The 60,948-nt window shown below is 38.8% G+C and overlaps 2 protein-coding genes and 1 pseudogene across 2 annotated transcripts; all 3 read left to right on the top strand.

Moving 5' to 3' along the window:
* LOC102172330 lies at positions 6,474–7,393 on the top strand (annotated as a pseudogene).
* LOC102183765 (olfactory receptor 8S1-like) lies at positions 24,952–27,966 on the top strand. The gene is made up of 2 exons (XM_005680022.2): positions 24,952–25,022; positions 27,309–27,966. Exons 1-2 carry the CDS (start codon positions 24,952–24,954, stop codon positions 27,964–27,966), a joined length of 729 nt encoding a protein of 242 aa, XP_005680079.2.
* LOC102172036 (olfactory receptor 8S1-like) lies at positions 44,249–45,187 on the top strand. The gene has a single exon (XM_005680126.2). The coding sequence runs from the start codon at positions 44,249–44,251 to the stop codon at positions 45,185–45,187; it is 939 nt and encodes a 312-aa protein (XP_005680183.2).

The following is a 60,948-nucleotide window of genomic DNA, read 5'->3' as shown; positions in this document are numbered from 1 at the left end:
GTAGCAAATGATGCTTTAAATCCTCTTACTTGGTGACTAGTTATCATTTATCTCAAGAACTAGTATGTAACGAATCATATCTGCTTAGCTATATAAATAAATGAGACTTTCTGTATGATCTCCTAGCAGATTTTCGTTGATGCACGTTACAATCTGGATTGGTAATTATTCATCAATAAAAGTATTTTCTTTCTTTTCTACCTTTGTGGAGAAGTTTTCTGGACTGGGAGATTTTGTTTTAAATTACATTTCTCCAATGCAGGCAAATGAGTTGCCACAGGAAATGGTCAATTGACCAACACGTAAATGTGCTTGAGTACTAGAAATAGTCTTGCCTGAATTACTGTACAAAATAACAGTATTTTATAAGAGCCTCAGCAGAAGGTCACATAGGAACATTAGGTGTTCATGACTATTTCTTATCTTGCAGTTCACAAAAGCACAATGAAAGTCAATATTTTATCAGAACTTTGAGGATACACACTCAGGTAAAGCAGATCACTACCTCAAGCATAACATGCAAAGGAGAGTGTTTCTTTATCTTTTTTTGAAAATAATCCTCACATCCAAAATCATTTTCTCTATAGTCCACATTCCTCTAGGACATCAAATCTGTATTCAGTAAAATCTGTGTATGTGTGTATACAGAATATATATTTTAATGAGCTCTAAATCTGTTTTCAATGTTATAACTGTTCAAAATAATAACTGTGCCAAATAATACATTTTTATGAAAATTATATTTGTTTTAAAGTTTAGCCTTTTAAAAGAATTTTGTCTAGTATACTGTAAGACAGTATTTATAATATGTTGATTTTATATTTTAATTTTTGTATTTTGAAAGACAAATGTATTTATAAGTAGGTGAGAATGTAGCAGTTAAAACAAGGGGATTGTGTTGTGACTACATTCTTTATTGTCTCTGTCTCTTTTGAATTCTGGTCTTTAGAATTGCTGAAGATTAAAAGAAGAAAGATTACTAAATAATTCCCCAAATACTATATGAATCCATGCATTCTGAAGTCAATTAGTATATTTACACTTACTAGGAGAAAAACTACCTTTTTTCTCTACCCTTTTAAGTTCATTACTAGGACTGCTGTAACAAGAGGCAGATTAACAAGAGACAAGCATACAGATTTATTTAATTTTTACGTGACATGGGAGCCTCATAAGGAAATGAAGACATGAAGAAACAGGTAAACCTAAGTGATTTTTTCAGCTATTTTAAAATATAATTGACATATGACACTGTGCAGATTTAAAGTGTAAAATGTATTGATTTTATACACATATATTGTTCTATGATTACTGCCATAGTGTTAGCTAACACCTCCAGTAATGGGGAGATTTGATTAAGGGTACAAACCTGACCGTATATATGGAAAGACTGAAAAGTCATGGAAAGATATCATAGGACAAAGGTGAGCTAAGTGTAGTAAACTGAAGTGGAAGAATGTGATTAGTAAGGCCAGTTCATTCAGGTTCCTCTGTCTCTTCATCTTTGGAGATAAGGATGACCCGTTCCTCCAGGTTGGGTAGGGCACCTCTCATATGAGGGCTTTATGATCTGCTTCAGAGAAAATCAGAAAGTCTCTCCTGCACAAGCCATTTCTCAAATTCTTTTAGCATGAATATTTAATATGGCAGGTGCTATATTTTGGGACAGAGTTCTCATCCTAGGCAGTAACTTCAACACAGAAGCTCCAAAACACCATACTTAATAGAATCACCTGAGGCCCTTACAAATTTCAACTTGTCTAGTTAATGAGTTTCAAACTGGGCAGGCTATGACTTCAGGGAATAACAGGCATTAGCCTAAGTTCTATACCTGAAACTAAGTCAATTATATTTTTTAAAAAAATAAAAGATATTGGTTCCTCCATCTGGGATTCCAGGCTTAGCCAGCCAACTACTGATTGCCTAATCTGTATGTACCCTTCTGAAGGATTATATGTACCCCTCTGAAGGATTATATGTGAGTCACTCATATCACAAATTCTCGTATGATTGCATTTAGACTCAGAGAGGAAACTAAATAAAGAGAAGTCTAAATGGTTGAACCTGAGTCCCCTGGAGAGGCACTCTTTACACATCTTCTGTTGAGGACTGATAGTCTTCTCATGTAATTTGTAGCAGAGAAAGCCAGGACAAATTCAGAGCTCAGAGGATACATGTCCTGAAGCCTCTGCCTTTAAGAAGATACTCTGGGGTACCAGTTTTCTGCTCTCAGTATGATTTCTAACCAGAAAGAAAAAAGGATGTCTTGCTTTTTCTATAAGTAGGCTACAGAAATACTGATTCCCATAGGCATAGAGACCATCACAGTGCAGATGAGAGCCCACCATGAAAAGACCAGAACGACAGGAAATCTGAGTCTAAAGAGCCCGGAACTTGGTAATGTCCGCTACGGTTGCTCTCAAGTTTTTCTTCTCTCTTTCCTAGTCCCTGTCTTCCCCTCAGCTAATCCACCCTTCTCTTCCTGTCTTCTCACCAAATTTCTATCTGCTGGAGATTGAGCTCCCTGACCTAGGACCACATTTTCCATACACTGAGGCCTTTGTGCTTGGTTACTCTGAGCAGACACTTGGGAAGAATCTCTAACCTCAGTTAGTTATGCTGACTTTGGGATCAGGCACATCTTACATCTTGGGTTCAAGCTCCACACTGGCCTGGGCTCCAGCAGTGCAATGAAACCTGGGACCAGCAGGTGGAAGTGTAATGGGCAAGGTCGATGGGGAAAGTATACCCACCCAGAGTAGATAGCTGATGGTCGAGAGTACACCAGAGCAGATCAGGGTACACCAAAGAACATACTAAACAGCAGATAATGATAACTCATATGAAACCCTCCTCTTCTAGGATGTCACACCACACATACTACAAAAAGTTCAGTTTGTTCCTATTAATAATTCCCTTTGACCCCAACAAATACTGATGATGTGAAGCACACAGATAGAGAGAGGTAGAAGTCTAAACAGGTTTGAGGAAAATATCTGAATTCAAAAAGTTCCAAGTTTCCTCCAACTTTCACCATTCCCCTGTCCAGGTGCCTGTCTAGACACCAGTGGTCTTTCTGCCACTTTTTACTGAGTATTCAATTCCTACTCCACCCCATCTGCATTTGGTCATGAAGAATACTCCCACATTCAGTGAACAGAGGAAATACTGAGCCTCTCTCCATATCATTTTCAATATTCGATCAACCCCAGTATTTATGCAATTAACCAACATTTAAAAAACTTAAATACATGTAAGGGCAACAAGACTTAAGGTACCCCATGTTATATGTTACAGACCTCTTTCTCCAAGGAATGACCTAGACACTTATTTCCTTACAAAGAATATGACAAAGCTGGACACATGTCAGGTTCCTGAGCCCAAACTGCAACTCTATGTCTTACATCTCTATGACCTTAAGAACGTTTTGTAAGTTTTCTGTGTCTCATCCATAAAAAGGTCTGTGTCAGGACTGTTTCATAAACAAATAGAATCAACATCACCCAGCCAGCCTCCTGCCCTACTGCTGCACCACATAGGCCCACCTTCCAAGACCAAAGTTTTTCAGATCTGGACCCTCAGAAAACAATTCCCTGATATCTTCTGCAGAATCTGGCAGAAGATAGAGTTAGAAACACAAATGAACACTGTGGTCAGGTATACTTTAAAAAGTCAGTCTAGAATGATACAAGCAATTATCCACTTAATTCATCCAGAAAATTCCAAACACTTGGAGACATTTTCAAATTCTAGAAGATAATGATAGAAATTATTGTCATTTGTTGTGATTGTTATTTTGCTAGTGAAGACAGTAGAGGAAGTACTCACTTTGACAGGATTTAAATTCACAGATGAGAGAGACTCCTTAAAATAGATTTTTTTCAGCAAGTTGCTCTCATTGTTCACTGACTCAGTTAATTTAGGTCATTCTGAACTGCAAATTCAGCTACTGGACAGACATATACAATCTGGATCTAAGTTCTGCTATGACTCATAGTCATAAGGATTTAAGAAAGAATGAATAAATAAACTGAATAAATTAATGTTCAGAAAAAAATGAATGACCAAGTGAATGTTATAGGGCTTTAACAGCCTTTCCAGTATGGTCTGAAATGGGCCGGTAGGCATCGGATATGTTAAGTACACTACTGGTTACACAAAACTGAGACAAGCTGTACACACACATGCAAACATGTACATACACATAAACCATTCTTGGCTTCCCACTTTGTTGTCTTCTTAGTGCTGAATCCTTATCAAGCTTATGATTCTGCACTCTTTTCCCAAAGAAATTAGCTAAACAGTCTATCCAATTCACTTCATTTTTTATTCAACATATTTGCTATGGAAGACCAACCATACGTGCTTTTCACTGGACCAAGAGTTATGGCATGGAGATACAAAGTAATATAAGCATAACACTCTCTTCAAGGAACTGTAGTATTATTGTTTGGGAAGGAAAAAGAAAAGAAGGAAATGTGCCATATACATTCTAACAATTAAGTGCCAAAATAAGACAGTGATTCAGCAAAGGCATAAAATAAAGGGAGTTGCTTATGGGGGGTGAGCTAATGAATTAGCACAGAGTGGAAGCATATCTGTTGAGGTCCTCCCAGAACAGATACTTTGGTAGTAGTAGTATTACATGAGAGTAGGGGAGAGGAGCCTGTGAAAGACAAAGAGGAAGAAAATAGAATTGGGCTGGAAAAAGCCTTCAGACCAGATATGACACTGCTAACAGGAAAGAGGGAAGGAAAGCAGAATCATCTAAGGAGAGTTTCAGACAAGTACAGACCTGACAAGGATTATCCAACCCTTGGATGGATTGGGAGCTCTGGGGCAATGACTGACCCTCAGACAAGGCAAAAATGGTCAAAATGTGGTATCTAAGGTATGCTCGGTCGTTGACTGCCTGGGAGGTTTGGCCTCCGCTAAAGCTGCAGTTGTTTTCAAAGCATCAACTGGATGCTGTCAGCAAGCTCATCATTTTCAGCTGAATGCTGAGTTCTTTCTCCCAACTGGAGCACTTCAATGGCCACCTCATGAGGAGAATCAGCATATTTAAGAAAAACATAAGAAAATGGAAGGCAGAAGTGCCAGATGAGAACAATAATGAAGACATAGGTTAAATCCTGGTGTAGTCACTTATTCACTCTGGTAAAGATAAGATATTCACATACTTCTCATTCTACATTAGAAAAATTAGGTTATAATAATCTACCCAGCATGTTTTATGTAAATGAGAAAATGACAATTTGAATTGAAATACAACACAAAACCTTTTGTTATATTCAAGTATACAACATAATGATTTGATACTTGTCTATATTGCAAAATGATCACCAAATGAAAGTCAAGCCTTAAGTGAAAGTTGCTGCATGGTAGAAAGACCTGATGTCTCCAGACATAGGGAACAGACTGCGGACACAGTGGGGGAAGAGAGGGTAGGACAAATTGAGGGAGTAGCATTAACACATATACACAACCATGTATAAAACAGACAGCTAGTGGGAAGCTGCTGTATAACACAGGGAGCTCAGCTCAGGGTTCTGTGACGATGGGGTGGAAGAGGGAGGCTCGAGAGGGAGGGGAAATATATAGTTATGACTGTTCTGCAATGTTGTACAGCAGAAAACAACACAATACTGTAAAACAATTATCCTCTAATTAAAAATTTTAAAATATAAATGTGAAGAATAAAAGAAATATGGATTTTCTATCCCATAAATTAGCAAATAAAAATAGATAAATCATGACCATACAAAAAAAAAAAGACCCAGTGTCTTGAGGTTTTATAGAATTGAGGTATACAGATTGGGGACTTGGATGAGTTATGTAATTTATGATAGTCAAATTTCTAATTCACAGAAGGTACTCAGCAATATCCTCCTTATCCTTTCTTCACATACCCACAATTCAGATATACACACACACACTCACATACATGCACACAGAGTCACACTCTGTCATCTTTTAATATTGTCCCAGAGAGTCAAATTGACAATAGGTGTTAATGCATAGTGTCAATAATAAAAAGCTAAAGAAAGATAAAATGATATTATTCGGAAGTTATGGATTCTAAAAGGGTTTTGGAGTGGAAGACTGGAAAACAGGAGAGAAGGCAAAGGCTGAAACAGCTTCCCAGCAACTCTGCCATGATTTACAAAACATGCACAGAGTACTGCTGATAAAGCATTGCCAGCTGAAGGATACAGAACAAATTCAGAGTCTGCACAAATTAGCAAATTTCTTCAGTGTCTTTAAAACAGAATGTCACCTATGGAAAAATAATTGTTTGAAACAGAACACTAGAAGGGGAAGCAAACATTATAGACATTTGATAAGGACATACGTGAAATCTAAATAATCAGGTGTAAGTACATAAAAGTGGATCCCTTTCTCCATAGTTGGGTGTAGTAAAGAGAAGTTTCAGGTACATTGCTATATTTTTTTCTAGGAAAAACTCTTTCTAAATGGCCTTGAGGAACCACAGCAGCATCACTGAGTTCATCCGCCTTGGGCTGTCTGCTGATCCCAAAGTCCAGGTACTGCTCTTGGTGCTTTTCATGGGGATTTACCTCCTAACCATGATGGGGAACCTGATTCTGCTGCTGGTGATCAGAGCTGATTCCAATCTCCATACACCTATGTACTTCTTTCTGCATCACCTCTCTTTCCTGGATCTTTGCTTCTCTTCAGTCACAGTTCCCAAGCTCCTGGAGAACCTCCTGTCTAAAAAGAAAACTATTTCAAAGAAGGGCTGCCTGACTCAAGCCTTCTTTGTGTTTGACATTGGAGGGACAGAAATCTTCTTGCTCTCAGTGATGGCCTATGATCGCTATGCTGCCATCTGCTACCCTCTGCTCTACAGTCAGGTGATGAGCAGCCAGCTCTTTGAGAGGCTGGTGTGGGCTTCATGGGGCCTGGGTTTTCTGGATGCGGTTTTCAACATCCCCCTGGCTATGAACTTGAACTTCTATGAGAACCCCACTGTACCTGTGAACTGCCTTCTCTCTTCCCTTTGTCCTGCTCTGATATTTCCACCAATGTCACTGTCCTGACAGGCTCCACACTGCTACCTGGCCTTGGTACCTTCTTCCTGATCTTCTTCTCCTACACACGCATTGTCTCCACCATCCTGAGCATCAGCTCCACCACAGGCAGGAGCAAAGCCTTCTCCACCTGCTCCTCCCACCTCACTGCAGTGAGCTTCTTCTATGTCTCAGCTTTTCTCCATTATCTCATGCCAACCTCAGGGTCACCTCTGGAGCTAATCTTCTCCGTACAGTATGGTATAGTTACTCCGCTAGCGAATCCCCTCATCTATAGCCTCAAAAACAAAGAAGCAAAGACAGCTCTGAGAAGAACACTGGGGAAATGTTTGCAATGGTAGAGGTAGCAAGCTGTAGGAGAAGAGAAATCAGGGTCATTTGTAGAGATGTGGATGGACCTAGAGACTGTCATACAGAGTGAAATAAGTTAAAAAGAGAAAAACAAATACCAAACTACTGTTGTTCAGTCACCCAGTCGTGTCCAACTCTTTGTGACCCCATGGACTGTAGTACACCAGGCCTCCCTGTCCTTCACCATCTCCTGGAGTTTGCCCAAGTTCATGTTCATTGCATCAATGATGCTGTCCAGCCATCTGATCCTCTGACACCTGCTTCTCCTTCTGCCCTCAGTCTTTCCCAGCATCAGGGACTTTTCCAATGAGTTCTCTAGTCACACCAGATAACCAAAATACTGGAGCTTCAGCTTCAGCATCAGTCCTTCCAGTGAATATTCAGGGTTGATTTCCCTTAAGATTGACTGATTTGATATCCTTGCTGTCCAACAGACTTTCAGGAGTCTTCTCCAGCACCAGAGTTTGAAGGCATCAATTCTTTGGGGTTCTGCCTTCTTTACCGTCCAGTCTCACAACCATATGGGACCACTGCAAAGACTGCAGCTTTGACAATATGGACCTTATTGGCAGAGTAATGCCTCTGCTTTTCAGCACATTGTCTAGGTTTGTCATCACTTTTCTGTCAAGAAGCACTCACCTTCTGATTTCATGGCTGGAGTCATGGATGGAGTTGTCACCATCCACAGTGATTTTGGAACCCAAGAGGAGGAAATCTGTCACAACTTCCACCTCTTCCCCTTCCATTTGCCATGCAGCAATGATCTCGCGTTTTTTAATACTTAGTCTTAAGCCAGCTCTTTTTACTCTCCTCTTCCACAATATCATATATTAATGAATATTTGTGGAATTGAGACACAGACGTAGAGCACAAACAAATGCATACCAAGGGGGAAACTGGGGGTTGTGATGCATTGGGAGATTGGGATTGACACATATACACTATTGATCAGTTCAGTTCAGCCACTCAGTCATGTCTGACTCTTTCCAACCCCATGGACTGCAGCATGACAGGCCTCCCAGTCCATCAACTCAAACTCATGTCCATTGAATTGGTGATGCCATCCAACCATCTCATCCTCTATCATCCTCTTCTCCTCCTGCCCTCAATCTTTACCAGCATCAGGGTCTTTTCAAATTAGTCATTTCTTCACATCAGGTGGCCAAAGTATTGGAGTTTCAGCTTCAGCATCAGTCCTTCCAATGAATATTCAGGACTGATTTCCTTTAGGATGGACTGGTTGGATCTCCTTGCAATCCAAGGGACTCTAAAGAGTCTTCTCCAACACCACAGTTCAAAAGCATCAGTTCTTTGGCCCTCAGCTTTCTTTATAGTCCAACTCTCACATCCATACATGACTACTAGAAAAACCATAGCCTTGACTAGACAGACCTTTGTTGGCAAAGTAATGTCTCTGCTTTTTAATATGCTATCTATATTAATCATAGCTTTTCTTCCAAGGAGTAAGTGTCTTTTAATTTCATGGCTGCAGTTACCATCTGCAGTGATTTTGAAGCCCCAAAATATAAAGTCTGTCACTGTTTCCACTGTTTCCCCATCTATTTCCCATGAAGTGATGGAACCAGATGCGATGATCTTAGCTTTCTGAATGTTGAGCTTTAAGCCAGACTTTTCACTCTCCTTTTTCACTTTCATCAAAAGGCTCTTTAGTTCTTCTTCACTTTCTGCCATAAGAGTGGTATCATCTGCATATCTGAGGTTATTGATATTTCTCCCGGCAATCTTGATTCCAGCTTGTGCTTCATCCAGCCCACGTTTTCTCCTGATGTACTCTGCATATAAGTTAAACAAGCAGGGTGACAATCTACAGCCTTGATGTACTCCTTTCCCTATTTGGAACCAGTCTGTCGTTCCATGTCCAATTCTAACTGTTGCTTCCTGACCTGCATACAGATTTCTCAGGAGGCAAGTCAGATGGTCTGGTATTCCCATCTCTTTCAGAATTTTCCACAGTTTGTTATGATACACACAGTCAAAGGCTTTGGCATGGTCAATAAAGCAGATGTTTTTCTGGAACTCTCTTGATTTTTCAATGATCCAACTCTGTGTCGTCAATTTGATCTCAGGTTCCTCTGCCTTTTCTAAATCCAGCTTGAACATCTGGAGGTTCACAGTTCACATACTGTTGAAGCCTGACTTGGAGAATTTTGAGCATTATTTTACTAGTGTGTGAGATGAGTGCAATTGTGTGGTAGTTTGAGCATTCTTTGGCATTGCCTTTCTTTGAGACTGGAATGAAAACTGACATTTTCCAGTCCTGTGGCCACTGCTGAGTTTTCCAGATTTGCTGACATATTGAGTGCAGCACTTTCACAGCATCATCTTTTAGAATCTGAAATAGCTCAACTGGAATTCCATCACCTCCACTAATTTGGTTCATAGTGATGCTTCCTAAGGCACACTTGACTTCACATTCCAGGATGTCTGGTTCTAGGTGAGTGATCACACCATCGTGATTATCTGGGTTGTGAAGATCTTTTTTGTATAGTTCTTCTGTGTATTCTTTTTTTTTTTTTAATTTTAAAATCTTTAATTCTTACATGCATTCCCAAACATGAACCCCCCTCCTACCTCCCTCCCCACAACATCTCTCTGGTGTATTCTTGCCACCTCTTCTTAATATCTTCTGTTTCTGTTAAGTCCATACCATTTCTGTCCTTTATTGAGCCCATCTTTGCATGAAATGTTCGCTTAGTATCTCTAATTATCTTGAAGAGATCTCTAGTCTTTCCCGTTCTATTGTTTGCATCTATTTCTTTGCATTGATCACTGAGAAAGTCTTTCTTATCTCTCCTCACTATTCTTCAGAACTCTGCATTCAAACAGGTATATCTTTCCTTTTCTCCTTTTCTCTTCTCTTCACAGCTATTTGTAAGGCCTCCTCAGACAATCATTTTGCCTTTTTGCACTTGTTTTTTGAGGGATGGTCTTGATCCCTGGCTCCCATACAATGTCACGAACCTGCTGTGTATAAAATAGGTAATGAGAACACACTGTATAGCACAGGAAACTACTCAATGCTCTATGATGACCTAAAGGGAAGGAAATCCAAAAAAGGAAGGATATATGTATATGTATATGTATATATATGTATATGTATACGTATAGCTGACTCACTTTGGAATACAGTAGAAACTAACACAACATTGTAAAGCAACTGTACTTCAATAAAGCAATTTTTAAGTAAAAAATAAGAAATAAATAAAAAATTTTAATGGTAGATGATAGATTAAGAAAGAACTATAGGCTTCAGGATATCTGGTGAGTTAACACTAAAAGCTTCCTAGCGGTCCTGTTTTAGATGCTGAAAGATGCCACAGAAAAGCATAAGAAAAACGCATGAAGATACTTTGAGGGTGGGGTCAGGATGGGAGAAGACAGTTCAGATTCAATCCTGCTCAAAGGCATATCAATGAAATATAGTTATCTTGGCCAAAAGTTGTACTTAATCATAATTTATTTCTCTATTGTTTCATTGGTACTGAGTAAAGTTGTATGTGTACTGAATTATTTTTTGGAATTAAATAAATAGAAAGGCAATGAAAAACATAATATTTCACCAAAAGTGTTGAATTTCAGGGAAAGAAAACTTATCAACTTAGGGCTTATGGAGGGGTTGGAGCTTTGAATGGGAAGCCTTGCAGATAAAAATAAGTGCTATGTTCTGCCCAGAGTGACTATCAACTGAGTGACTTGGGTGATGCCAAGAACACTGCTTTTCTATTACATGAGAGTTGGAATTTGAGGGGGAATGTGGCTCATTTTTTTGTTGACTATATAGAGCTTCTCCATCTTTTGCTGCAGAGAATATAATCAATCTGATTTTGGTGTTGACAATCTGGTGATGTCCATGTGCAGAGTCTTCTCTTGTGTTGTTGGAAGAGGGTGTTTGCTATGACCAGTGCATTTTCTTGGCAAAACAGTCTTTGCCCTGCTTCATTCAGCATTCCAAGGCCAAATTTGCCTGTTACTCCAGGTGTTTCTTGACTTCCTACTTTTGCATTCCAGTCCCCTATAATGAAAAGGACATCTTTTTTGGGTGTTACTTCTAAAAGGTCTTGTAGGTCTTCATAGAACCATTCAACTTCAGCTTCTTCAGCATTACTGGTTGGGGCATAGACTTGGATTACTGTGATATTGAATGGTTTGCCTTGGAAATGAACAGAGATCATTCTGTCATTTTTGAGATTGCATCCAAGTACTGCATTTCAGACTCTTTTGCTGACCATGATGGCTACTCCATTTCTTCTGAGGGATTCCTGCCCACAGTAGTAGATACAATGGTCATCTGAGTTAAATTCACCCATTCCAGTCCATTTTAGTTCGCTGATTCCTAGAATGTCGACGTTCATTCTTGCCATCTCCTGTTTGACCACTTCCAATTTGCCTTGATTCATGGACCTGACATTCCAGGTTCCTATGCAATATTGCTCTTTACAGCATCGGACCTTGCTTCTATTGCCAGTCACATCCACAGCTGGGTATTGTTTTTGCTTTGGCTCCATCCCTTCATTCTTTCTGGAGTTATTTCTCCGCTGACCTCCAGTAGCATATTGGGCACCTACTGACCTGGAGAGTTCCTCTTTCAGTATCCTATCATTTTGCCTTTTCATACTGTTCATGGGGTTGTCAAGGCAAAAATACTGAAGTGGTTTGCCATTCCCTTCTCCAGTGGACCACATTCTGTCAGAACTCTCCACCATGACCCACCCATCTTGGGTTGCCCTGCGGGCATGGCTTAGTTTCACTGAGTTAGACAAGGCTATGGTCCTAGTGTGATTAGATTGACTAGTTTTCTGTGAGTATGATTTCAGTGTGTCTGCCCTCTGATGCCCTCTTGCAACACCTACCATCTTACTTGGGTTTCTCTTATCTTGGGTGTGGGGTATCTCTTCACGGCTGCTCCAGCAAAGCACAGCCACTGCTCCTTACTTGGATAAGGGGTATCTCCTCCTGCCACCCTTCCGTCTAGTCAAGGCTATGGTTTTTCCAGTAGTCATATATGGATGTGATAGTTGGACTGTGAAGAAGGCTGAGCGCCGAAGAATTGATGCGTTTGAACTGTGGTGTTGGAGAAGACTCTTGAGAGTCCCTTGGACTGCAAGGAGATCCAACCAGTCCATTCTGAAGGAGATCAACCCTGGGATTTCTTTGGAAGGAGTGATGCTAAAGCTGAAACTCCAGTAATTTGGCCAGCTTATGTGAAGAGTTGACTCTATGGAAAAGACTTTGATGCTGGGAGGGATTGGGAGCAGGAGAAGAAGGGGACGACCGAGGATGAGATGGCTGGATGGCATCACTGACTCAATGGACACGAATCTGAGTGAACTCCAGGAGTTGGTGATGGACAGGGAGGCCTGGCGTGCTGCGATTCATGGTGTGGCAAAGAGTCGGACACGACTGAGTGACTGAACTGAGCTTAACTGTGGCTCATTTACGGTAACACAAGAAAATTTAGCCTCTCCAACATCTCGCCTTCTTTAAAGTACTGGTTTTCTCTAGTTTGTCTACTTGGAGAATGTAAGGGGTTTTAGTCTTCCTTCTCATTATTTTAGCAAGAATTTATGAAATATAAAATATGTGTTATATGACACAGCAACTTTGTATTTCCTGAGCATTTTTACACGCTACTCATGATTTTACTCAAAATACATTGCATTTTAAAGTCATGATTACTTGCAATCATCCAATGCTATTTTCTGTATAGGAATAATGAGAATTATTATAGTCATGGATATGGTTAATAGATTAAAACACTTTAAAGTTCCATTTAACTTTTTTTTTTTAGCTTTATTTATTTTTTTTTAAATTTTTTTTATTTATTTATTTATTTTTAATTTTAAATCTTAAATTCTTACATGCGTTCCAACATGAACCCCCTCCCCCTCCCCACACATCTCTCTGGTCATCCCATGCACCTCCCAAGCAGCTGCTCCATTTAACTTTATTTTTCCACAAGTGAAACATGTATACTGAATCATGTACTAAGTAACAACACATCTGTTATTTCTAATTTTTTGAAGTTATAATAAGAAAGCATCACAGTCATCCAAGTCTATGCCCCAGCCAGTAATGCTGAAGAAGCTGAAGTTTAATGGTTCTGCGAAGACTTACAAGACCTTTCAGAACTAACCAAAAAAAAAAAAAAAAAAAAGATGTCCTTTACATCATAGGGGATTGGGATGCAAAAACAGGAATTCAAGAGATACCTGAGTAATAGGCAAGTCTGGCTTTAGAGTACAAAATGCAGCAGAGCAAAAGCTAAGAGAGTTTTATGAAGAGAACACACTGGTCATAGCAAACACCCTATTCCAACAACACAAGAGACAGCTCTACATATGGACATCACCAGATGGTTAACACTGAAATTAACTGATTATATTCTTTTCAGCCAAAGATGGAGAAGTTCTATTCAGTGAGAAAAAACAACACCAGGAGCTGACTATGGCTCAGATCATGAACGCCTTATTGCAAAATTCAGGCTTAAACTGAAGAAAGTAGGGAAAACCACTAGGCTATTCAGGTATGATCTAAATCAAAGCCCTTATGATTATACAGCAGAGGTGACAAAAAGATTCAAGGGATTAGATCTGGTAAACAGACAGCCTGAAGAACCATAGACAGAGGTTTGTAACACTGTACAGGAGGCAGTGACCAATATCATCCCAAAGAAAAAGAAATGCAAAAAGGCAAAATGAGGAGGCCTTACAATAGTCAAGAAAAGGACAGAAGTGAAAGGCAAATGAGAAAGGGAAAGATATACCCATTTGAATGCAGAGTTCCAAAGAATAGCAAGGAGAGATAAGAAAGCCTTCTTACACAAGCAATGCAAAGACATAGAGGAAAACAACAGAATGGTAGAATGGGAAAAACTAGATTTCTTCAAGAAAATTAGAGATACCAAGGGAACACTTCATGCAAGGAAGGGCACAATAAAAGACAGAAATAGCAAGGACCTAACAGAAGCAGAAGAGATTAAGAAGAGGTGGCAAGAATACACAAAAGAACTATACAAAAAGGTCTTAATGACAGGGATAAGTATGATGGTGAGGTCACTCACTTAGAGCCAGACATGCTGGAGTGTGAAGTTAAGTGGGCCTTAGGAAGCATTACTACAAACAAAGCTAGTAAAGGTGATGGAATTCTAGCCGAGCTATTTCAAATCCTAAATGATGATCCTGTGAAACTGCTATACTCAATATGCCAGTAAATTTAGAAAACTCAGCAGCGGCCACAGGACTGGAAAAGGTTAATTTTCATTCCAATCCCAAAGAAGGGCAATGCCAAAGAATGTTCAAACTACCACACAGTTGAGCTCATTTCGCATTCTACCAAGATAATACTCAAAATCCTTCAAGCTAGGCTTCAACAGTACATGAACCAAGCAAACTGAGAACTTCCAGATGTACAAGCTGGATTTAGAAAAGACAGAGGAACCAGAGATCAGTTTTCCAACGTCCATCAGATCATAGAAAAAGCAAGAGAATTCCAGAGAAACATCTACTTCTTCTTCACTGACTACGCCAAAGCCTTTGACTATGTGGATCAAACAAATTGTGGAAAATTCTTCAAAAGATTGGAATACCAAACCACCTGACCTGCCTCCTGAGAGACAGAAATCTCCTGCCTCCAGAAATCTGTATGCAGGTTAGAGAGCAACAGTTATAACTAGACATGGAACAATGAACTGGTTCTGAATTGGAAAAGGAGTATACCAATGTTGTATATTGTCACCCTGCTTATTTAATTTATATGCAGAGTACATGATGTGACATGCCAGGCTGGATGAAGCACAAAGTGGAATCAAGATTGCTGAGAGAAATATCAATAACCTCAGATATGCAGATGACACCACCCTTATGGCAGAAAGTAAAGAAGAACTAAAGAGCCTCTTGATGAAGGTGAAAGAGGACAGTGAACAAAAATGGCTTAAAACTCAACATTCAAAAAAATATTTCATGGCATCTGGTCCCATCACTTCATGGCAAACAGATGGGGAAGCAATGGAATCAGTTAAAGACATTATTTTCTTGGGCTCCAGAATCACTGTGGATGGTGACTGCAGCCATGATATTAAAAGACACTTGCTCTTTGGGAGAAAAGCTATGATAAACCTAGACAGTACTTTGCCAACAAAGTTCTGTATAGTCAAGCTATGGTTTTTCCAGTAGTCATGTATGGATGTGAGAGCTGGACCATAAAGAAGATTGAGCATTGAAAAATTGATGTCTTTGAACTGTGGTGTTGGAGAAGGTTCTTGAGAGTCCTTTGGACTACAAGGAGATCAAATGAGTCAATCCTAAAGGAAATCAACCCTGAATACTCATTGGAAGGACTGATGCTGAAGCTGAAGCTTCAATACTTTGGCCACCTGATGGGAAGAGCCAACTCATTGGAAAAGACCCTGATGCTGGGAAAGATTGAAGGCATGAGAAGAGATGAGGACAACAGTAGACAAGATGGTTGGATGGCATCACCAACTCAATGGACATGGGTTTGAGCAAACTCCAGGAGATGGTGAAGGACGGGGAAACCTGGCATGCTGCTGTTCATGGGGTTGCAAAGAGTCGGACATGACTGAGTGACTGAACCACAGCAACTCTTTCTCCAAATGTATGTGTGAGCTGAGATCTCACTATTTTAAGAGACCTAATATGACCCAGAGACATCCCCTCTATCACCCCTTTAAGACACATTTCCTCCAGTATTAGAGACCAAAAAAAAAAAAACAGGGCGGGGGAAAGCAGTGACTTTTATAATTAGCCCTGTTGTTATTTTCTCATTGTTGATCATCACTCGTTTACTCATTGGCAATGAGCAACCCAAACCCAGACACTGACCTTAGGGTAGCAGTCATACAAGCATTGACTCTAGAGGAGGCATGTGGGAATTCTTCAGAAGATCTTGCTGATTCTTCTCACTGCACAGTTCCCTGACCTAGGAGGCTTGACTCACGTTCACACTCTTATATCCCACCTCTTCCCCAAACCCAGCAGCACTCTCTCTGCTCTAGTTGCAGAGAAACCTAACAACCTCCTTGCATGTGACAAATGGGTGCTAAGTCACTTGAATCGTGTCTAACTCTTTGCAACTCTATGGACTGTGTAGCCTGCCAGCTACAGGGATTCTCTAGCAAGAACACTGGAGTGGGTTGCCATTTTCTTTTCTTTTTTTATTTTTTTAAGTAGTAGATTTAACTTTTCCAATACTTCCTATGATATTGATATTTGGGTTTTGTTTTTACTTTATTTGGGGGGTTCAGGATTGGGAACATGTGTACACCCGTCATGGATTCATGTTGATGTATGCCATTTTCTTCTCCAGGGAATCTTCCTAACCTGCATCTCTTATGTCTCCTTCATTGACAGGCAGGTTCTTTACCACTAGTGCCACCTGGGTGTGTCCAAAGCCAGGTCTCTATCAAGATGACCAGTTGACTTCTCCCCAGAAATTCACATACCCTTGCCATACCAAATAGGAATTAAACAGCCTGCTGTTTTTCTACCACCTCACCTTCCACCCTGTCAGCTTTTCCAGTTTTACTCTTTCTGGTCCAGAGAGGCATAGGAGAAAGATCAGAAAGTCTACTGCTAAAGCAGAGGTTCAGCAAGGAAATAATCTCTGCCTCTTCTGCTTGCAGACATCCTCTATTTATTTTAAGTGCTGCCCTTAGGACCCCATTCATTTGGATTCTACAAAAAGAAAGTAACCCTTCCCTCCCCACAAAAAGAAAAGGAAATGGTGTCCCACCATGAACAATAAATTCTCAATATGGTCAAAAAACCCCTTACCATTGGTTTCAGCCCTCAATTTTTCATATATCCAAGGAAGGAGCAGTGATAACTAACAGTTGTATCATAGGTCTGCTCTCCTACTAAGTCTTGCAAAGGGTGCCTGATGCCATTAATGGTAGAGATTATCAAATGGGTATTTATGTTCTGGAAAACAATATGAAAGCTCCTCAAAAAGCCAAAATTAGAACTACCATTTGATTCAGCAATATCACTTCTGGGTATAAGCTTAAAGGAAATGAAAGTGGAATATGAAGATATATACAATCCTATGCTTACTGCAGCATTATTAAGAATAGCCAAGTAAGGATCATGTCATCTGCAAACAGTGAGAGTTTTACTTCTTCTTTTCCAATTTGGATTCCTTTTATTTCTTTTTCTGCTCTGATTGCTGTGGCCAAAACTTCCAGAACTATGTTGAATAGTAGCGGTGAAAGTGGGCACCCTGTCTTGTTCCTGACTTTAGGGGAAATGCTTTCAATTTTTCACCATTGAGGATAATGTTTGCTGTGGGTTTGTCATATATAGCTTTTATTATGTTGAGGTATGTTCCTTCTATTCCTGCTTTCTGGAGAGTTTTTATCATAAATGGATGTTGAATTTTGTCAAAGGCCTTCTCTGCATCTATTGAGATAATCATATGGCTTTTATTTTTCAATTTGTTACTGTGGTGAATTACATTGATTGATTTGCGGATATTGAAGAATCCTTGCATCCCTGGGATAAAGCCCACTTGGTCATGGTGTATGATCTTTTTAATGTGTTGTTGAATTCTGATTGCTAGAATATTGTTGAGGATTTTTGCGTCTATGTTCATCAGTGATATTGGCCTGTAGTTTTCTTTTTTTGTAGTATCTTTGTCAGGTTTTGGTATTAGGGTGATGGTGGCCTCATAGAATGAGTTTGGAAGTTTACCTTCCTCTGCAATTTTCTGGAAGAGTTTGAGTAGGATAGGTGTTAACTCTTCTCGAAATCTTTGGTAGAATTCAGCTGTGAAGCCGTCTGGACCTGGGCTTTTGTTTGCTGGAAGATTTCTGATTACAGTTTCAATTTCCATGCTTGTGATGGGTCTGTTAATATTTTCTATTTCTTCCTGGTTCAGGTTTGAAACTAGATCACTTTCTAACACCGCACACAAAAGTAAACTCAAAATGGATTAAAGATCTAAATGTAAGACCAGAAACTATAAAACTCCTAGAGGAGAACATAGGCAAAACACTCTCAGACATAAATCACAGCAGGATCCTCTATGATCCACCTCCCAGAATTCTGGAAATAAAAGCAAAAATAAACAAATGGGATCTAGTTAAAATTAAAAGCTTCTGCACAACAAAGGAAAATATAAGCAAGGTGAAAAGACAGCCTTCTGAATGGGAGAAAATAATAGCAAATGAAGCAACTGACAAACAACTAATCTCAAAAATATACAAGCAAGTCCTGCAGCTCAATTCCAGAAAAATAAATGACCCAATCAAAAAAATGGGCCAAAGAACTAAATAGACATTTCTCCAAAGAAGACATACGGATGGCTAACAAACACATGAAAAGATGCTCAACATCACTCATTATTAGAGAAATGCAAATCAAGACCACAATGAGGTACCATTTCACACCAGTCAGAATGTCTGCGATCCAAAAATCTGCAAGCAATAAATGCTGGAGAGGGTGTGGAGAAAAGGGAACTGTTGGTAGGAATGCAAACTAGTACAGCCACTATGGAGAACAGTGTGGAGATTCCTTAAAAAATTGCAAATAGAACTGCCTTATGACCCAGCAATCCCACTGCTGGGCATACACACTGAGGAAACCAGAATTGAAAGAGACACGTGTACCCCAATGTTCATCACAGCACTGTTTATAATAGCCAGGACATGGAAACAACCTAGATGTCCATCAGCAGATGAATGGATAAGAAAGCGGTGGTACATATACACAATGGAGTATTACTCAGCCGTTAAAAAGAATTCATTTGAATCAGTTCTGATGAGATGGATGAAACTGGAGCCGATTATACAGAGTGAAGTAAGCCAGAAAGAAAAACACCAATACAGTATACTAACACATATATATGGAATTTAGAAAGATGGCAATGATGACCCTGTATGCAAGACAGCAAAAAAGACACAGATGTGTATAGCAGACTTTTGGACTCAGAGGGAGAGGGAGAGGGTGGGATGATTTGGGAGAATGGCATTGAAACATGTATACTATCATGTAAGAATCGAATCACCAGTCTATGTCTGATGCAGGATACAGCATGCTTGGGGCTGGTGCATGGGGATGACCCAGAGAGATGTTATGGGGAAGGAGGTGGGAGGGGGGTTCATGTTTGGGAACGCATGTACACCCGTGGTGGATTCATGTCAATGTATGGCAAAACCAATACAATATTGTAAAGTAAAAAAAAAGTAAAAATAAAAATTAAAAAAAAAGAATAGCGAAGAAATGGAAATAATCTAAGTGTCCATCAACAGATAAATGGATAAAGATGTTATATATGTGTGTATCTGTGTGTATGTATAAAATGGAATATTATTCATCCACAAGAAAAAGGACAACCTGCCTGCCATTTTCAAAAATAAGGATGGATCTTGAGCACCTTATGCTAAGTGAAATAAGTCAAACAGAGAATAACAAATACTGTGTGATGTCACTTTTATATGAAATCTATAAAAGCCAAACTCTTACAAACATAGAGTAAAATGATGGTTACAAGGGATAGGACAAATGTTTTTTAAGGGTAAAAACTTTCAAATAGTAGTAAATAAATCCAAGAGATCTAAAGCATAGTAGAGTGAATAGGAACAACAACATTGTATTATAATCATTATACTTCCTAAGAAACTAGAACTTAATTAATTATACTGACCATTAAAATAGAAATAATATTTATGTAACATAATAGAAGTGCTAATAATCATTAAAATGACAAGCATATTATGATAATAAATATACCAAATTAACATGTTCTATACCTTAAATTTATATGTTATATGTCAAATTAAAAAAATAAACAACACACTCATAGACACAGAGAACAGACTGGTGGTTACCAGAGAAGGAGGTAAGGGGTGGGTGAGGTAGGTGAAGACTTGAGGGTCAAAAGGTAGAAACTTCCAGATATAAAATAAATAAGTCCTGGGGATGTAATGTACAGCATGGTAACTATTGTTGATACTACTATATTGTATACTTGAAAGTCAAAGACAGTAGATCTTAAAAGTTCTTATCACAAGAAAAATTGTAGCTCTATGTGTGGTGAGGGATATTAACTAGATTTACTATGGTGATAATTTTGCAATATATACAAATATCAGATCACTGCTGTACACCTGAAACTAATATAATGTTATGTCAATTACTTCTCAATAAAATAAAAAGCAAGATTGGTTCTTTGGAAACATAAAGTAAATAAACTTCTGTGAAGTTTACTCAAGAAAAAAGAGAGGAGCACCAAAGAAACAATCTTAAGAATTAGACAGCATATCAAACATATTGAGAGGATAATATAAATGACATCATGTCAATAAATTTGAAAACTTAGATAACTAAACTCCCATTAAAATGCAATTAACCAAAAGTGACTCAAGAAGAAGTAAGAATCTAAAAAGCTTTTTTTTAGAGTTGGAGAGCTGAGACTAAACCTCAGCCAGCTTTATATTTAAGTTAGAACTTTCAATAAAGTAAAAATGTCAGTCCTCCCCAGGTTGAACAATAGATTTGACTTAATTCCACAATAAATCTCACCAATAATTTTTACAAAACTCAGCAAGCTAATTCTAACATTTTATGGAAAGTGGTACGTGAAAATCACTCAGTCATGTCTGACTGTTTGCAACCCCCATAGGCTATACAGTCCATGGAATTCTCCAGGTCAGAATGCTGGAGATGGTAGCCTTTCTCTTCTCCAGGGGATCTTCCCACTAGGGAAAGTAGCCAGGTCTCCCACATTGCAGGCAGATTCTTTACCAGCTGAGCTACCGGGGAAGCCCACACCATAATCAAGTGGGATTTATTCCAGAGATGCATGGATAATTCAACATCCACAAATCAATCAATGTAATATACCACACTAACAAATTGAAGAATAAAAATCATATGATCATCTCATAGATGCATAAAAATCATTTGATAAATTTAACATCCACTTATGATTTTTAAAAAAAATCTCTCAGCAAAGTAAGTATACAGAGGAAATGCCTCAACATAAAAAGGCCATATATGGTGAGCCACAGCTGACATCATACTTAATGGTGAAAAACTGAAAGTTTTCCTCTAAATTCAGGAACAAGGCAAGGATACTCACTCTCACCAATTTTATTCAAAATAGTGTTGAAACTCCTAGCCAGAGCAACCAGGCAACAACAGATAAATTTTGCTAAATACTAACCAGATATATAAATAAATAAAGGTTACCCAAATCGAACAAAAGAAACTACCTCTATTTGTAGATGACATGATATTTTATATAGAAAAACCTAAAACTCCACAAAAAAACTGTTAGGATACATAAACGAATTCCATAAACTTGCAGGACACAAAATCAATATATAAAAAATGTATAGCATCTCTGTACATTTATAATAAACTAGCAGAAAAAGAAATTAAGAAAACAATCCCATTTACAATTACATGAAAAAGAATAAAACACCTAAGAATAACTTTAACCAAGAGGCTAAAAACAAACTGTACAATGAAAGCTATGAGACGTTGATGAAAGAAAATGAAGACAAAAATAAATGGAAAGATAGTCCATAATCACGGAAATAAAAATTAATATTGTTGAAGTATTCACACTACCCAACACAATCTATATCTATATTGATTTTAACCTCTATTACAATGTCAATGGCATTTTTTGCAGAAACAGAAGAAAAAAGTGCTAAAATTTGTATGGAACCATAAAAGACCCTGCATAGCTAAAGCTATCTTGAGAAAGAAAAACAAAGTCAAAGGCATCACATTCTTGATTATAAACTGTATTACAAAGAAATAGTAATCAAAACAGTATGATATTAGCATGAAAACAAGAATACAGAGATTAATGGCACTGAATAGAGAGCACAGAAATAAACCCACACATATGTAGTCTATCAATCTACAACAAGACAAGAATATATAGTATGAAAAGGACAGTCTCTTCAATTGGAAAAACCGGACAGCCACATGCAAAGGAATGAAACTGGATCTTACACCATACACAAAAAATTAACTCAAAATGGATTAAAGATTTGAAAAAATCTTTATAAAGATCATAAAATTTATAAAATCTGAAACCATAAAACTCATAGAAGAGAACATATGAAAAAACCTCCTTGACACTGGCCTTGGCAACGATTTTGCTGACATAACACCAAAAGCACAAATGACTAGCAAGTATCAATAAGTGGAACTACATCAAACTAAAACATTTGCTCAGCCAAATAAACAAACAACAACAAAAAAAAAAGCATAAGGAGACAACCAAAGTAATAGGAAAAAATATCTGCAAACCATATATTTGATAAGATGTTAACATTCAAAATATATAAATAACTCACACAACTCAATAATAGAAATCAAACAAATCAGTTTTAAAGTGGGCCAAGGACTTGAATAGACATTTTTCCCAAAGAAGACATCCAAATGACCAATGTTCAACATCACTAATCATCAAGGAAATGAATCAAAACCACAATCAGATATCCCCTCATGTTTATCAGAACGGTTATCATTTAAAAGATGACAAATAATAAATGTTGGAGAAAAGAGAACACTTGTGCACTATTGGTGGGAATGTAAATTGGTTTACCCATTATGGAAAACAGTATGGAGGTACCTCAAAAAATTAAAAACATAATTACCATATGATCCAGAAATTCCAATTCTGGGTATATACCCAAAAGAAACTAAAATAAGATATCAAAAATATATGCACTCTCATATTTATTGCAGCATTATTCACAGTAGCCAAGATATGGAAATAATCTAAAACTAAACTTCCAGCTATAAGATGAATAAGTTTTGGGAATCTAATATGCAGCATAGTAACTGTACTTAATAACACTCTACCATATATTGAAAAGTGCTAAGAGAATAAATCTTAAATATTCTCACCATAAGACAAACCAAAAAATTGTAATTATGACAGGTGAAGGATGTGTCACCTAACATGATGTGGTTGAAAAAAAAGATACATGTATACATATAACTGAATCACTTTGCTGTACACCTGAAACTATCACAACATTGATAATCAACTATACTTCAATATAAAATATAACATTTTTTTTAAGTTTTTAAAATTCTAAGCAGTAAGTTACCTGTTTAAGTTACATGGAATGATTTTTTTTAAAACACACAGTGAAACAAATTGCAATATATACGTGTATCAAACCATCACTTTGTACACTTTAAACTTACACATTATATGTCAATTATATCTCAATAAAGCTGGGGGGAGGATACCTTTCTTATTCTCTCCAGTCTCTATCAGCCTAATAAGTGTTCTTTTTAGACTTTAAATAATTGCTTTAATTTGGAAGTTTCAAATACTCCCCTGTGTCTCTTACAGCTTACCTTTCTAGCTAACAGGGAAACATGCAATTAGTGAGTCTGGAATTGGCTTCAGGGTAAGCTTCAGAGAGTACAGGGTATTGACCCAGCTTCCCCTGGGTGCCAACCCAGCTCTTGGCTGTATAAGAACAGATGGCCCTCTGATTGGGTCTGTTAGAGAATTTTCTCCTTCAGTGGTATTCTTCAGAAGTATTCAGAATCTCAGAGGAAATAAATGAAGATACAGCAGGTTACTGGATCTGAGATCATGTGAGGAAGTTCTAATGAACTATATACCTGTTCAGAATATGAGCTTCTTTTGAGAAATTGGTCTTGTCCTTCCATATAGTGGCCTGTATTGCAGAATAACACCACTCTAGGTTAAGGGAGCCAAGAGGTAATCTTAATTTTGTGGCAATCCCAGTGTTTTTAAAGTTTGAACCATTCTAATAGCCAATTCTCACTTATAGCAAGAAGAAAAAGCTATCTGTTGTGGAGAGTCAGATTCTTGTGACATAGGTTCACTTATAGGAAGACTGTACTTACGATGTGTCTACCTGAATGGGAAAACCTGAACACAGGAACTGGCTTTCCAGAAAAAGCCAGGAGTATGGTAATATCTTCCAAAATATCTTGATATCCCCCTCTCTATTTTTCCTTCCTAGAAATTTCTATATGTGTTTTAATTTTGCTAACAATCTTCTCTTTTAGTTTAGTTAGAGAGCATATTTAGAAGAATGAGGAAGGGTGAGGCCCTTTTCTGTGATTCCCTGTATTATATGATCTAAATAGTTGCTGCCTTCACCCACACAAAATGTGTAAGTTAGCACATGAGAGAAAAATATTATTCAGAAATGCTACACTCTTCTTGGTTGAGACGCTGAACTCCCCAAGTTACATGGTCAGATCCATCTTGTGCGTGGAAGTAGAAAAGTGGGAGCAATTTTCAGGATAGCCCTGTTCACAAATAGATGAAATAACCAAGTTCCTGAAAAGAATAGAACAAACATGTCATTTCACTTTGCTTGAGTAGATCCCAAGAAGACATCTGCTTTCAACAATATTCACAATTTTATCCAAGCAGGTTCCTCAAAAGTAAATTCTCCAACTGTTTATGCATCATCACCACTAGCTGAAATCACACAAAGGTGAACAGTGCCCTGCCTGTCCAAGCACACAGGTAACCTAAACATGGGTCTAAGATGAATTTGAACTTTGTTAACAGGATCAGGTTTTTAACTATATTTGCTTTGAAGAAACAGCAGGATTTGAGGTAAGGCTGGAAGGTGAATGAGCGTCTGAACCAGTGGAATAAAAAAGGAGAACATCTGAAAGAAAACCATGTAGTCAAAGAGAGAAATATAAGACCTTTCTAGTACCAAAGGGGATCAAAAAGGCTAAAATATAGGTTAAGGACAGAGGAAGAACTCTGAATGTCAAGACAAGAGAAATGGATTTGATTCCACAAAGTACCTAGAATAGTCAAATTCATAGCATCAGAGAGTATACTGGTAGATGCCAGGGGCTGGAAGCAGGGTGGAGAATGAGGACTTAATTTTTTAGTGGGAACACAGTTTCAGTTTAGGAAAGTGAACAATTCTGGAGGCGGATAATGGTGAAAGTTGCACAACAATGTGAATGGATTTAGTACCACTGAAATATGGTATTTAGTACAGCTAAATATCATTAAAACAGCATTTTTATAATAAAACTTTTACCACATTAAAAAAAATTTTTTTCTTAAAGATAGGAAAAGTGATCTTTACTCTTGTGGACCAGACCTAGATATTGGGATGAGAATTAGGGGAAATACTATGGAAGTTATTTCTTGGTTCTTCTACTGGCTGTTAATGTCTCTATATCATATTTCCAAAGGGTAAAATGAAGATAAGTGTCCATGTCTGATATACTTTATAGAATTTCTTTCAGCATAAAGAAAGACAGGACATGAGAAAATGCTTTGTATTTTTAAAAATCTATTAAAATTTAATGTGATGTTTAACAAGTAAGAAGCCCTGGATTATTTTCAACAAAAATATTAGAGAGGAGAAAAGGTTTAGAACAATTACCTCACATATGTTGTACAATGGTTTTTTTTAAATGTTGTACAGTGGATTTTAAGAATTTCTGAAATCTAGTGCATGTAATGAACATTGAATAACATTAATGTTAGAGTGAACCAGAAATATTATTTCTCCAGTAAGTCTCTGTGGAACAGGAGTAAGTTCAGTTCAGTTGCTCAGTCATGTCCAACTCTTTGCGACCCCATGAATCACAGCACTCCAGGCCTCCCTGTCCATCATCAACTCCCAGAGTCTACTCAAACTCATGTGCATTGAGTCGGTGATGCCATCTAACCATCGCATCCTCTGTCGTCCCCTTCTCCTCCTGCCCCCAATCCCTCCCAGCATCAGAGTCTTTTCCAATGAGTCAGTTCTTCACATCCGGTGGCCAAAGTATTGGAGTTTCAGCTTCAGCATCAGTCCCTCCAATGAACACCCAGGACTGATCTCCTTTAGAATGGACTGATTGGATCTCCTTGCAGTCCAAGGGACTCTCAAGAGTCTTCTCCAACACCACAGTTCAAAAGCATCAATTCTTTGGTGCTCAGCTTTCTTCACAGTCCAACTCTCACATCCATACATGACTACTGGAAAAACCATAGCCTTGACTAGACAGACCTTTGTTGGCAAAGTAATGTCTCTGCTTTTCAATATGCTATCTAGGTTGGTCATAACTTTCCTTCCAAGGAGTAAGTGTCTTTTAATTTCATGGCTGCAATCACCATCTGCAGTGATTTTGGAGCCCAGAAAAAATAAAGTCTGACAACAATTCCACTGTTTCCCCATCTGTTTCCCATGAAGTGATGAGACCAGATGCCATGATCTTCGTTTTCTGAATGTTGAGCTTTAAGCCAACTTTTTCACTCTTCTCTTTCACTTTCATCAAGAGGCTTTTTAGTTCCTCTTCACTTTCTGCCATAAGGGTGGTGTCATCTGCATATCTGGGGTTATTGATATTTCTCCTGGCAATCTTGATTCCAGCTTGTGCTTCTTCCAGCCCAGCATTTCTCATGATGTACTCTACATATAAGTTAAATAAGCAGGGTGACAATATACAGCCTTGACGTACTCCTTTTCCTATTTGGAGCCAGTCTGTTGTTCCATGTCCAGTTCTAACTGCTGCTTCCTGACCTGCATACAGATTTCTCAGGAGGCAGGTCAGGTGGTCTGATATTCCCATCTCTTTCAGAATTTTCCACAGTTTATTGTGATCCACACAGTCAAAGGCTTTGGCATGGTCAATAAAGCAGAAATAGATGTTTTTCTGGAACTCTTCCTTTTTCCATAGAACTCTCTAAAGTCTGTGAAGATTGTGACCTAAATTTGTGATCTAATCAAGAAAAGATAACAACTCTTACTGAGACATAGTGAGGGCGGCTTTGAGATATGTAAGCTTAAGTTCAGACAATCCAGGGAGGGATGTTTAAGAAAAGATGATGCTGTAGAGAATGGGAACAATCATAGGCAATATCACCCACTTTCTATTTTATTCCAAGGAAACAGCCTCTACAAATATCCATGAGGAACCACAGCACCATCACCGAGTTCATCCTCACTGGGCTGTCAGACGACCCCTACATCCAGGCTCTGCTCTTTGTGCTCTTCCTGGTGATTTACCTCCTGACCATGATGGGGAACCTGACGATGCTGCTGCTGATCAGGGCTGACTCCCACCTCCACACGCCCATGTACTTCTTCTTGAGTAATCTATCATTCCTAGACCTCTGCTTCTCTTGTGTCACTCTGCCCAAGCTCCTGAAGGACCTCCTGTTTGAGAGGAAGACCATCTCCATAGAGGGCTGCCTGACTCAGGTCTTCTTTGTGTTTTTCTCTTCAGGAACTGAAGCCTGTCTACTCTCAGTGATGGCCTATGACTGCTATGCTGCAATCTGCCACCCCCTGCACTATGGCCAGGTGATGAGCACCCAGCTCTGTGTGAGGCTGGTGTTGATCTCATGGGGCCTGGCCTGTCTCAATGAATTTGTCATTGTGCTCCTGGCTATTAGCCTGGATTTCTGTGATGCCCAAACCATCCACCACTACACCTGTGAGCTGCCTGCCCTCTTCCCCCTGTCTTGTTCTGATATCTCTGTTACCAATATCCTACTCTGCTCCAGCCTATTGCATGGGCTTGGAACCTTCATCCCAATCTAAAAGCACAAATTAATATATTAGAAAAGAGAAAAATAGAATCAATAAATAAATCGAGGCACTAGTTATTCAAAAAGATCAATTGTGACATAATTATGTAGAATATATTTAAGAAAACAGAAAAAGAACCTAATAGTACACACTGATGTTAAGAATAAAAGTTATAAGGTAATGCTAAGATTTGTCTAAATAAATTTTGAAAGCAGGATTTTGTTTCATTTTAAGAAAATATAACCAAAAAAATAAAGTTGAGCTATTTGATGTGTAAAACAAAACAAAAACACTTTTGAATAAGCACAAAAGGACAATAAGCACTGATAGGTTTTCAGGTAAGTTTTGGCAAACTTGAATGCTTTTAGAATAATATGGAAATTGTTAATATTTTTCAGAACTAAACTAACTGATTCAAAATATGAAAAATTACTACCATCTCATGAATATTTAGACAAGTTGAAATGAAATGCTCCACTGAATCTGAAAGTATACTGAAATAATAATACCTCAAATCAATGAGTTAAAGTGAGAATAATCACATGTTCACCCTGATAGATTCTTAATAAGTGTAAAAGTAAAATTCAACAATTTTGACCTCAAATATTTAATAATAAAAATTCTAATGACTCTTTTTTATTGAAGTACAGTTGATTTACAATGTTGCCAATCTCTGCTATACAGCAAAGTGACTCAGTTATAAACCTATAAGCATGCTTTTCATATTAATTATTTCATAAAAAATATTCAACATTAAATAATATTCAAATATATGCTTCATGATATAATATAAAATTGGAGGAATTACCATTATGGTTTTTCCATTAGTCATGTACAGACATGACATGGGACCATAAAGGAGGCTGAGAACCTAAGAATTGATGCTTTCAAGTGGTGGTGCTGCAGAAGAATTTTGAGAGTCCCTTAGACTGCAAAATGATCAAACAAGTCAATAGGAAAGGAAATCAACCCTGAATATTCATTGGAAGGACTGATGCTAAAGCTGAAGCTTCAATACTTTGACTACCTGATGCAAAGAACCAACTCACTGGAAAAGATTCTGATGCTAGGAAAGACTGAGGGCATGAGGAGAAGGGAGCAACAGAGGATGAGATGGTTGGATGGCATCACCGACTCAATGGACATGAGTTTGAGCGAACTCTGGGAGATGGTGAAGGACAGGAAAACCTGGCATGCTGCGGTCCATGGGGTCGCAAAGTGTCGGACACAACTGAGCAATGGAACAACAGCAGTTTAAAAGAAAACAACACTATCATTCATATTACTTAACAAAGTTATGTAATTCCCTCCAGTGCAGTAAGGTGAGATTAAAATATGATATTTAATTATGGAAGAGGGGATCTACAGATATTTGGAGGTGATAATGATTACCCAAAAATCTAAGAAATCTCTAATTATTACTATTCCAAGAGAGTTTATTAAGGTAAAAAAAAAGCCTTCCATTCACTTCAGTCACTCAGTCATGTCCAACTCTTTGCGACGCCATGAATTGCAGCACGCCAGGCCTCCCTGTCCATTACCAGCTCCCGGAGTCTACTCAAACTCATGTCCATCGAGTCGGTGAGGCCATCTAACCATCTCATCCTCTGTTGTCCCCTTCTCCTCCTGCCTTCAATCCCTCCCAGCATCAGAGCCTTTTGCAATGAGTCAATTCTTCCCATGAGGTGGACAAAGTATTGGAGTTTCAGCTTTAGCATCAGTCCTTCCAAAGAAATCCCAGGACTGATCTCCTTTAGAATGGACTGGTTGGATCTCCTTGCAGTCCAAGGGACTCTCAAGAGTCTTCTCCAACACCACAGTTCAAAAGCATCAATTCTTTGGGGCTCAGCTTTCTTCACAGTCCAACTCTCACATCCATACATGACCACAGGAAAAACCATAGCCTTCACTAGATGGACCTTTGTTGGCAAAGTAATGCCTCTGCTTTTCAATATGTATCTAGGTTGGTCATAACTTTCCTTCCAAGGAGTAAGCGTCTTTTAATTTCATGGCTGCAGTCACCATCTGCAGTGATTCTGGAGCCCCCAAAAATAAAGTCTGACACCATTTCCACTGTTTCCCCATCTATTTCCCATGAAGTGATGGGACCAGGTGCCATGATCTTAGTTTTCTGAATGTTGAGGTTGAAGCCAGCTTTTTCACTCACCTCTTTCACTTTCATCAAGAGGCTTTTTAGTTCCTCTTCACTTTCTGCCATAAGGGTGGTGTCATCTGCATATCTGAGTTTATTGATATTTCTCCCGGCAATCTTGATTCCAGCTTGTGCTTCTTCCAGCCCAGTGTTTCTCATGATGTACTCTGCATATAAGTTAAATAAGCACAGTGACAATATACAGCCTTGACATATTCATTTTCCCATTTGGAACCAGAAAAAAAAGCTTATATATTCATATAATCAGTAGTTTCTCTATATACCAGCAATAAATTGAATATATGTATATATATTAGAAAAACATCCATTTGCTATGGCAAGGTCGATAGAAAAACCTCAGGATTAAATTCAACAGTAGGAACTCAGAACCCATATGAAGAAGCAAAAAAACTAAGTAAATGACATAAAGTATGCTTAAAATCAATAGATTTGATTTACAAATGTATTCATTAGGCATGCTTTCATCATCAAGTAACAAAATGTGATTAATAGTACCATAAACCATAACACAGCTTATCATTAATTTAATAAGAGGTCTGGAGACAGAGTGCTTCAGAGTTGGTTCAGTAGCTCAATAGAATTATTAATGATTCAATTAACTATTCTACTTAATCATTAATAAAGCATGCTCTTTCCATTCATTTGCTATGCCATTCTCTATTGATTTTTATCCTCACAAGTGCCCCTGCTGTTGCTACTCTAGATATCATGTTCTTATTCATATAAACAGAATCATTCTAAATGCTAGAACTGAAAATACTGAAAGTATTCAAGTCTTGATGAGGAGGGGGAGGAATTGGATTCAGTATACACTTATTCAGCACTTCAGTAAACTGTGTGGCAGTATGTGTTAAATCAAAACCATACAACTATTCTAAAGCCCAAGAATTACATTGCCAGGTATGTACCAAAGAATTATGAATGTATATATACAGCAAAGACATTGCTGCTGCTGCTGCTAAGACATTACTGGGCTGTTTATGACAACTTTATTCACTGTAGCGAAAAAAGGCAAATAACCAAAATGTCTGTCAACTGGAGAATGGATAAATAAACTACTGTATATTCAATAATGGATAAATAAATAAATAAACAATAAGTTAATAAATTAATAAATAATTTCTAAATAAATAAATATAATGGATAAATAAAATATTGATGGATAGATAAACATTGTATATTCATACAAAGTAATATTTTACAAAAACAGGCTTTGGAAAACACATGGATAACAGAAGCCAGACACATATGATTTTATCTGCATAAAGTCTGAAACTAGAGAATAACAACCTATAAGTGATGCCAGGACAGTGCTTGGTGTGGAGAATAGGTTTACTGGGAAAAGGCATGATGGAACTTTCTAGCTAATGAAGGTTTCTACATCCTGATCTGTGGAGTGGTTACATAAGTATATATGAATGTAAAAACTCATAAGTACTACCTTTAAACGATTGTACTTCACTCTTTACTTACGTATTTTTGGGTAATAAAATATGGCATTTAATTTGCATTTCATGATAAATGGTTAACATCCTTAGCCATAACTGAATTCTTGGAAACCCGTAACAAAACCACTAATATACCAAAGGAAATGAAAAAAACAAAACAAAATGAAATAACACAAGTGACTAGTAAGGATTAAGCATACTGATGATTAAGCATATTGAAGATGATTGAGCTAAACAATAATAGAAAAAAGTAATTTCTTTGTAATATCATCTTGCCAAAGATTAAAATGTATCATTTGTATAGTTTTAGGAAATATACCCCCACATAAACACTGGGGGATAAGACTGATAAAGTCCCATCTATATAGTAGGAGGAAAAATATTATAGTTTGTTCTCAAAACTATAAATTTTGGGTATACTTAGTCCCAGCAGTTTCAATTTGTTTGAATTATTTCAACAAATTAGTTGGATAAATTCACAATTTATTTTAAAATATTTACAACTCATATATAAACTATGTTTACTGCATAGAAAATTTGTAGCTAGTATATGTAAGTGTACGTGCTCAGTTGTGTCTGACTCTCTGCAACCCCATGGACTGTAGCCCACAAGACTCCTCTGTCCATGGAATTTTCTAGGCAAGAATACTGGAGTGGTTTGCCATCTACTGCTCCAGGGGATCTTCCTAACCCAGGGACTGAACCTGTGTTTCTTGCCTCTCCTGCATTGATAGCAGATTCTTTACAACTGAGCCACCCGGGAAGATTAGTATATAGATCTCCCCAGAATGACCTGCATATTAATTTATCAATAAAGCCAAAAGGATGTGCATAAAATTTCATTACCAGTAGCTCCCATAAGTATTAAGTACATATATTTAAATTTGTCACTTACCACAGGAAATTTATTTTTTTTTTATTTTATTTAAATTTTATTAATTTTTTTATTTTTTAAATTTTAAAATCTTTAATTCTTACATGCATTCCCAAACATGAACCCCCCTCCCACCTCCCTCCCCATAACATCTCTGTGGGTCATCCCCATGCACCAGCCCCAAGCATGCTGTATCCTGCATCAGATATAGACTGGCGATTCAATTCTTACATGATAGTATACATGTTAGAATGTCATTCTCCCAAATCATCCCACCCTCTCCCTCCCTCTGAGTCCAAAAGTCCATTATACACATCTGTGTCTCTTTCCCTGTCTTGCATACAGGGTCGTCATTGCCATCTTCCTAAATTCCATATATATGTGTTAGTATACTGTATTGGTGTTTTTCTTTCTGGCTTACTTCACTCTGTATAATCGGCTCCAGTTTCGTCCATCTCATCAGAACTGATTCAAATGAATTCTTTTTTACGTCTGAGTAATACTCCATTGTGTATATGTACCACAGCTTTCTTATCCATTCATCTGCTGATGGACATCTAGGTTGTTTCCATGTCCTAGCTATTATAAACAGTGCTGCGATGAACATTGGGGTACATGTGTCTCTTTCAATTCTGGTTTCCTCGGTGTGTATGCCCAGAAGTGGGATTGCTGGGTCATAAGGTAGTTCTATTTGCAATTTTTTAAGGAATCTCCACACTGTTCTCCATAGTGGCTGTACTAGTTTGCATTCCCACCAACAGTGTAGGAGGGTTCCCTTTTCTCCACACCCTCTCCAGCATTTATTGCTTGCAGATTTTTGGATCGCAGCCATTCTGACTGGTGTGAAGTGGTACCTCATTGTACCACAGGAAATTTAAAATTAATTCACGAAAAATCTTTTTCAAGATTTTAAAGGGTATTGAAATTTGTGAAGTATATTTTACTTCTTAAATGTCTTTTTTCCTCCTATAATTCCACCACCTCTGTCTACTTGTATATTTTATACCTTAATAAATAGGAAACTAAACTAAAAGATCCATTTTCAGACATGTTTTCTCAGTTCTCGTGGGTACATACTCTCCATATCCTACAGTTGGTTTGGTAAACAATGCCCTTCCTCCCAGAGCAGGGCTGTACTTCCTCAGTCCAACCACGATGAGACATGATCCCAGCCACTGGTCTAGAAGCCACTGGGGGAGATAAGAGAGGGTAAACAACATCTTACCAGACATCTGCCTCAGGTTCAATTTCTCCACAGTCTTCAAGCAAGGGAAAAACTTCTATAATCTTGCAGAGAGTAGTAAGTCAATTTTACAGGCTCTGACGATTCAGGAAGTTGAAGCATATTCATCCAGATGTCCCCACCACAAGTCTCATGGTCCTACTCCTTTTCTATTAAAGCCCTGTATATGGCATAGGGTATTTGCTGAACTGTAAATAAAGTACTCTTTTGAATTCAGCTATTCTATTAGTCAGGTCCTGGGCCCATTTTCACCAACCATTTTCATCTACTCTTTGGTTACAAGAGACAGGGTTTCCTTTAAAATGCTCAGAAAGGCCTTTTGACCTTCATATCATCCTCTAGGTTTGTAATTGGTTAATCCAAGGCCAGTAAACATCTGTCTACAATGTGAGAGACCTGGGTTCGATCCCTGGGTTGGGAAGATTCCCTGGAGAAGGAAGTGGCAACCCACTCCAGTACTCTTGCCTTGAAAATCCCATGGACAGAGGAGCTTGGTGCAGGCTACTACCCATGGGGTCGCAAAGAGTCGGGCACGACTGAGCGACTTCACTTCAATCCAAGGCTGTCATTTTATTTCTTTAGCACACCAATTACATTCCACAATAGCAAACCAAATGCACACTTCTTGTTATTGTTATTGTGCCTGCATCTTTCAATTACTAAAATAATTGCATATGCCAAAGCATTCCCTTCTATAAGTATCTCATCCCAATTTACCACAGGTAAGAGTTGTGTAGCTGTGATGCTGGGAACAAAGTAATATGCAATGTAGTAGTATTTCCTTGTTCCTCTGGACAAGGAAAAATGTTCAGAGACTGACATTTTTAGGTTGGGCCAGTATGCATAGAAGTTGTAACGGTGAAAGCATTTGCTGGATAGTTACCATTAGCATCTGCTATTACTATAAAATGAAATGGGAGAATGATAAATATATTAAAATTTCTGAAATCATTCAGTTCAATGAATAACATCAAACAAAGAAGATAATTAAGAAAGTAGATAAGCACAGCAAAATGGTAAAGAAGGCATAGGTTTCCTTCCTACAGATAGACAAATTAAAAATATGGCAAAAATGATAGCAATTGTTAGGCCTTACAGCTACTGAATAAAGTAATGGAGGACTTAGGTGAAAGTTTGGCTTGGCAGACCACATCTACCGTATGCCTTGCAGACAGGTCCTATAGACTGAATGCTTGCTCCTGTCTCTTCTCCTGCTCTCATGCTTGTGACGCCTTGCTTCTGCATTTTGCAAAACCTGAACTGAGTGTGTGCTGCTTTCTCAGTGTACTTGGTTAGGAGACCAAGGTGAAGCTTCTTAGAAGAGATATTTTTCAGGGTATTAAAACTTAATATTTTTCTTCCCTGAGACCAGAATTGAATATATAAGTGGCATAAACCACCATTCCTAAAGTCAACAAGAAAGTAAAGTTTTCTCACAAGCTAGTACAGGTGCTAATGAATTAAAAGGCTCATAATAATGCCGGTACCTTCTCTGGTAACAACTTAGGAAACAAATTCTTACATTTGGGGCATAAAGTAGAGAATAATGCATCCAAGCACAACAATCATCTACAGCTGCTTTTTAGCATTTACTGCAAAACCTTTAAAACAAGTTAAAACATTATTCTCTGGTCCACTACTGCAAAAATAAAAGACTAAGTTTAGTCCCCAGCCAGCATGGTCAAGGAAACCTGTGGTGTTGGAACTCTTCCTCTTTCTGACCTCCCCAAAATCTTCCCTGATAGTAGAGAATCTGAAATTTCTATGTAGAAGGTATTTTGTGTTGACAAACTGGTTGGGGGATGAGAAATGGAATTATTTCCTGCCATATCAGTAAACAAAGGATGACACAGTCATCAGCAGTCCCAGCCACCATGGTTAGTGAGTTGGTGACCTTGAGGGAACTCAGGAAGGAAAGAATATCTGCCATCTGGCAGACATCAGACTGCAGTCACTCCCCAGGGTGAGCGCTAACGAAATTCAGCTTGCAGAAACACAAGATGCTAACCACAATAGCTGAGGCACATATCAAAGAACGATTTCAGTAAGCCTAGATTCTTGCATCTTCCCATAAATAGATAAGTGCTAAATTCCTTAACCTGATATATCTAACTTCTTTACTTAATAGTAATCTTTTGATGTTACCAATTACCTGCCCTTTGTTGCAAAACTCATATATCCTCCTCCCCTCACCTCCCTGGAGCAGTTTCTCAGAACTATCTGAAATGCTATCTCCCAGGCTGCAGTGATATCTATGTCAGTTTTATATACACTTAAAGAAAGAAATGAAAGTGCATGGAGGTTTAAGTGGGAAACAGATTTTAATATGATAATCTTGTATGTCAAATAGACAATCATGATAATCTTGTATGTCAGCCGCCATCATGAAACTACTGAGCCAGGTTAGATACACAACAACTGGAAAGCATGCCAGGCAGGATGCTATGAAAAGGACTAACAGAGCTGCGATATTTCTTACCACTCTGCTTTATTTACTTATTACCCAAAGTTTTCCCCATCTGCCCATTCAGTAGAATTAGAGAACAAACACTCAAAAATCTTTGGATTCTGAGTTTAAACGTACAAAAATATTTGAAGGAATATACAACTAGGTATGAAACAAACTGGGGAGAGAATTGGAAAGATATGCAGGAAAATTCATAGTAAGCATGGAGAGCTCTATAAATTACCACCCAATTCTATTTATATGGATACTAAAGATTCACCCTCTACTAAGTTTGGTGGTATAAGAGTAAAGAATTCAGCCTTTCTTCCTACAGGGGGATCAGGAACATGATAAGCCTACTGAGAAGTCCACACAAAATATAATGCAATCACTAGAGATCTGAAAAATTAGTGTGGATTGAGTACATGTAGGTGCAATCTTCTGAGCTTCTCTTGGTCTTAGAATGGCACAGAAGGACATCAAAGGCTTCAGTGTGTCTACTAGTGGGACAAAGATATTAGCTTACAATAAAAGCTAGTGGCCTGAAAACGGGTTCTTTGATTCAGATGAGAGTTGAATTCAAAAATGTGTAGCATGGTTGGTATTACCATGAGGAGATGAAAAAGGATGAGGTATTAGTATGTCATGATAGATTTCCAAGAGAGAGATGACTAGAGGGGATGAGTTATATGTGGAACAAGAGGTCAGCAAAGGACTAAAGCAGACCACTGTTTCCAAGTAACGCCGCTCATTCCAGCACCATTGTAACTTTGTGCATGCATGAATGCTCAGTCCTGTCGAACAGGCTCCTCTATCCATGAGATTCCTCAGGCAAGAATACTGGAGTGGGTTGCCATTTCCTTCTCCAGGGGATCTTCCTGACCCAAGGATCGAACACACGTCTTCTGCATTGGCCACCAGGGAAACCCACCCCAATGCTCATAGTGGCCTTATTTATAAGAGCCAAGATATAAAAGCAATCTCAGCATCCATCCACAAATGAATGGATAAAGAAGATATGGCATACATAAAATAGAATATTACTGTCGTGAAAAATAATGAAATGTTGCCATTTGCAACAACGTAAATGCACCTTAAGGGTATTATGCTTAGTGAAGTAAGTCAGAGAAAGACAAATACTGTATGTTTTCCTTTACATGTGGAATCTAAAAAAATTAAATAAAAGAATATAATAAAATAGAAACAGACTCACAGATACAGAGAATAAACTAGTGGTTACCACTGTTGAAAGGAGCTGGAGGAAGGGCAAGACAGGAGAAGATTAAGAGGTACAAACTACTAGATATAAAATAAATAAGATACAATGTAACATATAGCACAGGGAATATAGCCAGCATTTTATAATCACTTTAAATGGAGTGCAATCTAAAAAAGTATCAAATCACAATGTTTACACCTGAAACCAATATAATACTGTAAATCAACTGTACCTTATACTTTTAATTTAAAGTCATTGACAGGGCTCCCTGGAGGCTCAGTAGTAAAGAATCTGCCTGCCAATGCAGGAGACATGGGTTTGATCCCTGGTCTATGAAGATCCCACACGCCATGGAGCAACTAAGCCCGTGTGCCACAACTACTGAATCTGTGCTCTAGAGCCCAGAAACCACAGCCATGGAAGCCTGTGTACCCCAGAACCTGTGCCCCACAACAAGAGAGTAACCCCTCCTCAGTATAACTAGAGAAAAGCCCGCAAGGCAAAGATGACCCAGCACAGCCAAAAATAAATAAATAAATATATATTTTTTAAGTCAATGACGAAGAAAGAATTTTAAAGGCAGCCAGGGGAAAAAGGATGATCACTTACAAGGGAACCCCCAGTAGGCTATAGCAAATTTCTCAGCAAAAACTCTACAGGCTAGGAAGCAGTGAAATGACATTCTCAAAATATTGAAAGATAAAAACTGTCAGCCAAGAATATTCTATTCAGCAAAGGCAAATTAGATATGAAGGAGAAATAAGGACATTCCCAAACAAATGAAAACTGAGATAGTCATCAACACAAGACCTGCCTAAAAGAAAAAAACAGTTGAAAAGAGCTATTCTACCAGAAACAGAAGACAAAAGAACATAAACTGTAAGGTGATAAATAGAATTATAAAATTGCAACTCTATAGGAGAATATGTTTTAAACACTTTATTATCAACAACAGAAAGAATAAAATATCTAGGAATAAACAATCAAGGAGGTCAAAGACTTTGACACTGAAGCAGACAAAAAGAAATGGAAACAGAGTTCATGCTCATGGATGTCTGTATCACCTAAAGCAATCTACAGATTCAATGCAATCCCTATCAAAATCCCAGGGAGATTTTTTCACAGAAATAGAACAAAAAATACTAAAATTTATATGGAATCACAAAAGCCAAAGCAATCTTGAGAATAAAAGAACAAAACTGGAGGTTTCACATGCTCTAATTTTAAACTATGTTATAAAGCTGCAATAGTCAAAACAGCACAGCACTGATAGAAAAACAGATACACAGATCACTGGCATAGAACTGAGAGCCCAGAAATAAACCTAAACACATAAAGGTCAGTTAATCTATGACAAAGGAGCAAAGAGCAAACAACAGAGAAAAGATAGTCTCTTCTATCATCAGCAATACATGATGTTGGAGAAGCAGGACAGTTCACACACACAAAAAAAAAATTCATTATATGCTTGAATTACTATCTATATGTTACTATCGTCATATTTACATAATCCATTATATGCTTTGAATACAGAATTCTATAAACTTAAGATCCAATTATTTTCACTTTGTATGTCTTAAATATACAAGAATTTTATTTGTCAATTATACCTTAATAGATCTGGCAGGGGCAGGATTAAAGTAAGGTCCTAAAAATAATCAAGATGTACATCTTAAATCTATATAATTTTTGCCAATTATATTTCAATAAATCTGTTAAAGAATAAACTTTAACATGATTCATGTTAAACAGAATATCACTTTTTAAATAAAAACAGGATATTACTCTGAAAAAAAAAGATTCTGTAAATTCAAGCCTCAATAATATTCCTAGCATGGAGTTAACTCCTCTCAGCCACTATAATGGACAAGTCTATGGTTAAAATGAAAAAAATTTAAGTATGCACTAAAATATAATCTGGAGCTCAGTAATATGTCACAGCTCAATTTACCGAAAAATTTTGAAAGCTCATTTTCAGTTATGCATAGCCATTAGGAAAATATTCCATCAGATCGAAATTTGTTTAAAAGTCCCATTATTATACTCTGCTTTTTCAACCCTCACAACTCGAATAAAGCACTCTTTTTAGGCTTTAAATAATTGCCTTAATTCAGACACTTCAAATACTTCCCTGGAGAGAATCCTCTATGCCTCGTACTACGTTTAATTTTCCAGTTACCTGGAAACTGTGTAGTTACTGAGTCCAGAGCTAGGCTTCAGGCTGGGACTTCAGGGAATACAGGGCAGTGGCCGAGCTTCCCCCGAGTACCCAACATAGCCTGTGGCTATCTAGGTAAAATGGCTTTCTGATTGGTTCCATTAAAGAATGCTTTCTATAAGTGATGCTCTTAGAAAAGTACTCAAAATCACAGAAGAAATGAAAAGAAGGTACATTGCTCCACCTGAGATCATGTGAGAAGGTTTAATGAGATATATGTCTGTTGTTCAGAATTTGAGCTTCTTTAGAGAAACTGTCCTCATCTTTGCCTACAATACAGAATGACACCACCCTAAATTTAGGTTTTCAGGAAAACAGTCCTGACTGTATGATTTATATACTGCTTCTAACAAGAGAACTATTCTAATGCCCAGAACTCTGAGAGCTGTCTGATATACCAAACGTCAAACTCCTTTGAGAGGAGGTCAGTTTTGAGGAGACTTTACCTATGATGCTCAACAATGATGGGAAAGGCAGAAAATTCAAAAAAGTCATCTCCAGTAATTCTTCCCTAATTCTCTGAGGATACCTTTATCTTTTTCCTGGAATATCTGTGTGTAGGGTTTTTCAACTATTTTTTTAATGTTTATTAATTTTATTTGTGTATTTATTTGGTGGCACCAGATCTTAGTTGCAGGATGTGAACTCTCAATTGCTGCATGTGGGATCTAGTTCCCTGACTAGGGATTGAACCTTAGCCCCCTGCACTGGGAGCATGGAGTCTTAGCCAATGGACCACCAGAGAGATTCCTATGTGTAGGTTTTAAATCTGCTGTCTATCCCTTCACACATCTCTACCTCCTCACATTTCATTACCTATTCCACTTGTTCTAGAGCCAAGGATCCTGTTCCTTCATCCCTCTTCCCTGATTAGAGATGAAAATATCTTGGCTCTTGACATCATCTCCAACCCTGGGAAGGGCTTTCAGTTCAGTTCAGTTCAGTTCAGTCGCTCAGTAATGACCGACTCTTTGCGGCCCCATGGACTGCAGCACGCCAGGCCTCCCTGTCCATCACCAACTCCCAGAGTTTACCCAAACTCATGTCCATTGAGTCGGTAATGCAATCCAACCATCTCATCCCCTGTCATCCCCTTCTCCTCCCGCTTTCAATCTTTCCCAGCTTAAACATCTTTATTCCCCCAAATGTTGCATTAGTCTATCAAACCTGCACAAATCAACAGAATGACCTCTATCCTCTCTGCATAACACTGAGTACAGGGACATCTTACAGCCTGGCCTAAATCTTCTTATACTTCATAATTACAAAACTTTGCAGAGAGAAATCAGAATATTACAGACAGATTCTAGGCTGTTGAAGGAACTTACTCCCCTGCTTTTTCTGACTCCAGTTTGATAAACTGCAGTAAATATTTCTGTTCCTTAAACCTTCAGATCTGGTTACCAGTGAGTAGGCATGAATAGTGCAGAGGAGTACTATTCCCAAGGAGGGAACAGCGCTGAGAATAATTCAGTTGGGTCATGTTGACCTTTGGTTCTCTCCTTCCCATACTGATATCCTTCTACCAGTTCAGATTCCTGGGTCTGAAAGTTGCCCTGGGATCCCTCAGGCCATCTTGGATGCTGATCTACTACACACACTACACTCATTTGTTCATTCCAGAAATATCTTTAAATGGTGTGGTTTAGACCTTTCTAGGACAACTCTGTAATCCTCCTTTCATATCTTTTACCATTTGCTGAGATCAATCACCATTTCATTCAGTTTAATTGTGCCTGTTCTTATCCATGTGTAAATCTCACATCAGTCTCTCATACAAAAGGATGAAATGAAGACAATGTTTTTTGTTCCAAGTAGTAATTAAAGATTAGATTTATTTCCTGATATCTTGACCTAGAATGAGTTGCAAGGCTTTGCTTTTGGTCATTCAAAAAAATTTATCCCATCAGTTTAAGGTGCTATTTAGCTGGGGATGGGAGGGCTCCTTTTTCTGTGATATCTTCTAAATCACTTGATACAGTGGTTGATGTCTTCCTGCACACTAAATGTGGACATCGGATAAGAGAGGAAAATTTTTCCAGAAATACTATGCTAAAGAAATAGAAATGATTCTGGAAATATTCTCAACTAACAGGAGACCCTGAGCTTGCCACTGTGGTGGCAAGACACTGTAGTCTGGTCTCCTTGTGAGTGAAAGTAGAGAATGAAGTAATTTGGGGAATGGCTTGAAAATATCCAGATCATTGAGATATACATGAAAATATCTAAGTTTTATGAAGAATAAATCCTATTTATCATTTTACTTTGCTTTGAGTAGATTTTATATAAAAAGTTTTCTATCAACAATATTTACAAATGTATCCATGCAGGACCCTCAAACAGAATTTCTCCAGCTGTTTCTGCCTCACAATCACTAGAACTAAGCCAATATCCCACAGGCACACAAGGGTAAACACTACCCAGTTTTCCAGGCACAAAGGTAACCTACACGTTGGTGTAAGATGGGCCTAAGCTTTGACTGATGAGTTTGTTAATGGGATCATAGCTGAAGCATCTCTTGGTTGAGTTAGCATGGGGTCATAGATTATCAGCAGGATTAGAAATAGATGCTCAATAAAAAAGCAATATAAATTTTTTGTAAGTTCAGAAAGCTTCATGTGGTTATATTGTGAGCTGATAAACAAAAGCAGAAACCTGCTAAATCATGTTTTAAAACCTCAGGCTCCTAAGAAAACTTCATGCAGAACGGTGCTTTACTACATAGCCCTACAAATGCAGGTTCAGAATTATTTGGATTCAGGTGAGCATCATCATTCACATAATCTACCACCATTCTGGCCTTCTTGGATAAACCCTTACACCTAGCACAACTGGATACAAGAAGCAGTTAAAGGAAAACCACACAAATACTTCTTTTCTGACCTCATGGGACAATAAAAAAAATAAATTGCCCACAACACAAATGCAAGTACCCTGTTGCAGTGATGGTTAAAGTACCTGTTGCTTCTATAAAAATGAAAGATCATCAGAGGATGTTGCAGAAGATGACATATTCTGCAGATAAACACAGACTGCATGGGTAGGCAGTATGGCAACTCTAATGGATAATATTCCCAATACTTCTGCCAGGGATCAGTACTACAGGTGATTAGTGGTATTAGGATGGCTTTCCCTGGTAACTCAGCTCATAAAGAATCTGCCTGCAATGCAGGAGAACCTGGCTTGATTCCTTGGTGGGGAAGATCTGGAAAAGGGATAGGCTATCCAATCCAGTATTCTTGGGCTTCCCGGGTGGCTCCAGGGAAGCCACCTACAATATGGGAGATCTGGGTTTGATCCCAGGGTTGGGAATATCCCATAGAGAAGGGAACGCCACCCACTCCAGTATTCTGGCCTAGAGAATTCCATGGACTGTATAGTCCATGGGGTCGCAAAGAGTCAGACACAACTGAGGTGGTATTAGGGGCATAGAGTGAAAGGATGGGATTGTGCTTGGAATATTCAAGAGGTCATATCTGAAGTATGCATGAGAGGTCATATGGAGGTTTTCAAATAATGTGATAGGTATAATGAAGCTAATACAAAATGTGTGAAGATGAAGCTAGAAATAATTAATTTGTGATTGCTATTAAGATGTGGTCCATTTTCTCAATGAGCTCATAGCCTTGAGGGGAAATCTGAGAAAACATATTTAACATTAATGAGAAAAAAATCAGAATTCAGACTATGACATAAGCCACTGAAAACAAGGAGTCCGTGATTTAAATAGAAGGTTGTGAGTTTAGAAGAGAGAGCTGTCAGGAGAGACTATAAAAAAAAAAGACAGGATTTAAGGTCAGTTAAGAATTTGGATCCATAGATTAAAATGGAGAACATCTGAATGGAGAATAATAGAAGCACAGAAACAAATACACTTTTCTGACATCAAAAGTAGCCAATTTGATTTAAAAGTAGGTTAAAGATGAATAAGAAAGAACTCTGAATACTGGAACAGGAAAAATGGCCTATGTACCTATGGATCAAGCCTGGTAGATTAGAAAAAGCAATGGTTTTAGAAAAAGCAATGGTTTTTTACTTGTTGTCAACATGGCATTACAAAATCCCCCTGAATATCGTATTTTTCAACAGTAAAATAGATATCATCAGCTGCCATAAATAAATCACAGAGTCACTTTGAGAAAAAAACTTAGATAGTGATTGAGATACTCTGTACACACACACATACACAAAGTTAATGGAAATTTAATGAGCTGCTTAGGAAGTTAGAAGTCACTGGATGATTATAACCTAAAATATAATGATATGGAAAGGAGACAAGTTTAAAACAACTGCTGCAAATCCATACTATAATGGTTCTAAAAACCAAATTATTAAAAGGCTCTCTAAACAACAGGAAAAATCCAGGTGGAAACTAACTACCATGAATGTACAAGGAAGCCAGGTATATTTATTTTCCAATTAAATCCCTATAACAAAGGAATGAGATTCTCTGCTAAGTATGTGAAGACTGCAATCCAAGAACAGCAACTGACAAAATAGAATAAAACTTCTTTCTGAGGTACAGTGAGGGATATACTGAGTGTCTCAACACAGCACCCAAACAGCACAGGGGAAATGTGTAAGCAGAAGGGGTGATGCTGTGAAGGAAATAGGAACAATCATAGGAGATCTCACCTCTCCTTTATTTTATTACAGGAAAATAATCTCAACAAATGGCCTTGAGGAACCACAGCACCATCACCCAGTTTATTCTCATTGGGCTGTCTGACGACCCCCATATCCAAGTTCTGCTCTTTGTATTATTCCTGGAAACTTACCTCCAGACACTACTGGGGAACCTGACAATGATATTAGTGATCAGGACTGACTCCCACCTCCACACGCCCATGTACTTCTTCTTGAGTCATCTATCACTCCTAGACCTCTGCTTCTCTTCTGTCACTGTGCCCAAGCTCCTGAAGGACCTCCTGTCTGAGAAGAAGACCATCTCAGTAGAGGGCTGTCTGGCCCAGGTCTTCTTTGTGTTTCTTACTGTGGGAAATGAAGCCTGTCTGCTCTCAGTCACGGCCTATGACCATTATGCCGTCATCTGCCACCCCTTGCTCTATGACCAGGTGATGAGCAAGCAGCTCTGTCAGGGGCTGGTGTGGGGCTCCTGGGGCCTGGCCTCTCTCAATGCAGTCATCATTGCACTCTTGGCTATTAATCTGGATTTCTGTGATGCTCAAACTATCCACCACTACACCTGTGAGCTGCCCTCCCTCTTCCCCCTGTCTTGCTCTGATATCTCCATCAATATCAGTATCCTGTCCTTCTCCACTATATTCCTCGGGCTTGGAAACTTCCTCCCACTCTTCTTCTCCTATGTTCGTATTATATTCAACATTCTGAGCATCAGCTCCACCACAGGCAGAAGCAAAGCCTTCTCCACCTGCTCCTCCCACCTCATCTCAGTGATCCTGTTCTTTGGCTCAGGTATGCTTCGCTATCTCATGCCTCCCTCTGGTTCCTCCCTGGATTTGCTTTCTTCCTTACAATACAGTGTGATCACACCCATGCTGAATCCCCTTATCTACAGCCTAAGGAACAAGGAAGTAAAGACAGCTGTGAAAAGGACATTGGGAAAATATTCGCAATATTTTAGGCACTGAAGTAAGTTACATTTACTCATCAAAACTGCAAAGACTGAGCTTTCTCTTATGTTGCCCCTTCCTTCTCACGCTCGTTGCTCTCGCTCAGTCATGTCCATCTCTTTTAGAACTCATGTCTCCCATGTCTCCTGCACTGCCGGCAGATTCTTTACCACTGAGTCTTGGGGAAGCCCCCTTCCTGCCTCAACACAGAGTCAAATAGGGTACACAAAAGATCCTAGAGCTTGCCTGAGCACCACATCTTGTTATTGAAAAGTAGAGGCATATATTTTAAACTTCCATTTGAAAAGTCTATGCTCTATTGATTGGGAAAGAATATGAAAGCATTCTTCCACAAGCACACTAAGACAACAAATTAACTAGGGTGAAAAGTTAACATACATAGGTGGTTTGATTTCTCAAAAAAAATTAATAGGATAAAATTTACCAAAAACTCAATCTGAAATGCTTAATAATGAAAGATTCAAAAAAGTCTTTATATTTCATTTTAAAATGTTTAACTTTAATCAATAGCCCACCAGAAGGTTTGTGATCAAATCAGATTGGAGGAATTACAGCTAAAGTAACTAGCAATAAAAGAATAATTATCATATTACTTAATAAGACCATGTAATTTCTCCCCACTGCAGCTATATGAGGATAGATATAAGATTTAAATTTTGTTTGAGGAAAAAAAATCTACAAATATTGGCAATGATGAAATTTTCTACCTGGAAAATCTAAGAATTCCATTAGAAATGAAAAATTATTAGTACTCGAAGAGACTTAAATGATGCAAAAATCTTAATATATTGATACAAAAATAGTTTCTATACACCAAAATCTAGTGAACAGACAAAAAATATGTTAACATAGAAAATTATTCATTGCTATTACAACATCAACACAAAATCCCAGAATTAAACTTAACAATGAACCCTTAAAACTATATGAACAAAACAGCAAAACTGAACTGCTATTAAAGATGCTTAATGTAAGATTTCTTTATAAAGTATGTTTTCATCTTCAAATGACAAATATGTAATGAACATTTACATAAAACATAAGAATATTTATCACTGAATTATCAATAGCTATTGGGTTCCCTGGTGGCTCAGATGGTAAAGAATCTGCCTACAGTGCAGGAGAGACCCAGGTTTGATCCGGGTTGGGAAGATTCCCTGGAAGGGAATGGCTACCCACTTCAGTGTTCTCACCTGGAGAATTCCATGGACAGAGGGGCCTGGTAGGCCACAGTCTACAGGGTTACAAAGAGTCAGACATAACTGAGCAACTAACACTTTCACTTTCATGGAGACAGATGGTTCTAGAATTGGTTGAATATCTAAATAAAATCATCAGTGATTCAGATTCCTTGCATCCATTTGCTTTGCCATCCTTATATATAAGGTTTCATCCTCAGCCTTGCTACTTCAACACAACACAAAACAAAGATAAAAGGAAGGGAACTATGAGTTTAGTGAGCTCTTAAGCTGTATATGGGCTTCCCTGGTGGCTCAGAGGGTAAAGCATCTGCCTGTAATGCGGGAGACTGGGGTTCGATTCCTGAGTCAGGAAGACACCCTGGAGAAGGAAATGGCAATCCACTCTAGTACTCTTGCCTGGAAAATCCCATGGATGGAGGAGCCTGGTGGGCTATAGTCCATGGGGTCACACAGAGTTGGACACAACTGTGTGACTTCACTTTCACTTTCTTTCTTAGGCTGTATATAAATGAAACCATTCTAAATAGTAAAAATCTAAAACACTCAAAGTCTTCAAGTCTTGATGAGGAAGCGGCACAAATGAGCTCACAAACATTGATAGTGAGAATGTGAACTGGTTCAATCATTTAGGGGAAATCTGTGGTAAATCAAAACCACATATCTAAGATCTATTAATTATACTCCTACATACATATGAAAAGAAACTAATTTAATTATCCAGCAAAGACATTATTAGAATGTTTGTGATAATTTTATTCACTGTAACCAAAATATGTAATAAACCCAAATATCTACCACCTGCATAATGAGTAAATAAACTCGTACATATAGTATATTTATACAATGGAGTACTATATAGCAATTTAAAAAACTGGAAACAACAAATAGATGAAGTTCATGGATATTGTGTAACAGAAGCCAGACATGAAGAGTGTATATTTTATAATTTAATTTATATGACATTAAAGTTGACTCAGATAGTAAAGAATCTGCCTGCAGTGCAGAAGACCTAAGGTTCAATGTCTGGGTCGGGAAGATCCCCTGAAGAAAGGAATGGCTACCCACTCCAGTATTCTTGCCTGGAGAGTCCCATGGACAGAGGAGCCTGGCAGGCTACAGCCCACAGGGTCACAAAGAGTCGGACATGACTGAGCAGCTAACAGTTTCACTTTCACATGATGTTAAAGACTGACTGGAAAAGTAACATTAGTACATTTATTAGTGGAATCAGGATAATGGCTATCAATGGGGAATGGACTGACTGGGAAGCAGCATGAGGGAGTTTGCTAAATTGATGGAAGGTTCTGTATCTTGATCTGTGTTGAGTTGCACACATATATCAAAATCCACCAAGCTGTACCTTTAAGATGAGTATACTTAATCATTTCTTTTGATACCATCTCAAGAACACCTAACATGAGTTCTACCTTATAAAAAAATTTTAGTGCAGAATACAGTAATGTTAACTACACCTTGTCAACTACACCTTCAATAAATAAGCAAATTAAACTACACCAAAAACATATTCCCAAGTACAATCTCTACTACTTGTGGAAGCATATCACCATTGTCTCTCACACATTGGTAGGGAGATGTGTTTTTGAAGAAGGCAATGTTAAGTTTTACAACTTCTTAACAAAATTAATGAAGAACTCTGTAACTAATTTGGACTGACAGATCACAATCAGGCCAAGTGTACATCTACATCACAGTTTCAAGTATTGTATTTCAGTGGGACAGCCCATTTATTGAACTCATTCTTCCCTTTTTCCTGACTGTTGCTCTCACTGTTTGGGAGGGCTTGCCTCTAAATTTTGCGAGCTGAGCTGAGCCTATACTGCTGTATCAGTGGATGCTTCATCCTTGTGTACTTGGCTAGGAGACCCAGAGGAAACTTCTAAACTTCTAATAGCTATTTTACTGGATACTAAAGCATAAACAGCTTCTTCTCTGAGATCTGAAAGAAGCCCAGAACTGAATACATGAAAGACCTAGAGAGCCATTGCTGGAGTCAGTGAAAAAGTGTTCCTCCTCACAAATCAGGACAGGTGCTAATAAATTAACAGACTCATAATAACATTGATACCTCTTCCATTAACACTTAGAAAACAAATTCTTAAATCTTGGTCATAAAATAGAAAATGTGAAAGTGAAAGTGAAGTCACTCAGTCGTGTCTGACTCTGTGACACCGTGGACTGTAGCCCACCAGGCTCCTCCGCCCATGGGATTCTCCAGGCAAGAATACTGGAGTGGGTTGCCATTTCCTTCTTCAGGGGATCTTCCCGACCCAGGCATTGAACCCAGGTCTCCTGCATTGCAGGCAGATGCTTTAACCTCTGAGCCATCAGGGAAGCCTAAAATAGAGAATAGTGCCTCTTAATTCAGTCATCATCTTGGGTTACCCTTCAATTTATACTTTGGACTTCCCTGGCAATCCAGTGGTTAAGAATTTGTACTTCCATTGCAGGGTGCATGGTCGGGAAACTAAGATCCAGTATTCCGTGCAGAGTGGTCAAAAAGTAAATAAGTGAAAATAAATTTAATTTATACTTAAAGACCTTTAAAACAGGTTAACACTTCATTTCCTGGTTCACCGATGGAAAAATAAAAGGCCAGGTAAAGTCCCCAACCAGAATAGTCATATGACCTCCCGCTCTTAGAATGCTTCCTATCTCTGGCCTTCCAAAAATCTTGCCTGACAGTGAAGAATCTGAAAATTCTATATAAAAGGTGTAGCAAACTGCAATGTATTTCATGACAGACTGTGAACAGCATTTTCTATTTATTGGAGTAGAGTTGATTTATAAGGTTGTGCTAGTTTCAGGGGTACAGCAAAGTGAATCAGTTATACATATACACGTATTCATTTTTTTCAGCTTCTTTCCCCATACAGGTCATTACAGAATACTGAGTATAGTTCCCTGTGCTATACTGCTGTATACTACTGTATGTTCCTTGCTAATCATCTATTTTATACATAGTAGCGTATAAGAGGCTGGTAGGCTACAGTCCACAAGGTCACAAAAGAGTCAGACATGACTTAGCAAATAAAGAACAACAACAATATATGTTAATCCTAATCTCCTAAATTGTCACTTTCTCCCACATGTGAAAATACATCTGTGATCAAAGAATGAAGGTGCTCACAATACTGTAAAGTAATAAGCTGCCAATTAAAATTAATTAATTAATTTTTAGAAAAGAATGAAGGTGCTGAAAAGATAGGGAATCTAAAGGACTTCAAGTCACTTTTTGGCACTCTGCGCCTAGATACCTATACTAAATCTCCTATCCATGAGAGCAATCCAACAAAAAACCTAAGAGCCCTTTTAAGAAGGACTGCATTGCTTGTGGTAAGGATGAATGTGGGAGAGGAAATAAGCCAGGAAATCACAGTCCCAACCTTGGCCCAGGAACAATCATCTTTAATGTGATAATAGTGGTTTACGGACAGAAATCAGCGGAATTTTCAGAAAGCTTAGGCTTTTCTACCTTAATTCTGATTTACTGGATTAGATTTATTCCACACTTAAGTGAATGAAATAAACAATACTTTAAATTAATTAACTTTCATATATTTTTTCATACACCCAGAAAGTATCCATCAACTCCCAAAAGGAAAAGGAAAAGCGTGAAAGATAGGACAACATCACTAGCAATGGTGCGATTTCTCTTGCTCCAACCCTTCCCAGTATTTGGCCCAGTCATCAGTCTCATTCAGACTGATGCCTCTAGAGGACATAAACAGAAAAAAGAAGAGGTGAGATTGAGCAGAAAAACACATATAGATGTCTTAGCACATCTAAAACCTGTCCTTTCTCCCACCACTCTAAGGTGAGCTACTCTAAATTTCATTTGGTTTGGTTTGGTTTCGGTATAGTTTAATTTGATTTGTGTTACCAAATTGTCAACCAAAATGAACTCCAGTTTCCAGCCTTCCCAGCATAAGTTAATCCATTCAAAGAATTTTGGAACTGAAAAACAGTCTGCAGAGGTAAATACATCCCTCCAAAACTTTAGCATTCTTGTCTATAAGAAATGGCAAAATTGTAAAGAAAAACAGAAGAGGATAAAACATAAAAACAGAAGAGAAATAGGACTTCTCAATCAATTTTGTCAACAGGTTATAAAAAGCAAATGATATCTATAGCAATTAAATATATGAAAGAAGTGAAAGTCATTGCATGAATAGCTAGGGAAATGAGCATTTGTGTGATAAGCTTGATTGCTGTTATGATATTATAATAACTGATCTATCACTATCATGAATCTAGCGAGCAGATCAAGTGGCAATGAACAACTGGAAAGCATTTGAGAGGATGTGTTGAAAAGTATTCATAGAACTGTGATATTTCCTTCCAACTTATCCTTTAATTCACTTACTCCCCTAAATCCACACCTCTTGCCCAATTATAGAGAAAACAGAGAACAAAGACATAAAAATCTTTGGAATCTTAAGTTGAAAAGGTCAAAAACATTTTAAAGAGAACACAACTAGGCATTCCCTCACTAAACAGGGAAGGAGAGAAAAGAGAAAATTCAGGAGAGTTAGTATTTAAAATATGGGTCTCTTGTCATTCTGCTTTCCATCCTTGGACAATATTTGAGACATTTGTGTGTAATAAATATTCCCCCTTCTTTAAGTTTGGAGATGTAAATGTGAAGGAGAACTGAGTCCTCCTTCTACATGTAGATCAGAAAGATGTAAATCCCTGTGAGAATTAACTACAGAGATTTTTCTGGTCTTGTATAACAACCAAGGGGGCTTTCCTGGTGGCTCAGATGGTAAAGACTCGGCATATGATGCCAAAAGACCAGAGTTTGAACCTGGGTCAGGAAGATCCCCAGGAGAAGGAAATGACAACCCACTCCAGTATTCTTGCCTGAAGAATCCCTTGGACAAAGGAGTTACACTCCAACCAAGACCAGAAAAGGCAGTATGAATTATTAGATGTTGTTGCAGAAACTGGCTGTTGAGAAACAAAGCAACACTCAAGAGCGTTGGAGAGCTCAGGTTTATCACACTGGTGGCCCAGAGGAGTCAACACTCCAAGCTCTGAGCCCCAACTGTTGGTGTACCATTCCTTTATGGAATCTCAATTCCGGGTTTGCATTCTATATCTTCTATTGGTTACTTTAGGCATACAGGATGGGGAGGGGGGTGGGGAACTGCCTGACCTTCACACAGACAAGCATGGCTAAGCAAGATTACAGGGACTGGGTAATTGCAAGAAGCAGGGTGAGTGAGATAAGCTTAAGTTCCTAGCATGGTTGTAAGTTTCCATTTCCCCAAAACTACATGATCTACAGGATCATGCTAGAGGCAAACTGAGTTACAGAAGCAGAAAGCATTTATTAGGCTCCATTTTGATTTGCATAGGTCCCTTCACAAAGTAAGTGACCAGGAGACATTCTCCTGACTTTCCTTGATCTTAGAATGCATGGGAAGGGAGGGGGAGAATAGCTCCCTATTAGAGGTCCAAGGCTATAAGCTTAATATGAAAGAGCAAATGCCTGCAAAGTGCCCCATGAGGGGAGTAAGATGTAATTGAATGAGAAGAATCAGAATGCCCAGTCTTGCCAGAAAATGAATGGGGAAGATTCACATCATGATAGATTTCCCAGAGAGAGAGGGGCGGGGGAAATGCCTGAGGACAAGAAGGGATGACTTACTTGTGGAGTAGGAGAACAGCACAGGACAAGGACAAACGCTGAGAAACAGATTCTACTCCTCAAAAACGTCACAGTCCGTGCCAGACCAGGAGCATAACACTAACGCCTGGAAAGAGACAAAAAGGTGAAAATCATGAATTATAATAAGTTTTCAATTTTAAATGAGAAATTACTAAATGTCATTGCCTTCTTAATCAAGGAACTCGACTAAGCTTCGGTATCACACCTAAATGACAGTTTGAAAGATAAATTATTGTCATACATAAAAAATAAAGTCATATAGTTCCACTCCTGAGGCTACAGATTTTAAAAAAATAACATACACAGCCCATCAAGCTAAGGTATGATGGTACTGATATTATGGAAAACATCTTGCATTTATAGCCAAGAAACAAAGATGATGAACTTTGTGGCGTGCATACAGATAACTGAAAATGAGTTCAGTCATAGAAATAAAGGCCAAGATCTTTTCTGCTGATGAACCTCAAAAAGCACTTAAAAGATAATAAGACTCCCTGATTTAGAGTAGGAGAAAGGTGAGTATGCTGTCTTTGTCTCTGGGGATTAGGCAGCAGTCTTTTGCTTTAACCAAAACTCAGCGGCAACCCACTCCAGTATTCTTGCCTGGAGAATTCCATGGACAAAGGAGCCTGGCAGGCTACAATCCACGGGGTCCCAAAGAGTCAGACACGACCAAGTGACTATCACTCACTCATGGTCCTATGCTCTGCTATTTTTACTTAAATGACTTTGAGCATGATGCTGAACCTTTCCTGCCTTGGTTTCCTAATCTATAAAATAGGTTGATAATATTACCTACTTATAGGTTGGTTATATTGATTAAAGTATACCCTTAATACATTAAAAACTTAAAATAGTACTTGACCCATATTGCTGTGCTGTGCTTAGTCACTCAGTCATGTCTGACTCTTTGCAACTCCATGGACTGTAGCCCACCAGGATCCTCTGTCCATTGAGATTCTCCAGGCAAGAATACTGGAGTGGGTTGCAATTCCCTCCTCCAAGGGATCTTCTCCACCCAGGGATCGAACCCAGGTCTTCCACACTGCAGGCAGATTCTTTACCATCTGAGCCACCAGGGAAGCCCACATTAATTGTTAATGATTACTGGTTACTTTTCAACTTCTTAAAGAATATTTGACCTTCCCTTTTACCCATGTTTACCAACTATATTTAGACAGATTTCAGTTCAGTTCAGTTCAGTCGCTCTTTTGTGTCCAACTCTTTGAGACCCCATGAATTGCAGCATGCCAGGCCTCCCTGTCCATCACTAACTCCCGGAGTTCACTCAAATTCACGTCCATCGAGTCGGTGATGCCATCCAGCCATCTCATCTTCTGTCATCCCCTTCTCCTCCTGCCCCCAATCCCTCCCAGCATCAGAGTCTTTTCTAATGAGTCATCTCTTCGCATGAGGTGGCCAAAGTACTGGAGTTTCAGCTTTAGCATCAGTCCTTCCAAAGAACACCCAGGACTAATCTCCTTTAGAATGGACTGATTAGATCTCCCTGCAGTCCAAGGGACTCTCAAGAGTCTTCTCCAACACCACAGTCCAAAAGCATCAATTCTTCGGCACTCAGCCTTCTTCACAGTCCAACTCTCACATCCATACAGGACCACTGGAAAAACCATAGCCCTGACTAGACGGACCTTTGTTAGCAAAGTAATGTCTGTGCTTTTCAATATGCTAAGTTGGTCATAACTTTCCTTCCAAGCAGTAGCATCTTTAATTTCATGGCTGGAATCACCATCTGCAGTGATTTTGGAGCCCAAAAAAATAAAGTCTGACACTGTTTCCACTGTTTCCCCATCTATTTCCCATGAAGTGATGGGACCAGATGCCATGATCTTCGTTTTCTGAATGTTTAGCTTTAAGCCAAGTTTTTCACTCTCCTCTTTCACTTTCATCAAGAGGCTCTTTAGTTCCTCTTCACTTTCTGCCATAAAGGTGGTATCATCTGTGTATCTGAAGTTATTGATATTTCTCCTGGCCATCTTGATTCCAGCTTATGCTTCTTCCAGCCTAGCGTTTCTCACGTTATATTCTGCATATAAGTTAATTAAGCAGGGTGACAATATACAGCCTTGACATACTCCTTTTCCTATTTGGAACCAGTCTGTTGTTCCATGTCCAGTTCTAACTGTTGCTTCTCGACTTGCATACAGGTTTCTCAAGAGGCAGGTCAGGTGGTCTGGTATTCCCATCTCTTTCAGAATTTTCCACAATTTATTGTGATCCACACAGTCAGAGGCTTTGGCATAGTCAATAAAGCAGAAATAGATGTTTTTCTGGTACTATCTTGCTTTTTCCATGATCCAGCGGGTGTTGGCAATTTGATCTCTGGTTCCTCTGCCTTTTTTAAAACCAGCTTGAACATCTGGAAGTTCATGGTTCACATACTGCTGAAGCCTGGCTTGGAGAATTTTGACCATTACTTTACTAGCGTGTGAGATGAGTGCAATTACGCGGTAGTTTGAGTATTCTTTGGCATTGCCTTTCTTTGGGATTGGAATGAAAACTGACCTTTTCCAGTCCTGTGGCCACTGCTGAGTTGTCCAAATTTGCTGGCATATTGAGTGCAGCACTTTCATAGCATCATCTTTCAGGATTTGAAAGAGCTCAACTGGAATTCCATCACCTCCACTAGCTTTGTTCGTAGCGATGCTTTCTAAGGCCCACATGACTCCACATTCCACCATCTGGCTCTAGGTGAGTGATCACACCATCATGATTATCTTGGTCATGAAGATCTTTTTTGTACAATTCTTCTGTGTATTAAGGAGGGGGGCATCACCCAGAGTTAGTGATGGCAATCCACGACCAGAGGCCCCTGGGTTAGAATCCATCTTGGAAAAAAGTTGTGCACACATATTGGAGAGGACCCTAGGGACGATTAGGGGTGGAAAAAGAAACTAGATAATTGGCCAAATGTAAACAAAGACCCAGAACAACTTGGCCAAAGATAAACAAAGACCCCGCAGAACTGCCCCATGTAAGTGACTTAACTACTTCTTTACTCTGCTCCTCCTCATTAGTGGGGAAGCCCACATCCTTACTCTCCAGAGTGTGTATCTCTGCCTTGCTTCTGTCTTAACTAAACAAAATGTTTCTTTATGTGCTCTCCCACTTGTTGTGCTATGTCTCTAATAACAAACTTTATACCTGCTTTTACAGTTTTCCTCCTTGAGAAATGTATTTTTCAACGGGAGCAACTTTGCTTCTAGCCTCTAGCCCCTGGTGGGCTGGCAGCTAGGATTTCTGGTTTTCATCCAGCTGCTGCTGCTGCTGCTGCTAAGTCGCTTCAGTCGTGTCCGACTCTGTGCAACCCCATAGACGGCAGCCCACCAGGCTCCCCCGTCCCTGGGATTCTCCAGGCAAGAACACTGGAGTGGGTTGCCATTTCCTTCTCCAGTGCGTCAAAGTGAAAAGTGAAAGCGAAGTCGCTCAGTCATTTCCAACTCTGTGCTACGTAGGTCCAATTCCTGGGAGGGAATTATAGTCTCACTTCAAGCCACTGCTCACTGCTGCCTCTCCGAGATCACATTCATATAGAGATAAAAAGCTGCAGAATAAAGAATAAGATTCATTTTGTTACTGTTTATACGACTTGACCTACGTGGACAGATGCAAGAACAAATGATTCCTGCACCAAGAAGTTTGCAACCACCACCATGCCCCTCCTTCACCTGGCCTTTAAAAATGCTTTGCTGAGAGCCTTTGAAGGGTTCAGGGTTTGGGGGACATGAGCCACCAATTTCCTTGCACAGTCCTGCAATCAACTTTTCTCTGCTCCAAACTCCAATGTTTCTGTATTGTTTGGCCTCACTATATGTTGGGTGCACAAATCTGCATTTGGTTACATTTTCATTTCTACAAGTATCCATGTGCCCATGTTACTCATATTTAAAAATAAAATAAATAGCAATCCCCTCTCAACTCTACTGCCTTCAGCCTTATCTCTCTCCTATCTGTTAAAGTGATTCACCATCGAGGTACTGTCAAGACACAAACATGAATAAAGACACAGCATTTAAAAGAGACATTGCCTTTAAAAGAGAACAGCAGATATATAAACACTTAACTATTATATCACAATAGTGTAATTTCAATTTCACACTCAGTGCAGAGTACTAGTAGAATTCAGTTCAGTTCATTTCAGTCGCTCAGTTGTGTCCGACTCTTTGCGACTCCATGGATCGCAGCACACCAGGCCTCCCTGTCCATCACCAACTCCCGGAGTTCACTCAAATTCACATCTATCGAGTCAGCGATGCCATCCAGCCATTCATTCTCTGTCGTCCCCTTCTCCTCCTGCCCCCAATCCCTCCCAGCATCAGAGTCTTTTCCAGTGAGTCAACTCTTCCCATGAGGTGGCCAAAGTACTGGAGTTTCAGCTTCAGCATCATTCCTTCCAAAAAACACCCAGGGCTGATCTCCTTCAGAATGGACTGGTTGGATCTCCTTGCAGTCCAAGGGACTCTCAAGAGTCTTCTCCAACACCACAGTTCAAAAGCATCAATTCTTCGGCACTCAGCCTTCTTCACAGTCCAACTCTCACATCCATACATGACCACTGGAAAAACCATAGCCTTGACTAGACGAACCTTTGTTGGCAAAGTAATGTCTCTGCTTTTCAATATGCTAAGCTGGTCATAACTTTCCTTCCAAGCAGTAGCATCTTTAATTTCATGGCTGGAATCACCATCTGCAGTGATTTTGGATCCTAAAAATATAAAGTCTGACACTGTTTCCACTGTTTCCCCATCTATATACCATGAAGTGATGGGACCAGATGCCATGATCTTAATTTTCTGAATGTTGAGCTTTAAGCCAGCTGATGATAGATAATAAAATAATTCGGGTGGGGAGCATCAGAAAAAAACTTATTTAAAGCAATGGACTTAGTCTCAAGGGATAATTCTTCACCTAATGCCTCTAGATTCTTCCATCCTAATTGCGTTGATACAGTTTGGCACTACAGATGATCTCTTTCTCTTGAAACTTTGCTTTTTCAAAAAAAAAAAACACATTTTCTATATGGACCTTTTTTTAAAAGTCTTTATTGAATTTGCTACACAAGTGCTTCTGTTCTATGTTTTTCTATTTTAGCCACAAAGCATGCCAGATCTTAGCTCCCTGAGAGATTGAACCCACACGCCTTACAGTGGAAGGTGAAGTCTTAACAACTGGACCACCAGGAAAGTTCAGAGACTTTGCTTTTTGAATCTCCTGGCTCTCTCTCCTGATTCTAAAGACAACTCCACCAGTCTATTTGCAGTTTCCACGTTTTAAACTACCTCTTTAGGTGATGCTATTCCCCTTGTATCTGTCCTTGGGAATCTTATTTTAATACCCTTCATTCTTTCCTGGTATTACAGTTGACGCTTGAACAATATGGGTTTGAACTACATGGGTTCCCTTACATGCAGATTTTTTTCACTAGATACTACTACAGTAGTACACAATCCCCATTTGGTTGAATCTGCTGATGTGGAACCAAGGATATAAAGGGCCAAATATACTAGATTTTGGACTTCCCTGGTGGCTTGGATGGTAAAGAATCCTCCTGCAGTGCTGGAGACCTGGGTTCGATCCCTGGAGGAGGGCATGGCAACCCACTCTACTATTCTAGCCTGGAGAATCCCCATTGACAGAGAAGCCTGGTGGGCTACAGTCCATGGGGTCGCAAAGAGTCGGACACAACTGAGCAACTAAACAAATACTGGTTTTCGACTGTGAGGAGGGTTTGTTCTCTCACCCTTAACTCCACTTTTTTCAAGGGTCTGCTACTGCTAAGTCACTTCAGTCGTGTCCAACTCTGTGCGACCCCATAGACGGCAGCCCACCAGGCTCCCCCATACCTGGGATTCTCCAAGCAAGAACACTGGAGTGGGCTGCCATTTCCTTCTCCAATGTATGAAAGTGAAAAGTGAAAGTGAAGCCACTCAGTCGTGTCCGACTCTTGGCGACCCCATGGACTGCAGCCTACCAGGCTCCTCTGTCCATGGGATTTTTCCAGGCAAGAGCACTGGAGTGGGGTGGTCAACTGTGTATTATTCACCACCATAATCTCCACTATCAGAGTACATTCAATTATACCTTCAAGCAATAAATATTTATTGAAATACCTATTGTGGCATCCCCATACAAGTGAAAGTGGAGAGTGAAAAAGTTGGCTTAAAGCTCAACATTCAGAAAACGAAGATCATGGCATCTGGTCCCATCACTTCATGGGAAATAGATGGGGAAACAGTGGAAACAGTGTCAGACTTTATTTGGGGGGGCTCTAAAATCACTGCAGATGGTGATTGCAGCCATGAAATTAAAAGATGCTTACTCCTTGGAAGAAAAGTTATGACCAACCTAGATAGCATATTCAAAAGCAGAGACATTACTTTGCCAACAAAGGTCGGTCTAGTCAAGGCTATGGTTTTTCCTGTGGTCATGTATGGATGTGAGAGTTGGATTGTGAAGAAAGCTGAGTGCTGAAGAATTGACGCTTTTGAACTGTGGTGTTGGAGAAGACTCTTGAGAGTCCCTTGGACTGCAAGGAGATCCAACCAGTCCACTCTGAAGGAGATCAGCCCTGGGATTTCTTTGGAAGGAATGATGCTAAAGCTGAAACTCCAGTACTTTGGCCACCTCATTCGAAGAGTTGACTCATTGGAAAAGACTCAGATGCTGGGAGGGATTGGGGGCAGGAGGAGAAGGGGACGACAGAGGATGAGATAGCTGGATGGCATCACTGACTCGATGGACGTGAGTCTGAGTGAACTCCGGGAGTTGGTGTTGGACAGGGAGGCCTGGCGTGCTGCGATTCATGGGGTCGCAGAGTCGGACACGACTGAGCGACTGAACTGAACTGAATACATTATACACACTAATAACGTGAAACTCTTCACAGTTCTTCTGTTTGATGCCTGGTTGGTGGCATAAATTAAACTGTGAACATCAGAAAAACCTAACGCATGAATACCATGCTCTGCAATGGTCTCATCTTCTATAAGCCAGTTTCATTTCCTCATTTAAGAAAAAAAAAATCGTTAAAACAGATCGAACTTCTTCAAACATGTTTTAACTCTGAATAAATCTGTGTTGTAGGAAAGCAAGATATTAGCACTTCTCTTCACAAAAATGGAAGAGGCCCTCAGGTCTGTTCAACAAATATATGGTTAGGGATTGCCACTTACTTCATAGCATCATTCATAGATTTACAACTATTTATTATTTTTTCTAATGGACAATTAGCCATATAAACTTTTATTGTTGTTTCAATTGTTTCTTAAGGGATAATACACATATTTTTAACTTATCAGCCTAACCAGCACTGATATTCTATGACTTCATTACTTATATATGATCACTTATACTTCCCACCTTCTGTTTCACTTCACAGTATTCAATGTATAAATGTGCAATATCCAAAGATAATGAACTTACAGCATTATATTTTAAAAACTTATATAAAGACAAAAACAGAAGTGAGTAAAGTAGAACCACCCTGGATTAACTGGAGGATTGAAAAGTAACCTCATTCACCTAACTCTTCCTTTCTCCTACTCCCAACAGTGAAAGTGAAAGTGAACATCGCTCAGTCCTGTCTGACTCTTTGCAACTCTTTGCAACTGTATAGTCCATGGAATTCTCCAGGCCAGAATACTGGAGTGGGTAGCCTTTCCCTTCTCCAGAGGATCTTCCCAAACCGGGAATCGAACCCAGGTCTCCCACATTGCAGACGGATTCTTTACCAGCTAAGTCACAAGGGAAACCCAAGAAAAATGGAGTGGAAAGCCTTTTGCTTTTCCAGGGGATCTTCCCAAACCAGGGATTGAACCCAGGTCTCCCACATTGCAGGAAGATTCTTTTCCAACTGAGCTATCAGGGGAGCGACTCCCAATAAGCCTACATAAAACTGCCATCACTCAACCACCTGTTTCCTTGGCAACTACAAAGAGTTCTTCTCTCACAAATAACATCAAGTTCAAAAATGTCAGTAATGTAAGGCTCTCATCTCATGTATACCTCTTATTTACAGATGCAATACAGTCCATGAGCAACATTTTCCAAACAACAAAAATCAAACCCAACTGACTTCTATTACAAGGGGAAATGTTTGCTTCTTAGAAATGAGGTATCAATTCGCTAACATGAAGTCAAATATTAAAGAATGAGTTAGGACTGGATTTAATGTCTCTCAAAGGATAAAACTGCAAAAATAATGCATATTTCCATCCAGTGAGTTAGTGAAAGTCGCTCAGTCGTATCCAACTCTTTGCGACCCCATGGACTATACATTTCATGGAATTCTTCAGGCCAGAATACTGGAGTGGGTAGCCTTTCTCTTTTCCAGGGAATCTTCCCAACCCAGGGGTTGAACCCAGGCACACTGCAGGTGGATTCTTTACCAACTGAGCTATCAGGGAAGCCCCTAATTTCCATCTAGGAGGGCTTAAATGAATGACAAGAAACATGTATTATTTATCAGGAAGCCCATCAGCTGTCAGTACCAAGTACACGACAACAAAATGAGAAAGTACCCAATGAATAAATATCTGTTGGCCATACACGGCATTAATTAAATTAAGAGACATGTACGTCCTCTGTGTTTTTTAGTTGTATGCAAATCCATTCAAATGTTGATAATGTAATCTAACATATCTCAGAAAAATCAAAAAGAAATGACTAAATTGACCTTAGACATTCTAATAGCATATGGCAGAAATTATTAATACTAATTCATTATATTCTTGAACTATTAACTTTTTAACTTAGTATTTAAAAATTCATTGTATGCTTGAACTATAGAAACTCTACAAAACCAAGGCCCAATAATTTTCCTAGGTGGGGTTATCTCCTCTCAT

This window comes from Capra hircus, chromosome 5, assembly GCF_001704415.2.
Source record: "Capra hircus breed San Clemente chromosome 5, ASM170441v1, whole genome shotgun sequence".
NCBI lineage: Eukaryota > Metazoa > Chordata > Mammalia > Artiodactyla > Bovidae > Capra > Capra hircus.
The sequence above is the reverse complement of the archived record's forward strand: the minus strand, read 5'-3'. Positions and strand labels throughout refer to the sequence as shown.

Coding starts and splice junctions, on each gene's coding strand:
- LOC102183765 (XM_005680022.2), top strand. CDS start 24,952: ATGAATTTGAACTTTGTTAACAGGATCAGGTTTTTAACTATATTTGCT. Junction 25,023..27,308: donor AAGAAACAGCAGGATTTGAG/GTAAGGCTGGAA, acceptor TTTTATTCCAAG/GAAACAGCCTCTACAAATAT.
- LOC102172036 (XM_005680126.2), top strand. CDS start 44,249: ATGGCCTTGAGGAACCACAGCACCATCACCCAGTTTATTCTCATTGGG.